Genomic DNA, 69,089 nt, shown 5'->3' with positions numbered 1-69,089 from the left:
ACTTACCGGGGGGCTACTAATTTTTAGAAATGTGAAGGGGTCCTGAAATCTAAATTTTGAGAACCACTGTTCTAGCCTGTTCTCTGATGTCTTAATTTCCCAATTGGATTAGTAAGTACTTGAAGGCAAACGTTTAAGCAGCACACGAACATTTTTGGTTTTTATACTTTTGTTCTCTCAGTGGTTTGTGTCTTTCTTATCAGATTTATCACACTGTATGATAATTATACTTGTCTGTGTCAGTCTCAAAACGTATAATTCCTTAAGAGGAGACCCTTTGCTTGGCTTATCTTTGCTTTTGTTCCCTCCTGGTGTCCTTTGCTTAACAAGTGCTCAGTAAGCATATGTGAAAATCTTATGCATGGCATAGTGATGAGCTAGGAAATAAAAAGCAATAACATGTCCTAACAAATCTACCAAAATTTGTATGCCCCGTTTCCTCCAAAATAGTCATCGTGTAAAGCCATGTATTTATTCTGATTAAGGCTATTGCCTAATATATGTTTTCATCTTGTGCTTTATAATTGCCTTCATTAGCAGCCTAAACTGAGAAAGTGTAAAAATGTATATCTTCTCGCTATTGACAAATCCTTTTCTTTTTAGGGTGGGTTTCACTTTTGAAACCATTTAAAGTCATTTGAAAACAAGCTTGAAAAATCAGGTGGCTATTAATGCCCTAGTTTCTTGTGTCACTGATGTGATTCTAATAGCAGTTCCAAATGTTTTGCAATGTATTGTTCCTTTTGTAATACTCTCTATGTATTCACTGAGCTCCCACTACGTGCTTTACTACTATATTCTCTGTTGGTTTCCGCAGTGTATTTTGAAAGTGTGTCAGGGAATAAGATACAGAAACTTTAGTCTCAACTGAAAGTTTCCTTGGCGAGTCAGCAAAAATCAGGTTTTAATAACTTCCAGTTGGGGCCTATAACAAACGGACAGAACACTCTCCTGGCATGGTAGAAGGAGGAAGTGAAAGAATAATCAGTTGTCAGCCCCTGATCCATACACCTGTCCCAACAACTCCTCTCACTCTCCTTTGAGTGTGTCTTGCTGTTTGAGTCTCTCTCTCTCGCTCCAGCTCCATTTGGGCTTGACATTCTGCTCTGCATCTTTAACTTTGTCCACCAGCTTTCCCGACCCGAAGAATATGAAACAAAATTAGCCAACCCGTAATATTTAGGATGTGTGTAAATACAAGAATACACAATTTATTGCATGGCAACATTTACCTTTGTCCTCAGTTTATTGCTGGCTATCTTGAGACCATTAATTTTGAGTGGGCAGACAACAACCTTAATCTGAATCTTCCCTGGAGTTAATTTTAGTAGGTCTTTTGTTGCTCACAGGTTTGTTCAATCTTATTTCAAAACCTGAGACTTCATGGGACATCTACAAGATCTAAGGTGGCTTTATAGCTCATGGTCAAAAAATCTTGTATCTTCCAATTTTTTAGAATGGTTTTTAAAGATTCTGATTCAGAGCTTGTAGGACAAACTGAATAACCAAGTGTAAAAGTATAATTTTCAAAACATGACTCTCATACAAGTACTGTGTATAGTGAGCTTGTGCATGGGTCAGAGAATGATTTCAGTATTAATGATGGAGCAAGCAGAATGAAAAAGTTAGGTCAAAGCAGGATACAGGAGAATGAAATATGTGTTCAGTCAGGGCAAGAAAGAATGCTGGAAGGCTGAAAAATCAGATACAAAATTGTTTAATGTCCTATTAGGCAATACAATCATAACTTTTAGGGTTATCTTTTCTACTAGAAAGAATTCACTTGCATCTCTACTGAACAAGACCTTTATTAATGTATCAACCTTCTACAAGTAAACGTATAATTTTGCATACTCTGAGCCCAATCGAAAAGGAAATATTAAGTCATACTGGACAGCATGCTGTCCAGTATGACAGCTATTAGTCACATGTGGTCATTGAGCACTTGTAATGTGGCTAGTCTGAAATTTTACAAATTCACACCAGACTTTGAAGACTTACCATATGAAAAAAAGAACAGAAACTGTCTTATATTTTTAAATATCGATTACATGTTGAAGTGATAGTAGTTTGGATATACTGAGTTAAGTAAAATATATTATTAAAATTAGATTCACCTATTTCTTCTTATTTCTTCATTGTGACTACTAGAAAGCTTAAAATTACGTGTATGACTCACATTCCATTTTACTGTATAGCATGGCCTTAGAGCATTAGATGAACCACAAGTGGACTCGTGGAGAATTCTCTACTACAGCTTGAAAAGACATGAAGAAATATCTTTGCTTTGTTTTTGACTTTTCTCAACACAAGTTACAGGGATCTAGAGAAGGGCTACTTGTTTTTCTGCCTTCTGATCTCTATTATGTGGCCAGGAGGTTGAGAGCAAGAATTTGAGTGGCTGGTGTCTGGTTCTGGACTTCAGATTTGCATATGGAGAGATGTGATTTGAGTGATTTAAACTGAGTGGTCATATTAGAAAACTGAATTACAGTAATCAAATTTACATGCTGCTTATTTGCAATTTTGTTTGTTTGTTTGCAGTACACGGGCCTCTCACTGCTGTGGCCTCTACCGTTGCGGAGCACAGGCTCCAGACGCACAGGCTCCAGACGCGCAGGCTCAGCGGCCGTGGCTCAGTGGCCGTGGCTCACGGGCCCAGCGGCTCCGCGGCATGTGGGATCTTCCCGGACCGGGGCCCGAACCCGTGTCCCCGGCATCGGCAGGTGCATTCCCAACCACTGCGCCACCAGGGAAGCCCAGGCACACCATTTTATAGTGAAGGGAGGTTCAGTGACCTGGTAATCAAGACTCCACACAGCTCTTTTCCTGGTGGTTATGCATACTTAGCTGAGTTTCAGATGAAGAGGGGGCTCATTGCACATAGAATCAGAACAAAATGGCATGTTCTTATTTTATGTTTTTACCAAAACATATTAGCATGATGAAGGTACTTTAGTTGTTCGTACACTTTCAATGATTTCTTACAATTCCTATGCCCAAAGTCACACTGATGGATGACAGGTCTAAAGCGATTTTCTGTGGTTGCTAATTCATCCATCACTAATCTTATTAGGCTGTTAATTCCCAGAGGACATGACCAGTAGTAGACATAGTTTCCAAATGTTGAATGAATGTTATTCAGTGAAACCATGGGGTTATCCTTGGTCTAAAAGAAGATACCTCATTTTTCATTCATCACTGAACTTAATTTGTATAACCCCTTTTGACTATCACATCTAAGACTGACATCTTTAGTACATATTTTCATCTAGATGTAGTAGTAGTAAAGGGGGCTTTAGAATAGAATACATATGGCCGGCTTTAGAGGGGACAAGAGGTGAGCTTATCAGCAAAAAGTGGCATAATAATTTATTTGTTCCAGTAATTTTCCTCTATTTCTGTTAAAATTTTGCCGTTTCATTTCTGTTTCAAATCTATAGTTCATCTTAAAAGTCAAAAGTGTATCTTGTTGAAGCCAGTTGCTTTATTTCCATCTGTATCTTTGGGTTCCCAGTTAGAGAGTGTCCTGTACCACGACGTGTGTTAGATATTGTTACTGGAAGTAACCTAGAATTTTCATGCGCTGAAATTCATCTCTTTATTGCAGCATGCAAAAATAAATAAATAAATGCTTGTTTTCTTTGAAAACAGATCATCTAAACGTCCCTAGCTGCCAAGTCTATTTGGGGGTTATTTGCAGGCTTAGGGGGTCTCCTTTCTTCCCTCATTATCCCTATCCTTGAGGGCCAGACCCCCTGCCTTGCACAACCCAGAGGGAAACCCGAGAGCTTTTAAAAAACAGCCCAATTTCTCGCCTTTGGAGAAGTGAGAAGAGTGCCCCGCCCCCATCTATGAAAAGAGGGATTTGATAGAGTTTCAATGTCTTCAAATCAAAGATTTAAGTCTCTAACCCCCCATCATCCAGGACCCCCCCAAGGCTTACGAACCCCCTCCCATCCCGCCCTAACTGCTTTGGACTGGCCCCAGAATCCTGGTCCCAGTCCACAGTTCCTGTGGGTCTGTACGCAGAATTCACAGAGGACCTGTGTTACTTCCCTTGCGAAGAAACAGAATTATGGTGAAAATTTAGATGGAAACCATTTCATTTTTGGCTCCAAAAGAAGGGAAGCATGTGCCCAACCACCCCTGAGAAAAAGAACTTTCAGGGGCAAAGGAGCGAACAGGTAATTTAGAAGAAAAACAGAAAGTGGTCTCCGATTGCCCAGGACTTCCCTAGGAGTTGGGGGAATTGGGGAGGACTGGACGAGTAGTCTTTGTGGTTGCGGAAAAAATAAATGGAGAGCACGAAGCCTGAGGCTTCTCGGATCCTTTCCCGACCAAATTCGGGTGATTTGGTGCTGCGTATTTTAATATTTTCCCCCTTTTGTGAAGTGGAACAAACACAACTTGGGCGCACCGCGGCGGCTCAGAGCCTGCCAGCCAGGCGGGCGACCGGAGCACCAATCAGCGCGCGCCTGCGCTCTATATATACGGCGGCCCGGCCCAAGCGTAGTTCCATCGGCGACTTGCCACTTGTACCCGAGTTCTAGATCTTCAGCACTCAGCATGTCGGAGACCGCTCCTGCCGCTCCCGCCGCCGCGCCTCCTGCGGAGAAGACCCCGGTTAAGAAAAAGGCGGCCAAGAAGCCGGCCGGGGCGCGCCGGAAGGCGTCTGGGCCGCCGGTGTCCGAGCTCATCACCAAGGCTGTCGCCGCTTCCAAAGAGCGGAGCGGTGTGTCTTTGGCTGCGCTCAAGAAGGCGTTGGCAGCCGCGGGCTACGATGTGGAGAAGAATAATAGCCGCATCAAACTGGGTCTTAGGAGCCTGGTGAGTAAGGGCACTCTGGTGCAGACCAAGGGCACCGGTGCTTCCGGCTCCTTTAAGCTCAACAGGAAAGGGGCCACTGGGGAAGCCAAGCCCAAGGCTAAGAAGGCAGGTGCGGCCAAGCCCAAGAAGGCCGCTGGGGCAGCTAAGAGGCCCAAGAAAGCCACGGGTGCGGCCACCCCGAAAAAAGCCGCCAAGAAGACCCCGAAGAAGGCGAAGAAGCCAGCCGCAGCTACTGTGACCAAGAAAGTTGCCAAGAGCCCAAGGAAAGCTAAAGCTGCGAAACCCAAGAAGGCCGCCAAGAGCGCAGCTAAGGCAGCGAAGACCAAAGCCGCCAAGCCCAAGGTTGCCAAGCCCAAGAAGGCTGCACCGAAAAAGAAGTAGGTTGTTAATCGTCTGCTTCTAAAACCCAAAAAGGCTCTTTTCAGAGCCACCACTGATCTCAAAAAAAAGACCTGTATACTCCTTCCGTACTTGCTGTTTCTGTATACCTATATCCCCTTTCGCCTTGTAATCTAAATCAAGGTTGCGCAGGAGTCGTTGCAGAAGGCTGCTCACGCTACCCTAAGATGGGCAGCGAGGGCTTGGCAGGGTGACTGCTGTGAGGTTGCAGGGCATAGACCCATCCCTGTGGGTTGCTCTTTGCTCTGCGGTGCTTTTGGTTAGTCTCCTGGTCAGCAATTACAAGTGCTGTCCGGAGGCTTGCGTACTTGGGCTATCCGCCTGCCCCGCTCCACTCCTGTGGACAGCAAATACAACCACAAAGAAATCCAGTCAGTTTCTTAGTCTTAACGGGATATTCCGATTGGGCTAAGAACTCATTCAAAAGTCCCGCCCTGCTCGCGGGTTGGCTCACTTCTCCAGCCCGTAATTTTCACCCTGTATTTAATTGGATGGTGGCCGGCCTCCATCCTTAGTCTCCAATGTTTGTTTTCCTTCCGTTGGGTTAGCACTATTCGCTTAATACAGAAATGTATCTGGTATTTCGGACATTTTCCATGTTTCGAAAGTCAAGTTGTTGGCTCTCGGGGGCGTTGGTATCATCCGATCCTGGGAGGAGGGTGGGTGCAGGCTCTCTTGCCTCGCATTCTTTTGTTAATTCCTGTGGGCTGTGGCAGCAAAGGAACATCTGAAAAACTGCTACAGCGGTGGCAATGACTCTTCCACCCAGGGCAAGGCTGGACCAGGGATCTTTCTGTTCCTCGCATCGTGTAACTTTCAACAAATGTGTGATGGATTTGGGCGCATGAAAAACAACTTTTAGTCGGCCATTTTGTCCTGGCCGGCCAGTCAAGGATCCTCATTTTAGGTGGACTTTAACATCAAAAAATCGAAGATGGTTTAAACGCATTTTTGTAACATTTGTAACACCCAACATTTTCTACGCGAAGGAGAAAAAATATATTGGTAAAGTTTTGGAAATTGTGTGTGTATTGGGGGGGAGGTGATGTCTCTAATAAAGGGCTTTAGTTTTCATTAACGGTATTATATGTAGATTCTTTCATATTCATGGCATTCCTCCTGGGTAGAGAAAGTCCAGCGTCCTATTTCTATTCTGGTGGGCAGAGAATTTCTCAAGACAATTTCCCGGGTCAGGGGCTTCTGCAGACCTGCAGCTCAGTTCTTCAACCATTGCCACAAGGACGAATCTGTGAGTTGAGTTATTTCCTGCATTAGTGGTAGTGGCCATGGAGTTCATTCCTCGTCTTAGTCGCTGTGTAGGAGAAACCAAGAGATCTAGTGGATAAAAAGAGTAGAATGGAGCCAAAGTGTGTAGAAAAGCAGAGATGAGAGGTGTACAGAGAGTGCTGCAAGATCTGGGTTCCTGACACCTCCTGAGTTCCTGGTTCTTTGAGCCACCTGAACTCCTGCCACCGGGGCTTCTCCACTTAATTCAGGTTGGGTCAAGTTGCAACAACCAGGAGACCTAATAAAGACACTCCAAATATAATCACAGATAGGGCTTATAGTAATAGCACCATGTACTTCTGTGTTCCCTTTCTCCTTCAAATAATTTCAGTTCCACCCATTTGCTTGATTTTCACATCAGCTCTAAGAGGCAGGGAAGGAATCAACCTAAGCAAAGAGAGTTGATTCTCTAATTTTTCTTCAAACCTCTTGTGAATGCCCTTTGGGGTGTAAATTTATTGGGTTTATATACAGTTGATCCTATCATTGAATGTTTCCTGCAAATGTATTTGCATAGTTGAAACATGTCCTTTACTTTCAAGTAAAACATATTCCTCAAAAACAAATATAACCATTCTTTAGTAAGGCTTCAGGAAGAGTTAATTCACAGAGAGCTAAGTTATTGTTTAAAATCTCTAATTTTACCTAGTCTTTAGATAGTCTTCAACAATGTTTCCTCAATTTTGTCCGTGTTCTTTAATTTTGTTCCATTCCCTCACAACTGTTCACATAGTTTACCGGCTTGGGTCTAATAAGACATTCATTCAATTCTAAAAATTAGCTAGTTTAACGAAAAGGTCTTTGTCACGATTTTGTTTAGTTTATAAAACCTATATTTTATTTTGACATTATTAATATTATTTTCAGTATTCACTTATTATTATAAAATAATATTGGCAACAGCAATAATATACTCAAATAATTGGCCAAACATGGCTGGATTAGCCAAAAGTGGCAAAGAATATGAATACTGCATAAACTAAACTGCTGACTGATAATGATGAAAATTCATGAAATGTTCGTGTACGTTGGAAGTGTACGCAGAAATTAAAGGCTCCTTGTAAATGCATTATTGTAAAAAAAATTTTTTTCTGTACATACACAGTGCTCTCATGGCTGAAAAATTAAATATCCCATTACTTCCCCTAGGCAGTGCTCTAGATATCATTTCTTCTAAGCCTGAGGGAGATATAAAAGGTAACTTTGTGGTTGAAATCCATGCCAGAGAGGGACAGGTCCAGTACAAGACGTGATTACGTCATTAGAGGATTTCAGAAGGGAACAGGGATATGGGGCACAGTGGTAACAGCGATAGCGTTGACAGCTAGCATTTCTTGAGCACTAATTTACGAGGGTGCCAAGTACTATTGCTGAAAACTCTTCATTTATTTTCAAACACATTCTTGTCACAGCACCTTGAGGTAGGTGCCATTATTACTGAGGCTTGGCCACATTAAGGACATAATGAGTTAATATCTGATCAGTGAGCCAGTATAATCATCTTCCATGTATGAGCCACGTAAGTAATCAAAAATTTTCTAGTAGCCACATTTTAGAAAAGCAAAGCAAGTAACATCTATTTTAATAATATTTTAACCCACTAAAATAAAAATATTTCCACAAGTCATCTAAGGTAAAAATATTAAGGAGATTTTAAGTTCTATTTTTCATACTAACTCTTTGAAATTTGGTATGTATTTTTACACTTAAGCTCATCTCAATTTGGACTAGCCGTGTTTCAAGCGCTCAATAGCCGCATATGGCTATTGGCTACCGTCTTGAACAATAAAGATCTATGTAAACGCTGAAAGGAACACACAAGAGAATACTTGCTCTGGAGTAGAATCTAGATGTTTCCAAGGAAATAATTATGCTGACCTGATCCTATAATTATGCTGACTCTATCTCAGAGTCCTGAGTCATCCGAGACCAGTGTTTCTCAACAGGGCACTTGCTGAGGTGTGGTATAACAGAGTGGTAGGAGGGCAAGGAAGGCCATGTGTAATTTGGAAAAGCATAGCCTGTGCTGAGAAGCAGATTTACCCTGAAGTTAATGAAACTCAAGTGTCAGACCCTGTACTCCCAAGGTCCTGGGAGGGGCCCCTGGGAGTATAGTATGTTCACTTGTCCTCATTTAAAGAATACTTTTTTTTTTAAATTGCAATGTTGACAGATTTTAATCACAGCTGGTAAAAACCATTTCTTTCCATTCAATCTTCTCTTCTGTTACAATTCACCTTTTGTCTGATTATGCTGGGATGTTGATGAGAATATTTGGGACTTGAGAAAATTTACTTGCATCTATATTTTGTTTGGGGTTAATGACATATATAAAGTGATGTGCAGATGTGCTTATATATATTGATAGTTCAGTTGTTGCTAGCCAGTCTGATCTAAGAATGGCTTCAAGGAATACTCCTACTGCCCACTGATAAACTCACCTGGATTAATGGCAAGAAAATATGGGACTACATGTCATATATCCATGTACCCAGCACTGGGAGTGAATGCATAGGGGAGAATTGAGATTTGAAATGTATAGAACCAGAAGCTAGTCTGTGAAGAATTCTTCCAAATTTTACAATTCACATATGAAAGAAGCTTGACAGAGGATCTTCCAAATTTGAAAACAATCCTAAAAACTTGACATCACCTACAGTGCTTTGAAGCTGAAATTCTAAGTTATCAATGGAATAAAACAAATTGTGATCAACCACCCTAGAGGGAATACTGAATTCTCTTCCCACTGTCTACACTCTATAGAAAATATTACTAAACAATTTTCCTTTAAAGAGGGAATCAGAGTATGCTGTCAAAAATATAGGAAAATAAAGCATTGCAGTGTGTATTCAACTTAATGTGCTATTTTTCTGAATTTTGTGATAGCTATGGTTTTGTTTTTTCGTAAAATTGGAATTTGTTAATGTTCTCATTATAAATATTCAGTATCTACTTTGTAATTTTGTTTGTAGTTTTAAGTCACCGCGTTGTGTAAGCGTTAAGCCTCAGAAAATCATCTGCTCCATCAGTTACATTGTGCATCAATATGTGGAAACTTTTTTAAAAAAATTAACATTTAAGTAAATGTTCTTTGTATTACAAGGAGGCATGAGTAAAAAAAGCTCTACAGTTGGTACCCTTCAGTATCTCAAACCCCCTTGATTTTCAGATGCATAGGCAAATCTTAAAGGTTACATAAATTTAGTGGATCTCTGCTGGTGAGTACTGAGGTCAGTTCCTATTGCCTGAGCTACAATTCCAGTTTGGGTAGACCAACTGACCTGAAGACAGTATTTTAATTATGAGAGATAATTCCCTGAATAACTCTAACCCGAATAAAGGCTTACTTTGGTTTTATGTATATTAAAGTCCCTTACTTGAGTTTTTACTATACGCTTTCCACCATTAGTGATTTCTAACGCCTCAGCAATCATGTCACAACCGCCTTTAAGTAAAATTGTGGGTGGCTCTTAAAAGAGCCTTTTTTCAATTAGGAAGATAATTTTCTTTAGGCTCTCTCTCCGCGGATGCGGCGGGCAAGCTGGATGTCCTTGGGCATGATGGTGACGCGCTTGGCGTGGATGGCACACAGGTTGGTGTCCTCGAAGAGTCCCACCAGGTAGGCCTCACACGCCTCCTGCAGCGCCATCACGGCCGAGCTCTGGAAGCGCAGGTCGGTCTTGAAGTCCTGCGCGATCTCGCGCACCAGGCGCTGGAACGGCAGCTTGCGGATCAGCAGCTCCGTGGACTTCTGGTAGCGGCGGATCTCGCGCAGGGCCACCGTGCCGGGCCGGTAGCGGTGAGGCTTCTTCACGCCGCCCGTGGCCGGTGCGCTCTTGCGGGCCGCCTTGGTGGCCAGCTGCTTGCGCGGGGCCTTGCCGCCGGTGGACTTGCGAGCGGTCTGCTTAGTGCGAGCCATAACGAGCGATTGACCACACACCCACAGGCCTGTTGCAGGCTTAGGCAGTTGTCTTTAAATATAGTTAGAAGCATTCTGATTGGTCTTGTAGTTTTTCAAAAGTACCGCGCGATAAAACCATTGGCTGAAAGGTGACCGGGAAGGAGAATTAATTACTAGAGAATCTGACTGGATGAATCACTTTACCACCCATTCCCGGTGCCTTTTTTTGCCTCTGGGATCTGAAGGAAATTTCCTACGTTCTATTTCATCCTGCCGCCAACTACAGCGTGCATAACGAGACACTTAAGGACCATGTTAACTTCCGATTCAGTTGATGAGTTCCCCTGATATTCTCAATATTCTCAGCGTGTCAATATTGACACGCTAGCGGGTTGTCAATACAGCTGGTCCACACACTAAACTGAGTACAATTGTTTTTTCTCCCCCAGACAGCTGGGTTAGGTTTAAATAAATCTCGAACCGCCAGGACTGCCACTTTCTCTGGTCATCACAGCTCCCCTAACCCTGAGTTTTTCTTTTGTGAAACTACATGGCAGTGTCACTGGGTGGATGATTCAAAAAATCACGTGTAAAATTGATGACAGATACACACTGGACTGCAACCAAACTTTCGTCAGAAAAAAATAGATTTTGCTTAAATTTACAACCTTGAAAGCCCGAACAGGTTTACTACTGGCAAAAGGAAAATTTCTTTGCTTTTTGTTATTCTCAAGCTCGAGCGATGCTTCTGCCTCCTCTTTAGAAACGCTTTTGTTGACTACGGAAGTTTCACCCGGTACGCACTAAAATAATGCTTGTGGGAAGTCCAGTTTCCCTGGAAGTCAGCGTTTTGACGTCACTTTGTCTTTTACAAAACAGAGATAGATACCTGGCTACCAGCTTTTTAAATGAAAATGTAGATGGCTCTGAAAAGAACCACTAGACAGTTTATAAAAAAGAATTTCGTATTTTGTCTAGGCTTTACTTGCCCTTGGTCTTGCGGTGACTCTCAGTCTTCTTGGGCAGCAGCACAGCCTGGATGTTGGGCAGAACGCCGCCCTGAGCGATGGTGACTTTACCGAGCAGCTTGTTGAACTCCTCCTCATTATAGATGGCCAGCTGCAGGTGGCGCGGAATGACCCGCGTCTTGTCGCGGGTCGGGCTGCCCGCCAGCTCCAAAATCTCGGCCGTCAGGTACACGGGGGCCCCGACACCGACCCGTTTGGAGTAGTTGCCCTTACGGAGCAACCAGTGTACGCGGCCTACTGGGAACTGCAAACCAGCTGGAGAAGATCGAGTTTTAGCTTTAGCTCGAATCTTGCCTACTTATTCACCACGGCCAGACGTAATTGCCTTATACAATTTAACAACAAACATTGTGAGCAAAAGGAATAAACGCTGGATGACATATGAACAAATCATTTTACAGACAGTACAGGGATGCCCCAGCAAGCTATCCGATTGGTCAAAAGTATGCTGTTTTTCTATCCAATAGAAAAACAAATTGTGTATCCTTTATTTGCATAAACCACGCCCCTCCCGCCCTTAGTGAACCTGTACTACTCTTATCCAATCAAAAGTGAGACCTCTTGATTGTTCATTTGCGTTGAACGACTATAAATATATGGGTTCTGAACTCTTCACACTACTAGTTCTAGTTGTGGAGAAGGCGATTTAACGTTTACTACAGCTCTTCGGAAGAACTATGCCAGAACCATCTAAATCTGCTCCGGCCCCTAAAAAGGGTTCTAAGAAGACCATCACTAAGGCGCAGAAGAAAGACGGGAAGAAACGCAAGCGTAGTCGTAAAGAGAGCTACTCCATTTACGTATACAAAGTTTTGAAGCAGGTCCACCCAGACACCGGCATCTCATCCAAGGCCATGGGTATCATGAACTCGTTCGTCAACGACATCTTTGAGCGCATCGCGGGTGAGGCGTCGCGCTTGGCGCATTACAACAAGCGCTCCACGATCACATCTAGGGAGATCCAGACGGCTGTGCGCCTACTGCTCCCTGGGGAGCTGGCCAAGCATGCTGTTTCTGAGGGCACTAAGGCCGTTACCAAGTACACCAGCTCCAAGTAAGTGCTTGTGTAGGCACTTAATCCAAAGGCTCTTTTCAGAGCCACCCACTTTGTCGAAGAAGAGCTGAAACTTCCGTTTTTTTGATGATGAATGCAATTCTCTACTGGTTACATTTACTTTCAGGTGTTTTTTCCCGTGGTGTTGATAGTTGAAGCAGTTTTGGAGCCAGAGCCCCAAGCGACTTGGAAGGTTTACCGGCTTTAAAACACATGAGTTACTGTGTCGCATTACCCAAAAAAAAAAAAAAAAAAAACCTCATCTTTTCCCCAAGGATTAAACTTCCAGATGCTTATTAAGCTTATTAAGTTCACTCCTTTCTACAAAGCCTTCTGAAATTTCTAATGGTGATGGGAATGTCCCTCCTTGGTAAGGAAGCGGTTAGGGGATTTCAGAGTAGAGACCCTGAGGAGATGATTATCCAGGCTGTCTTTTCAGGGGTGGGGGTGGGGGGCGAGGGGGAGGGGTGGGGAGCGAGGGGGAGGGGTGGGGAGCGAGGGGGACGAGGGGACGGGGGGAGGTGTGAGGGGGGCGACGGGGAGGGGATGTGGGGGAGGGGACGGGGTGTGGGGAGGAGGAGGGGGAGGGGAGAGGAGGGGTCCCGACGGAACAGAGGGCAGGTAGTTGCATTTTCTCCGGCAGCCTGAACTCCCCTGGGATTGTAGAAACAGTAAGCAAAATTGTTGTTCCTTTAACAAGCTGTGGGCACTTCTATAGGGTACTACCTCAAGCTCTCTTCACATGGTTGAAGTGAGATTTTCTAATTTCGCGTTAGAATTGTTTACTGATGGCAACAGTCAATCTAAAGCCGTTGCAATCTTTCTTTCATTCCTGAAATCTGGGCTCCCGTTTCTTGGGTCACTTACCGTTCAGGGATGCCACTAGAAGAGCTTGAAAGGGTGGCACTCCAGCTCGAGGAGGGACAAAGGATTTGAATTTCCCGCCCTCCCCATCTGGTGTCACCTCGTCGCAGACCGGGAGGGCCCCAGTTGGAGAGGAAAATGTGCTGATTTTTCTTGGAAACCTTTTTCAAAATACCCGCGACTCCAAAAATAATCCCGATGGGAAGGGCCTTGGTTGAGGAAAAGGAGTCAGTTACGGCTGGGCTAGGCCTGGGGCTGGGGGAGGGGAAAAAGCCGGGAAAAGGGGCAGCAGTTGACTGCCTATTAAAAAGGTTGGGAAAAGTCTTTTCCTTTGGTTTATGAGCACCGTATGTAGGTGACATACAACAGTGTGTCTGGATGAAGAAGTAAAACTTGAAGTAGAATTTCTCAAAAAGGACCACTTTTAAAAGAAAATTTAAATTTAAATGATCTTTTCCCAGCTCCCACACAAATCAGCTGACCGCTATATGAGAAGCATTTATCTCAGCGTACAGAAAACATAGTTGTGAAAGAGAAGCTTTTCTTACAAGTTAAAATTTTTGCTTTTTAGATTATAACTACCCCCCCCATCCCGTAAAACAAAAATATTGAACTCAAGCTGCAATTTAAGAATCACCCCCTGGAGGAGTGAGATCTGGGAAATAATATCTCAGCCTCTTCAAAATGATCTCCTGAGATAAGAATTATTTTTTTCCCCATCTTGTCTTTCATAATATTTGCCTACTTGCTTGCTTCTATCTTTCTTCTCTCCTCTCTCCCGCTTCTTCCTAATAGTTGATATTTTACCTAAAACTATACCCTTAAATAAGAAGCCCAAACCAAAACCTGGGTCCCCTAAACTCAAAGCTAGGCCCTTTTGACATCTATACTGATACCTGGCTGGTCTTTAACAAGCAAAAAGGAAATTAAAAATCAGATTCCTGGACTCAGGGCTAGACTCCAAAACTATGTGGGGAATTGTGAGAAGCCAGAAATAAAATTCATACATCTCCCCAGCTGATTCTGATGAGGCACCAACTTTGCTCATTTAAGTGTTTTTATGACGGCTGGTTTAGAATCCTAGTTGAGAATTCTAACATATGTGTCTCTTGGTCTTAATATATGTTGATTATCTTTATTCACTCAAATGGAGACTTTGGTATGACAGTGATCTTTTTTTAAAATAAACTTATCCTGGGCATTTTGGGTATTGTTATGAGACTCTAGATCTTATTTAAATTTATGGTTTTAAGAGACCTCCCCCCCTTCCCAGCCCCCTTCCCGCCTGGGGTAGGAGGGGCACTGCCTCATTGTCAGGTGGGAGTGGCGTCCAAGTTTCTTGCTCAGCCTATTTGACATTGACAGGGAAGAGGTGCCTCATTATTGCTGTGTAGGGGGTGGAAGTCCAGGATCCCCATGTGGCCTCTGTAGGAGGGGGAACAATTTTCTTCGGTTGGTGTAATAATTAAACTGATACGGCAGTGATGGGTTTCAGGGCAGGCCTTCCCAAGATGTGCCACTTTGGCATGCAGAGAATTTAGAGCTGAAAGCAATCAAGGCCCAAAAGATGCAGGAAGAAACTCTGACCTTCCCCCTAAATGCCTAAAAGAATTTTTGATAGAGAACCTGTTCCAGGAAGGCAGGTCTCACCCTAGATAACTACAGTATAATTTGAACGAGGTGTGCAGACAGGGGGGAACCTAGGAAAGACTGTTCATTAAAATTTTTTTCTGGGTGCCATTGTTTCTGTTTGGCCCAGCAGACATTTGTTCACAAAACATTTTCTTTTTTTCATCTTCTTGTGAATTGCCTTCCTACCCTTTGAAGTCCCAAGCCCATAACCTCTTCTCTCAGATGGCATAAGCCTCAACTGCCTAACTTGTCCTTGGGTCTCATTTTTCTTATTGTGTCCGACCCACAAATGAAATGAAATTTAATTTTTTCCTGTTAATTTGTCTCATGTCAATTTAATTCTTAGACCAGCCAGAAGAACCTAGAAGGGTAGAGGAAAATTTTTTCCTCCCCAGCGACCCCAAGGGCACACCATGCCATCACCTAGAACACTCTGGCACTATTTATTTATGTTGAATAAATGCTAAATGTACATCTTTTTCGAGTTGTTAACCCTTCTAATTCACAGTGATTACTCTTCTCCATGTGCTCTTATAATATTTATTGCTTAAAACCTTCAGTTTTGGATGCAAAAAATGCTGTACTATTTAAACTTCAGGTATACAACCCCCCAGCTCCCCGCCCCCTGCCCTTTTCACAAGAGAGTATGAAGTCTTCAAGGCAGCATCTGAGATACCTTTTTACATCTGCATCACGGGTTTTGAAACATTTCAGACACTGAGCCAGTGTTGATGTATACTGCTGTTGTCCATGGTGAAGATAATAATAAATAATAAAAAGGAAGTGAATATTGTTAAGAGAAAACGTCATAGGAGTCAAAAGACTTGAGAGAAGGTAAAAAAGAAACAGGAAATGAGCATCTTTACTCTCCTGCTTGGTTGCCTGGATCAAAATATAGTTCTCTGACCGAGTTGGTTTAGAAGTAATTTTCTCACACCCAGGCTCTTGTTCCTTTTACCATCCTGTTAGTTAGTAGACTTTTAGGCTGGAGTCCTCAAAAATTCCTGTAATAGTAATCCGCCTCCATCTGGGCCCCATCTATTTCTATTTCATGGACCATTAAAAGAAAAAACGGCAAGATCTCCCTCGGTAATTTATCTTAATTTTATGTTCCTCAACATGAGAGCGTAAGACCAAACACCCTGTAGTAATATTAATATAGTGCTTTATAGTCGTATACTGTAATCTCATTTTGAGTATTTATGTGCTGTAGGGTGTTTGTTCTCTCATTCTTAGGAGTCCTTATGTGCTGCAAAATTTTCACTCTAACTGCAAGAAGTTCAGTACGATATGGAGAATGATGGAGGAGTTTTCTAAAGTAATTAGAATCCTGTGTGTGGCAGCCAAGTGAGAAAAGAGGGAGGGTAGGAAGGTTGAGAGTGGCACTGGGGAACGACGACAAAGTTTTTCAGACAGGATTTTGTTGTCCTTGGTCCCATTAACCTTGGCAAAGGCAAACAAACTGGGTCTCTCTTAGTTTCGCAATCTCTAAAATGAGGACAGTACTCACTCTACATACCTCCCAGGTGACCCTGGAAGGCTTCATAGGTAAGCTGTGAATGAAACGGAAGACTTGCTGGATCATCCAGTTCTTGCCTTCAGTTTTCATTGTTCAGATAGTTTAAGACTTGGGCCGGGACAAAAAATTTTTTGTTTCCTCTTCTCCCTCTTTCCTGTCAAAAGAGTTAAAGAGTTAGAAGAGTTAAAGTAACACTGGGCATAGAAGTACCTACCTCTTAAATATTGTTTCTAAATTGTGCTGCGTTTATTCCTTTCCAAAAATCATGAGTCACAATTTCAATAGCAAAAAGTCAGAACAATAAGAATAATCACTCCTGCTTCTGATTGCATTTAAGAACAGTGCTTTGAAAAAACCAAATAGACTCCATTATTAACAGTATTAAAAGCCCACCAGACTGTATGAGATTGGAGCAAACAGGAAACTCACACTAGACGGAAGTCTTGTATGCAAATGAAGGATGCAGGTTCTGATTTCCTATTGGTTCTTAAATAGTAGCCAATGGGACAATAGCACAAGCCTACCTCTGGTTAATATAAATATTTCTCTCACCGCTGTGTTGTTTATTGTTTGCTTTTTATTTTGAAGGTTTTTGAGTTGTGGTCTGTTATGTCTGGTCGTGGTAAACAGGGTGGCAAGGCTCGTACTAAGGCTAAGACCCGCTCCTCGCGAGCTGGGCTCCAGTTCCCCGTAGGCCGGGTGCACCGCCTGCTCCGCAAGGGTAACTACTCCGAGCGTGTCGGTGCCGGGGCGCCGGTGTACCTGGCGGCGGTGCTGGAGTACCTAACGGCTGAGATCCTGGAGCTGGCGGGCAACGCGGCCCGCGATAACAAGAAGACGCGCATCATTCCGCGCCACCTGCAGCTGGCCATCCGCAACGACGAGGAGCTTAACAAGTTGCTGGGGCGCGTGACCATCGCTCAGGGCGGTGTCCTGCCCAACATCCAGGCGGTACTGCTCCCCAAGAAGACTGAGAGCCACCACAAGGCCAAGGGCAAGTAAAGTGTTTATTACTTTTGCACGGCAATTTTGTTATCCATTATCCAAAAGAAAAAAAAAGGTAACTTACAAAGGCTCTTATCAGAGCCACCCACCTTTTTCGTTTAAAGAGCTGTCATGCTTTTCAGTTCTGCCCATATGAGGGTTGTGACATCAGGTGAAAAATCACAGCTCATAAGTGAGTGTCCCGAGGGAAGTCAGTAAAGAGTATGTGCGAAATGACTGTGAGGAAAGCCACACGAGTTTAAATTGACCGGATTAACTACAGGTGAATCAGTTTATAGTCAAACTACTTTCCTCTTTGTTCCAGCGGTGACTTTTGTAAAGTTTTTCGCACTGGAGTGAGGAAAGTATACTCACTTTCAGTATAGTGAAAAGCACTGTATTTAAAGTTAACCTTCAACATTTTTTGTTGACTTAAAGGAACACCCAAAACCTCTGCATCTATTCAACTTTATAAAAACATTACACATTTCCTGAAGGGATTGAGTAAATTACTAGATCCTTGGTACTTCGCCCTCGTGTCAGAAACATCTTCCTGACTCCACAATGTTTGTGCCAGACTCAGGAAAATCTCAGTATCATTTTAGATGGCAGCCCATCTAATTTTTCTAAGCACTTCCAAAATATCTTTGGTGGTTGTACTTAAAAAAAACGAAAAAGAGGGTTTCCCTGGTGGCGCAGTGGTTGAGAGTCTGCCTGCCGATGCAGGGGACACGGGTGCGTGCCCCGGTCCGGGAAGAGCCCACATGCCGCGGAGCGGCTGGGCCCGTGAGCCATGGCCGCTGAGCCTGCGCGTCCGGAGCCTGTGCTCCGCAACGGGAGAGGCCACAACAGTGAGAAGCTCGCGTACCGGAAAAAAAAAAAAATTACACAAAAAATCAATCCGTTGGCGGTGCCCGCGTTGCTTTGTGTAATTTTGCTGTACGTTTTGGAAGCGAAAGCGTAATAAAATGACGTCAGGGCGTCGGAGTCGCTATTGTTAAAGGGAAGGGTTTAAGATTCATTCACCAACCCGAAAGCAGCTCTTAATTCTTCCGGGGCCAGGCACAGAAATGGACCAATCAGAGGAGGGCGCGGGTACTTTCGAATGTTCTTGGGTCCAATAGTTGGTGGCCTGGCTGTATAAAAGAAGGACGGCTGAGTGCTTTTCCCCGGCACTTGGGAGAACAACTATCGTGGGGTTTTGTCATGGCTCGCACCAAGCAGACCGCTCGCAAGTCCACCGGCGGCAAGGCGCCGCGCAAACAGCTGGCCACCAAGGCGGCCCGGAAGAGCGCGCCGGCCACGGGCGGCGTGAAGAAGCCGCACCGCTACCGGCCCGGCACGGTGGCCCTGCGCGAAATCCGCCGCTACCAGAAGTCCACGGAGCTGCTGATTCGCAAGCTGCCGTTCCAGCGCCTGGTGCGCGAGATCGCGCAGGACTTCAAGACCGACCTGCGTTTCCAGAGCTCGGCCGTGATGGCGCTGCAGGAGGCGTGCGAGGCCTATCTGGTGGGGCTCTTTGAGGACACCAACCTGTGTGCTATCCACGCTAAGCGCGTTACTATCATGCCCAAGGACATCCAGCTTGCCCGCCGCATCCGTGGTGAAAGGGCGTAAACTTGTTTTTCCATTAAGTGCCAATCTTAGACCCAAAGGCTCTTTTCAGAGCCACCTACAACTTCATCTTGAAGAGCTGTACCGTAAGGAAGTAAAATCCTCTTAAGGGTGGGTAAGGGTAGAATTCTTCCCGTCCCAACTCCTTCCGCCGCAGCCAGACATTCCTGGAGTTGTAAGTGAGGCGAAGGTCTAACCATATTTCCTTAACAGGTAGCCATCTAAGCATAGTTTATCAAACCTTATTTAATTATAGCCCTGCTTGGAAATAGTCCAGTTGATTGTATTGCTTTATCTCACATTGCTTTTGTCTCTTCTAGGGCTATGTACCATGGTATGCCATGCTGTACAATTTTTTCACAGTTCTTTGCTGTAGTTGTTACTCAAATATAGGACTTTAGCCATTTGACTCAGTGATCTTGCTTTTACGTTTTTTCGGTTTGGGGATTCAGCACTGGGTGAAAAGTGACACATGGGATAGTGACCAAATGTAAGAAGAAAAATAACCTTTTTATTGTGTAGCTTTTACACTATATTTTACAAACTATAAAATACAGAATGCTGAAAAACATGACAGCCACCAATTCTGAAGGCTTTGCTTCAGTTTTTTCCATACCCTATTCCTAGTAGTCTGCCTACCTCTGAGATGAGAATTGATTCACCTTGCTAAAATAATTTGCCCAACTCCCACCTAAAACAAAACCCACAAAATACACAGTAATGGGTGTTGTGTTGTTCACTTGGATTTATTTACATTTCAGGGTTTCAATAAAAACTTTTGGTTTACAAAATAATGTTTTTTAATGACAAAGATATTTCTCTCTGTGTATGTTGTTTTATTTTAACATTTTATTTTTTCCAGACTAGTATAAGCCTCTGCCTGGCACAGACCTTTGTTACCCGTATAAGAGGTCTGTCAGAGGCACCAATGCCCTTGGCTTAAACCAAGGTGATTTTGCCCCTCAGCTTTTGGCCCCTGCTGAAGTCCAGGTATCTTGGTTTTTCTTGTTTATTGCTGTGCTGGCTCTTATGTACACTGTTTGACTTTTTCCTTTAATATTTTATGTATCTTGGGAAAAAAGTTTTATGTACAGGGCCTGATAGGATAGCTTTTAAAAAGTAAAAGTGCCCATTGCTGTCTGAGGATCAGATAGGCAGGGGACAATGGCTGGGACTGGCTGATCCTTCCCCTCCCCAGCCAAGGAACATGGATTTGGCTTTAAGTCTTCATTTACTTGAGCCCCTCAACAGAACAACTGTGCAGTATCTAGGGTAAAAAAGGTTAACACAGTCTTACAATTCATAACCTTGTTAATTTTTCTAGGGTATACTCTGCAAGCTGGCAGCATCTGGATGCTAGCTTACCCGGGTTCATATCCCAGCTTTACTACTTAATGTGTCATCTTAGACAAATCAATTTCCCCATCATCAGAAAAATGGGGGTAACACTACCCACTTCGTAGGGTTGTTATTAGAATAATATGCATCAAGTTTGGGACACATAGCATCATATAAATGCTATTAATTTTCCTGAACTGTGTATCATTTTCTCTCATACTCTAGGATTTTTCAAAATTTGAAATAAAGACAAACTTTAGCTTCTAAATTTCCTTTTTACTTGGCATTACTTACTTGCATAGATTCTGCTCAGTTTAGAAATAAAATTCAGACATTTTAAAATCAAACGTGGAAGAAAATCAAATTTGTGAAAGAAAATTTACTGAACACTTTGAGCAGGGGGATGGTACCAGCATTTTAATATCATTGCATTAAGCATCTATTATTTTATATTAGGGGAGTGACTAAGGTCAGGCTGAAGACAAAAGGGGGTGTTTACTGTACAGATTGTATCTTTTAAATGGCTGCTGCAAGGTCTTCAGTCAGAAAGGGTTTTTCTTACCCAGGCCCACAGAGTGATGTTACACCACAGGTTGAAGTTTACAGCTAATGCTGTTGGAGTCTAGAATGAGTTTTGGTTTGTTATAAAGTCTCTCAAAGGAAAGGAGGAGGAAGTCAAGGTCAGGGTAAATTTTTCAGACTTAAAAATTTAGTAGTAGCCTTTCCAGTTGTCCCAGTAGAAGTGAGTTACTGCTCAATGAGTGTTTTCAAGAGATTTAACACAACAGTGGGAAACTGGTATGGAGATTTGAACAGCACCCCAGGCTTGACTGCAGGAAAGCTAGAAGCCTGAGATTGTCAGTGCACCTTGGGAGAGGGCCCAAAGGAACATATTTGGACCCACCATGTTTAACATGTCGTATGAAAAACAAAACAATGCTGTGATACTTTGTGCTTTATTAGATGCTGTGATTTAAAAAAAACAATCCTCATGAGTAAATGCATATTTGTGTGATTGATACTGTGTTAGGCGTAAAGATGAGACCTCAGGGCAATATCTCAAGTCCAGGAAGATTCTTTAAGAAATAATACCAACTGAAAACAAGTCACATTTATTTATATAGGACTTCATGGGCCAATCTCTGTTCCAATGCTTTGCTTACAATAGCTAAATTAAATCTTCACTAGAGTTCCATCAGTGTTATCATTACCCAGTTTTACAGATAAAGAAAACAAAGGCAAGGTTAAAGGTCACACAGCTGTAGGGAAGGAAAAATAATTTTCCCTCTATGAGACCTCTGAAATAAAAGACAGATTAACAAGACAAAAACAAAACAGAAGCCCTCATGTATATGTGGGAGATACCCAGGGAAAAATGAGTAACTCCTCAAGGTGGCTTAAAATTCAGACTTAAACACCATCTTAATAGGGAAGAGGGGTTGGGGGGTGGTATGTATGTAGGCCTCTTAGGGGAGAGTAAATAATTTTTAGGAAAGATGATTGGGCCCTTAGAAGAATAGATGGGAGAGGTATGACAGGATAAAATAAAATTATGTTTAAGGCAGGACAAGAAAATTTCTAAACATAAAATTTTCTCTCTGCTCATTTGGGCCACTACCCCTCTTTAGGGTGCAATGTGCACATTACAGATTGACCAGACTTCCTTAGAAGACACAGGAATGCCTGCTTCATTGAAAAGAGCAATTTTCTCCTGGTTCCAGCAAGGTAACTCCTTAGGGGATAACATTCCTTTCTCAATCCTGTAAGGGATTGTGATGCCCCACTACTCACAAAGGTCTGGACTATGTAGACTCAATATGTAACTTTGATATACGATTCTTTGTCTCAAAAACTTATATAACTGTGCTTTGACCTCTGACAAGCAGAACGGTCCTCAGAGTTTTCTGGAAGACTGTCTCCCAGGTTATAATCCTCAGGTTGGCTCTAATAAAATCCTCTATTTCTTTTAGATTGACAATTAATTTTTGTGGACAATAGTTTGTGCCAAGGTTTGTCTGCATGTGGTGTCAATTTTTAGTGTCCTTTCCTCAGATAAGTGTCACTCTTCCCTAGTTAATGAAACTCCTTGGGAAGGGATTTATGACAATTGAGTTCCTTTTGGAGGATCTGTCTTTAGGCAGATAATGGGAGTTCAGAGAAATCTTCCCTCTGCATTTGCTGTTCTGCTACAGCTCAAAATAATCAACATACCTATAAGGGAGGGAAAATAACTTTCCTTCTACCCTTCTAAGTTCTTGGCTGAGAACCACTGTATAAAAGGTAGATTAACAAAAGAAAAGCAAACAGAAGCTTAATAACATGTATACCTCACGTAGGCTTGAGAAATACCTAGAAAAACTGAGTAAACTCCCAATACTGACCCAAGCCACCACCTTAAATACCATCTTCGGCTAAGAAGTGGGTGGGAGCCAGTTATGAGAGGTTACCAGGAAAAGGAACAACGAGGGTAAGGTTGTTATACAGAATTAATTCTAGTGCCTCCTCATTGATGAGATTCTCTGGTGATTTAGTCATCCTTCTCTTCCTGGTACAGAGAAAAAGACACAATTTAAAATTCCCTTTATAAATGTAAATGTCCCTCACAAAAGAGTAAATTCTACTCTGTTTTTAGAAATGTTTTTGTGTATGGTGTTTTTAAAAAAAAAATCAGCTCAAAAATACTCCTTCTGCCAAAGAAGCATATGGGAGCGGGGGAATGGGGAGTCATATTCTGCTACCCTTAGCAACTAACAATCACTTCCTCCTGAATAAGAAAGTACAGTATTTGCCATAAAATACTGTATAAGCCTCCACTAGAATTCTCAGCCGAAGAAATAAACAGCCTCAGATGCAGAGCAAAGGGAGCAAAACAATCCAGAGTTTAAAAGTGAACCTCTTTACTAGCTTCTCTCTCCCACAGTCATTGGATCACTGCCGAGAGGGGCGGAGCCAAAGGGGCGCGGTCAGTGCCTCTTTTCCCGCCTGCGCTTTCAGTTCTCAACGAGGTCCGACTCTAGCTTATAATTACTCTTGACCAAGCAGTAACCTGTTGCATCCTGTACGTTTGCGAGAATTTAGACAATCATGTCTGGACGCGGCAAAGGCGGCAAGGGTCTGGGTAAGGGAGGCGCTAAACGCCACCGCAAGGTTCTGCGCGACAACATCCAGGGCATTACCAAACCAGCTATCCGTCGCCTGGCTCGGCGTGGCGGTGTGAAGCGCATCTCTGGCCTCATCTACGAAGAGACCCGCGGGGTGTTGAAGGTATTCCTGGAGAACGTGATCCGGGACGCCGTCACCTACACCGAGCACGCCAAGCGCAAGACTGTCACTGCCATGGACGTGGTCTACGCGCTCAAGCGCCAGGGACGCACTCTCTACGGCTTCGGCGGCTAAAGGCTCATTCTATACATTTTTTTTTTAAAGGCCCTTTTCAGGGCCGCCCACCTCCGCTCAGGAAGAGCTGTACGCGACTTCCGTGTTCAAAACGTATCTGTTGGAAAAAAAAGTGGTTCTGTTTTAAGGCTAACGTGGCCTTATCTACAGGCCAAACTGTTCGCTTTCACTGCCGGTCTCCATCAGCCAATCTTTGGGCACCTGCTAAGAGTAGGGGTACCTTCGCCTAATCAGGCCGCAAGTGCTCGCTTGTGGGTGGGGCTATACTGGACTAAGGAAAGCTAATGAGAGGGGTTTGAAAGTCTCGGTAACCGCAATGAAGGACTTATGGCCCGGCGTTCCCGGCTTTTTCTAGTGGGAGGGATCCTGCCTACCCCACATCGTCTGTAAAAGGAGCGACAACTGCCAGCCGGAGTTTCGTCGAGGAGGCAGTTTCTTGGGAAGCGGGCATTACTGAATCGCCCGCCGCCGATCTGGTTTTTGATCCTGGGAGGGACCAGTAGATATTTGTACAAATTGCCAGAACCTGCGAGGGTGCTGCTTCGCTCACAAGAAGTCAGAAGCCGGATCAATTAAAATACATTGCGAGCAAGACGCCAGCTGGTAGTTCCTAGTGTATTTGCCTTTAGCAATGTCAGGAAAGATCTGCCTTCTATGATCTCTCCATTCCCAGCACCTCCCCGTCCTCCGCTGCGTCGCGCCCCAGACCTTGGCCTCAGGTACCTCTAGACTTTGAGCCAGGCATCATGCTGAGTGTCGTCACCCCCCGTAAAGCCAGTGATCTCGGGTTTAAAAATGCCTCGGCATTGCTGATTTTCATCCTCAGGCTGGGGGCCCTCCCTAAGCCTCTAGCTAAGCAGAGTTTGTAAATTCCCGTTTACTAGACTAAGGGAGTCTTCTGAACCCCTAGGCCTCTGTCAGGGCCTTTGAGCTTGTAAGGGAGAAGCTCCCTCCTTTGTGGTTAAGTGGCTCTCTTGCACCTTCACCTTCCTTCCAGCTCATCTCTTTCCTCTGTCTGCAGTAAACTGTATTTTTTTAATGAAACTTTCAAACATGACAATATGGTTATTATAAAAGGTTTTTTAAAGTATGTCCTCAAATTGATAAGCCAGCTAACTGAATAATCAGCGTCTTTGATTTAATGTTTGAAAAGGGTGTACTGATGGCTACTTTAGAAAACACTTTGCTGCCTGGTTACTCTGCTAATGTCTCTCTCTTGACACCTGACTAGGTGGTTGGGAAAGCGAGATTCTAAAGTTCAGGTGGGAGGTCTGGACTAGATACAAATTTTGGGACTCATCAACATACAAACGGTGAGACTGGATGAGATCACTAAGAACTTAAACATGGTTTAATGCAGCACATTGTTTGTAATAGTAAAAGAGTGGAAACAATGTAAATTGTCATGAGAAGGGACCAGATAAAATATTATCTATATCCATAAAATGGTGTTTTGGTTCAGGCTGCTATAATAAAAACACCATAGACTGTGTGCTTTAACAACAAACATTTCTCACAGTTCTGGAGACTGAAGTCCAAGATCAAGGCACTGGACAGATTCAGACAGATCTGGTGTCTGATGACCCATTTCCTGCTTCATAGACTGCTGTCTTCCCTTGTGTCCTTTTATGGCAGAGTTGAATGAATGCATGCATGAATTTTCTACACAAGCATTCAGGCCCTCTCCCACCCCCCTAGCCCACCAGAGGGCTGCCATAATTGATCCCCCATCTACAATTCCTTGACTTGGCACTGTCTGAATCAGTCAGCATGCCAGGTTTTCTCTGGCTCTTAGGAATGATGCAGGAGTGGCAAATCAGGCAGCATTATCTTTGTTCTGAACAAGGACTTCATGACTGTTAGGCCTGAGGAAGGCTCACAGGTTTTTCACTCAGGTAGTGGGTGTGACTAAAATGAGTGTGATACTATCTACACGGCTTATGAACTAAAAAAAAAACAGGCCAACCAAAACAGAAACTGGTCTATGGAGCAACCACACCTCCCTCCAGTGCAGGAAAACTATCCACATACTTCATTACATACGCTCTGAATGGAGGACAGGAAATTCTAATTTGCTTACTGGTGTACCCCAATGCCTACAACAGTATCAGGCACATTACGTGAAATCAATACATATCTCCTGACAGACACCAGGGCACCAGCTAAGGAAAACATAAAGTGACCACTATCCCAACCAGGCCCATTTTTGCTCCTCTGGTCATCTAGAATGCAGACTTGAACTCTCCCCATTGTCAGTTTAAATTAAGCCAGGCTCTGTACTTTTATCATTCCCCCCAAAATCTTGGAGGACAGTTATCAGGTGGGAAATGGGACCAAAAAAGCTAGGAGAATTATTAACTGAAACTAACACACTGAGGCTGAAATCAGCCTTCTATAAAAATGATACAAAAAGGAACCCAATGACAGAGGCATTTGTGAATATCTTTTTAGATGAGGATAAGCTGTTTTCCTTTTAGCCAACTTCAAGTGAATTCACATCCTTTCTCCAGCTGAGTTCTAAAGTCTGGTATGCTACTGGAATATATAATTGGACTAGGGACATTCTTGCTTAAAACCTCCTGTGGCTATAATGACAGACTAGACCAAGCAGGCCATACTTTCAACTTTAGCAAGAGAACCTCTTCACAGACCAACAGTGTCTACCCTACAAACAATCTCCTGCTACCCTGCCTGGTGATTATATATGTGTGTGTATATATACACACACACATACATATACATATATGTAAAACAGCTTTATTGAGATATAACTTACATACCATAAAATTCACCCACTTTAAGTGTACAACTCAATGGATTTTAGTATATTTACTTAGTTGTACAACCATCACTACAGTCTATTTAATTTTAGAACATTTCCATCACCCTTATTTCCATTCCTCTGTGAAGTAAGGAAAAAAGTACAGCTAACTGCTGAGGGCTGTGTTGACACCGAAAGAGAAGGAAGTGCGTTTTCTTCGTAAACGAGATTTTAATTTCGCCTGAATTCAATGCCCTGGGTTTGCTGGCAGTCTGAATTTTTTTTTTTTTTCCTGCGGTACGCGGGCCTCTCACTGCCGCGGCCCCTCCCGTTGCGGAGCACAGGCTCCGGACGCGCAGGCTCAGCGGCCATGGCTCACGGGCCCAGCCGCTCCGCGGCACGTGGGATCCTCTCGGACCGGGGCACGAACCCGTGTCCCCTGCATTGGCAGACGGACTCTCAACCACTGCGCCACCAGGGAAGCCCTAGAGATTATTTTTTTAATCGAGACAAATCATCCTATTAGAGGCGGTAATTTCAGTACTGTTCTCAGGACATGACTGAGAGCCATTCAGCTGTCTCGTCGGAGTCTATTTCATAACCCGTAAAAACAAATTTAAAAAATTCTCTAAATAAGGGCTTTGGCGTTTCTCGCCCGATTTCCCATCCCCCAAATTTGGGTCGCCGCGGGGAACCACATGAGATCATCAGTTCTGATTGGTTGAAATCCATGAATGGGGCTTGCTGATTGGGCAGTGCTTCTCTTTGTTCCTGCAAACCGATTCAAGTTTCTCGCCATACTTGGTTCTTTCCCACTTTTCTTTAGTAAGTTGGGAGTATCACCTTTCCCCCCTACCTGTGTCCAGTGAATGGAGGCGAGAGTGGGAGTTACATGGATATATAGACATTAATCTCCGCAATGTTTTCTGACTCAGTAGTTTTCATTTTAACCACACCATTGAGCTGCAGACTCCTGTGCCTTGGCTAATGGTTACAGCTTTCTTTTATGAGTAGTTGGGTGGCCCTGAAAAGGGCCTTTGGTTGAGAAATGCTAACTCTTGATGGCGAAATCGGAAAGCTTAATTAACCGCCGAAGCCGTAGAGAGTACGTCCCTGGCGCTTAAGCGCATAGACCACGTCCATGGCGGTGACAGTCTTGCGCTTGGCGTGCTCGGTGTAGGTGACGGCGTCCCGGATCACGTTCTCCAGGAACACTTTCAACACCCCGCGGGTCTCCTCGTAGATGAGGCCGGAGATACGCTTCACACCGCCACGCCGGGCCAGACGGCGGATGGCGGGTTTGGTGATGCCCTGGATGTTGTCGCGCAGAACCTTGCGGTGGCGCTTAGCGCCTCCCTTACCCAGACCCTTGCCGCCTTTGCCGCGTCCAGACATGGTTTCGAGAGAAGCAAACCAACAGCAACTGACAAAAGAAGGGAGAGCCGATCCTTATATACCTACCACCTCTCCCCCGCCCAACTCCCCCAGAGAGAATGGAAAGCGCGCAAACCGGAAGTGTGACGCCAACAGTCCCCTCCCTTAATCCCGCCTCCAAGCCCCGGGAACTTACGCGAAAGGGCGGGAAGGGCGGGGCGGGTGGGGCAGGTGGGAAGCGGTCAGTTTGACCAATAGTCTTTGCTTCCTTGACTGGGCTACTGTTGTAACTACAGTACTTGGAGGAATTAGGCTTAAGAGGAAACATGATTCCAAATATCCTAAGTAGAAGAAATACTTAAAAAGGCGAAAATTTATTATCAATAAATTTTGATAATCGTAAAAATATCAAGATCAAAGTTAGAAACGTAAAAATGTTTATACTCATACTATTCCTGTGTTTCACAACTAATACAAGGCCATGTTTTTAAAATGCTCTGCAAATGCCAATCATTTCGCGTGCCTCTGAAACTCTGGCTCTTTACTAAGGCAAGAGAAAACAGTATTATTTACATAAACTTAAAAAGGGCCAGTGTGTTCGCATACGTAGTGGATATTTAGACAAAAATTATACATAATCCGACAAGTGTTGATGCATGTCTATTCATTCCCAAGCAGATGCAAAGTTATACTGAACAACTTGAGTTGGAAAGTTAGTTTCTTACAGCCCTTACCTGAAAACGTGGGTGGCTCTGAAAAGAGCCTTTGGTTGAAATTTCAGAGAAAAGCTGTAATTATGCCCGCTCCCCGCGGATCCGGCGGGCTAACTGGATGTCCTTGGGCATGATGGTAACACGCTTAGCGTGGATGGCACACAGATTGGTGTCCTCGAAAAGCCCCACCAGATAGGCTTCGCATGCCTCCTGCAGTGCCATCACCGCCGAACTCTGGAAGCGCAGGTCGGTCTTGAAGTCCTGGGCAATCTCACGCACAAGGCGCTGAAAAGGTAGTTTACGGATAAGAAGCTCCGTGGACTTTTGGTAGCGGCGGATCTCGCGCAAGGCCACCGTGCCGGGTCGGTAGCGGTGGGGTTTTTTCACGCCGCCGGTAGCCGGCGCACTCTTGCGAGCCGCCTTGGTGGCCAGCTGCTTGCGAGGCGCTTTGCCACCAGTGGACTTACGAGCAGTTTGCTTAGTGCGAGCCATGACAAGTGACACATACACAGACGTCCCGAATATTGGCGCAGAAACATTGCCCAGCAGTTTGCTAGTATTTATAGTACCTAAGGTGAAGTGATTGGGCGAGAAAAATGTTTAAGTATTACGTTACAAGCTCTGATTGGTCTACATTTAAACTTTCCAGAAACCGTGCAGTTTCGTTGGCCACTACGTTATATCCTCGGCTCTTTTCAAATTGTTTTTTTGTTCTTTTCCGCCCACGATTTTCATGAGAATGCAATGCCTTGAGCGTTACTTTTTCGAAAAAACAGACCTTAACTTCATTGGAACTGTATATTTATTTAGGTTCTGGAGGGGAGGGGAGAGTGAGAGAATATTGCCCTAATGTACTCTACATTCCCTGCTCGATAACCCGATAACGGATTATAAATTTCCAAAACCATTTCACAAAAAAAGAAATCCCTCTGTAACGCTTAAACTGACTGAGAAACTTCTCTGAAACCTACAAGATGTAAATTCAAGCATAGTAAAATCAAACTAGCGTTTCCAGAAATATCTCCTGTAACAAGGTACTTCTTTGTTAAGTGTTGTTTATGCTCTGACTTTACACTTGGAACTTCCTGAAACTTAAGTTTTCTAAAGTTTAGAATACATTTAGCCAGGTACAACGCCGGACACACAATCACGCCATGCACAACGTCTCAGAGTTTACCTATTAGGAGCAGGCGAGGGACTAGGGCCTATGAATGGATTACGGACCAAAACGAGGACAGCTTAATATTGCCAACGACTGTTCCTATATGTCACGTAAAATAGTCGACTTTAAGAACACCGAATGAGGACCTTTTAGACGAAGAGGCGGTAACCCAGACTCTACCTTCTCATTGGCTAAGTTTGTTATACTGGGTAGCCATTAAGAAAGGAGATCTAGCATCCTTCATTTGCATGGAGCGTTTCTATTGCATTTGAAGCAGTTTAACCCATTAGACACGGGAGGTACAAATTATCTAAACAAGAAAATCCTGCATGCATATTTTCTCTTTTAAAAGCTTTGTTTGATTAGAAGCCACGTTTATTACTCTAAGAAAAGTTTATGTCTTTCCAGAAATTTTCACTTACGAAAACTTCACCTTGGAGAAAGATTGTATACCTGTTATAAATGACTATCCTTCTAACTAAGACGCATAGTTCCAACTGTCCTTTTTCAAATTCTTAGAAATTACGTAATGTATTTTGTAAATACAGACTCTCAAGAAAACAAGTAACAAAGGGTGGTAAAGAAGCTGGACGAATCGTGCGTCTGGAACCCTTACATTATTGGCCACAAGCCGGAAACAAGCTCTTATGTTGTTTGAGGGCTACCAGGGAAGCTCCGGTTACTGAGGCCCGTGCGGACTTGTTTGAAAACTGCAGTCGCGCGCGCGGGAATGACTCGTCACTGCATTCTCCCTGCTGCTAGGCGATCCCAGGGCAGAATTGTGAGGGGATGTCATCCAGAACAGGGCTGTGAGAGGGGCCTTTTATTCTCTTAGTAGTTGGCCTGATTCGCAGTCTGAAGTCGTTTTAGCATTGTTGACGCTTGTACAACCAAAAACAAGTTAAAGCGAGACTGCCCTAAAATGTTATCCCCGGGCTGTGCTTTCACACTAAAGCAACGTATCCCCCACCCTCGCCCCGACACCCACACCCACACACTTCCCCGCGTGCAATGCCTTTCCCGGAACAGTTTAGTCCACCCAGTGCTTACTTGATATTTCTCTTGTGCTAGGTTTTGAGCTTGGGATATGTTGTGAGGTTGAAAAGGGGTCAAAAGTTCGTTAAGGGCATTAAACTGTAGAAGCAAGTTGCAATTACAGAAATTGTTTGCGTGCTGTTTTCCACCTGTGCAGCTTGTTAACTGCAGTGTTAGCCAGTTCTTTTGCTTTCTACTATTCTTTGCCCCAAATAGATGCACGCTGGTTCAGACCAAGGGCACCGGCGTCTCGGGTCTACCACACATCACTCAGCGCTGCCAGGAAAGGCAATGGCATCGATGAAAACTTGTCCCAAACCTGCAGACCAGGCCTACATCCCCTCGCTTTCTGCTGTCCCTCCCCAGTCACTCAAGACACAACGTTTTGCATTTATTGCAGATTAGAAACAAATGTCCTTTTGACATTGCTTCCTAGAGGCGAGGTTTCACGTGAAACTCCTTGGGTTCTTACGTGATTGCCTTCTTTACAGCTCTTTCCCACCCCACCTCCCCCTAGGATAAAACCCTGCTTTTTTAAAGAGAAGTAGCACCCTCTGATGGTAATGGGCGGCAGAGCCGTACCCTTTCCTGCCTAGTATTTCTGTCTCCATTAGGCGACCAGCGGGGGGGATGGGGGAGGAGGAGGGCAGGGTGCTGTTCTGGGTGCCTCAGTGCAAGCGGCAGGGAAGAAGGCCTATAGGCCCCAGCGGCCGGCATTGGCCTTCGGAGACCCGGAGGGGCGCGCAGGGGCCGCTAGGGTGCCGGGGGCGGGCGCCAGCGCGCACCAATCACAGCGCAGCCTCGCCCTATAAATACCGCGCGCTCTGGCCGCTCGAGTTTTACTGCCTTGTCAGGTCCTAGTAGTTTTCTTAGTTCTTCTTTGCTTCCGTCATGTCCGAGACCGCACCGCCCGTCCCAGCTGCTTCCACTCCCCCCGAGAAGCCTTCAGCTGGCAGGAAAGCGAAGAAGCCTGTGAAGGCTGCAGCAACTGCCAAGAAGAAACCCGCGGGTCCGTCAGTCTCGGAGCTGATTGTGCAGGCCGTTTCTTCTTCTAAGGAGCGCAGCGGCGTGTCCTTGGCTGCGCTCAAGAAGGCGCTGGCGGCCGCCGGCTACGACGTGGAGAAGAACAACAGCCGCATCAAGCTAGGCCTTAGGAGCCTGGTGAGCAAAGGCACTCTGGTGCAGACTAAGGGCACCGGCGCCTCGGGCTCTTTCAAGTTCAACAGGAAAGTAGCCTCGGTGGATAGCAAGCCCAGCGCCACAAAGGTAGCAGTGAAAGCGAAGGTAACGAGTTCTTCTAAGAAGCCCAAGAAGGCCACCGGGGCGGCTGCTGGTAAAAAAGGTGTCAAGACTCCGAAGAAGGCTAAAAAGTCTGCGGCGACAAAGAAGTCCTCCAAGAGTCCCAAGAAGTCCAGGGTTGTGAAGCCTAAGAAAATAGGTAAGAGTCCTGCTAAAGCCAGGGCTGTGAAACCCAAAGCGGCCAAAGCAAAGGTGACCAAGCCAAAGACTGCTGCCAAGCCCAAGAAGGCAGCACCGAAGAAAAAGTAAAAGTTCTGGTTGGAAGCTGCTTCCAATAACCCAACGGCTCTTTTAAGAGCCACCTACTTATTTCAGGGAAAGGGCTTTAAGTACGCAAGCTCTCCTGTCTTACAAGTTTCATAAATTTCAGGCCCATGCAAATGCAGTGTGTTTAAGCCAATCCTTGCTCCACGTCAGAATTCTTTTGAGATTAAATTCTCGTTGTGGGATTTGTAAATTGATTCCTGAGGAAGCTGGTGGGTTTTTTTTGTTTTGTTTTGATTTTGGTCTCCCAAGTGATTTAAACTTCAACGCTCAGGAACTATTTCCCTAGTCTCATTTTAACCAGAAGCTTACATCTCTACCTGTACGTTAGAAATATCTGGGGGAGCTTTTTGAACCGATCCTGAAGTCCCACACTCCAAACACTCGTCCTCAGTGGTAACTGCCTGTAGCTGCGATTGAACCTGTGGATGAGGCTGGGTACGTGTACTATGTGCTCGTTTGTCAACTCAACATTTCCTTGGCATTCTCTGCGAGACCAAAGTGGGGACATTATGTTCTTGGGCAATATTGCTAAATCGGCTTTTTCCAAAATTGGGTGGCCCTGAAAAATGCTTTTGAGGAGATGTGGCTCAAGAGCTGTCTGACGTTGGGAATGACGGTGATCCTCTAGCTTACATGGCACTCAGACTGGTGTCCTTGAGTTTACCAGGTAGGCCTCACACGCCTCCTGCAGCGACATCACAGTCGAGCTCTGACTTGCAGATCGTTCATGCTCGGCGACTTACCCTGGGTCCATTTGCAGGTTGTCAGCTAGTCCCGGTTTCTCTTTATAGAAACAGAACTGCCCTGATTGGGTAATATTTGAAACTCCCACTCTGTGCCTAACTAGATCGTATTTCTCTGCCTGCAGGGTTTTCAACCCTGGTGCGCTGCACCACGTTAAATACTCGGGGACACTTTCATAGAATTGCCCCTTTAAGCTTTTGAAACTTTAATTCTGGGATTCATTTTGTAACGTCTTTTTTCACATTCGAGAAAAAAAAGTACCATATGTTGAGCCAGGTTTACTCACTTTTACTTAGCGAAGCTCAATTAGTTGTAACACTTTTACATATGTGCATACAAATTCTTTAATAGTCAGTTGTTTTATGTTTTGTCTTTCCCCCCATTGTTTTGCATGGCTCCTTGCATCCCCTTAATGTCTGCCTTACTGTCACTTCACATCCCTACTCCCCTTCCCCAAACAGGTATGTAGCTATTCATGTTTTCCTTCGAATTCAGTCTTTTACATACACTTATCCATAAACAGGCATGACTGTTTTCTTTTTCTGGTAGTGTTTTATTATTTACAAAATGGCGATATATACGCTTCTCTGCTTTTCTCTTAACCGTAAAAGAAATCCTTTCAAGTCAAATCTTTTTTTTTTAATGTCCTGCATGTGGAGTAGAATAATTTATTCATCCATTTCATATTGATAAGTATTGACATCTCTATTTACAAATAGTGCAATAAACAATAGAACTCCAAAGCTGAAATTGCTAGATTAGTTAGAGTGTATTTTAAATTTCAGTTGGCCCTGACGTAGCCTGAAAATGGCTCCCCCTCCTGCATTCCAACCATCAGGGCGTGATATCATTAATTTCTGCCAGTCTAAAGGGGGTAAAATTATTTCACATTATCACTTTGATTTGCGTTACCATGACCACCAGTGCATCCTTTCTTTAGGTTTATTGGCCATTTGAATAAGCTTTTCAGAGAATTTCCATTTATATCTCTGCTAATTTTTCATTAGGCAGTTTGTCTTTTTCCTGCCCAATTGTGTTTTTTATATAGAAAAAAGAAAAAAAAAAGAAAAAAAAAAATGAACCTTATACTTATCACCTGTGTTGCAGATAGTTTTCTACTCTTGGCTTTTATCTCTATATTTCCTTTGTTTATGGTGTATTTTCCATTTATATGTGTTATATAAAATTTATTAGATATATATAAAATTTGAATATTAGACATTTTAATCACAAATGTATCTTTTATAGCTTCTAGATTTCCACTCTTGGTTTAGAAACTGAATCCCACCCCTCCATTATTTATTCACCTCCTAGCTTGTCTTCTAAAAATTTTTGCTTCTTAAAAAATGTTTAGTTTCTAATCCATCTAGAATGTGTTTTACGTAGTTTAAGATAGAATCCAAGTTTACATCCTTCCAGATGGATGGCCAGTTGTTTTAACACCATTTGTTAAATAATCCATTCACTTCTCACACTGAACTGAAATATATCATTTTTGTTATTTATTAAATTCTTATATAATGAGATCTATTTCTGTATTCTCATTCTTTTCTACTGTTCTCTCTGTATGAGTCATGTGTCCTTCTCAATTCTATTCCTAATTAATTTATTTCCTTGTTTCTATTGTGAATGGAATACTCATTTCCTATTTTTAGGTCTTACTGCTAGGAAGGAAGAAATGTATTGATATGTTGTATGCAGCAAACTTACTGATTTCTATAATTCTACTTCCTTTACTCCTTAAACTAAGGAGTTTTTCCTAGTCATTAGCAAAATAATTTTAACTTTTTTTGTTTTCCTTAAATGTGAATACCAAGCATTTAATTTTCTTTTTGTGTAGCATTTGCTAAGAATTTCCAAAATAAAGTTGAATAATATTTTTAGGAGGCATCCCTTTTTAGTTCTTCGTTTTAATTAGCATGGTATTAAGTGTTGTCCTTTATAATAATATCTGTTATTAACTTTTTGTATCTCCATTAGATTTAAATGGTTACCTTCAATTCCTATTTTACTTTAAAAAAAATTTAAATGGCTGCCGTACTTCATGTGTTGATATCATCATATGGTTTTTCTCTTTTAATTTGTTCAGTGCTTTCTTAGATGTTAAGCCCTCAAACTCAATGTGGCTGAAAGAATGAGATGAGTTTTCCTAAGACGGTCATCTATAAGAGAGAAGCAAGTGTGTGGTGGAGTTGGGGGAGGGTGAATCAGAAATTCTGTTGTGAAATTTGCAGAGTCCAAGAGATTACCAAGTGGATAAGGGAGTAATCAACTGGGTTCAAATGTTGATGATAGACTGAAGTGATTAGAAGCCTGAGAATAGTTCCTTGGTTTAGCAGTATGGAGGTCAGTAGTTGTGACAAGAGTAGTTTTGGGGAGGATGGAGTTGAATTAAGATGGAGTTATTGGTCTATGGATGGCTTTTAAAGTCATGAGACTTGGTGAGGTCACCAAGGGGGCGACTGAGGTAGAGAAGAATATAAAGAAAGGGGAAAGGACAGAGGAGACCTGGCCCTGATCATTTATCATACATACATAAATCTGAATCATTATTCTACCTCTTTGTGCTTCCATTTGCTTATTTAAAAGCAAAACGGTTAGATTAGAATAGTGTTTTTCATGGCCTGTTAGGAATAGAATAGACTAGAACATATTAGAGTGTGCACATTGTAAGGATAAATACGGCTTCCTGGAATTTAGGCTTCAGACACTTATGTTGTTAGGCATATGCGTGTACGTTCTGGGTCATAAAGAAGAAAGCATATCTTATTGGGGTTACAGTCAAAGAAGTCTGAAACCCAGTGGTTAACATGCTCCTTATGGTCTTTTACAATTCCAGGAGTCTATCGTTTTGATGTTCTGACCACAGAATTATATCAGCTCTAACATCCACGTAAGAGGAGACAGACTTGAAATCAATCTCACTGATTGTCTGAGAGATCTTCTGAGACCAGTAGGTAAGAATGGTGACACAGAAATTATATTCTTTACTAATAATTGGTTTGATTATCCCTGCCTGTGGGGTTTTTTGAAAGAAAAGAAAAAAGAGAGGGACAGAGAAAAGAACAGAAGGTTATATGACTGCCAGAACAATTGAAGACCAGTGGGGCCTCCTTAAGAAGATATAAACCATAAATAAGGGGTTTTGCTGTGTAAGATGTACAATAATAACACGTAAAAGAAAAAAGAAAAAAAATAAGATGAGGGGAGAACTCTCTCATCCTGATGCTACAAGTTTTATTGTATCCTATGTGGCCAAAGTAAAAACGGGGAATATTGGGGGAGGAGAAGGGAATTTCTTCTTTTCTTTATACCATAACATATTTTTCAGCTCTTCAACAATGTGCCCATGTAGAAAAATATAATTATTCTGCATATAAAAACAGAACTGGATTAAAAAAGAAGTACTAACTCCTAAATAGTAAAATGGCGGCCTTGCAAAGGCCACAGTATTCCATTGTGCGATGCTACATAGTTTATTTCACCAGTCACCTATTGCTGGATTCTTAAAAATTAGGTAACAACAATTACATAATCATTTTCAAGTGTGTCTCAAAAGTAGGTCGCCAGAAGTGGGATATCTATTTCAAAGGGTGAAAAGTAACATTGCAAATAACAGGGCATGGTAAAAGTATAACAATGGAAGCTTAAAAACAAATACAAATACCTAAAGACAAAAATATTACTAGATTTCAACTATCATGGGTCACATCTTTTTTAATTTTATTTTTTAATAAATAATTTGATTCAAAAATCAAAACCGTATGAAAAAATATGTACCCAGAAGTCAAGTTCCACACCCCTGTCCCTGACGACACAGTTCCCCTTCCACTGTTTCTTTATGCAAATAGAAATGAAAAATATATATACTCTTCTTTCTCACCCTTTCATAGGATAATATATACATGTTCTCTACCATTGTTCGCTTAGCAGTATGTCCTGGAGCTGTGTCTACAACAGGAAACAGAGGTCTTCCTTATTCTTTCCATGGGTACATGATATTGTGTAAAGGAACAACGGTTTATTCTGCTTTCAGAATCTCTATATATTAGCGAGATTAGCCCTTCATAATAAGAGTTGCAAAATATTTTTTTCAGACAGTCATTTGTCGTTTAACTTTGATTATGATAAAATTTGTTATGCAGCCTTTTTATTTTTATGTAATTGAATTTACCAATATTTTCTTTCATGGCTTTTGGATTTTGAGTAATATTTAGAAAGGTCTTTCCCACTTCAAGAATCAAAGGAATTCGCCTATATTTTCTTTAAGTACTTCTGGCTTTTTGTTTTGTTTCGCTTGTATGTTTCAATCTTTGATCTACTTGAAGTTCCTTCTGGTGTTTTACAAATGGCTATTTAGTTGTCTCAGCACTATTAAAAAAGTCCATCTTTACTACTAGTGATTAGAAATGCTTTCTTCATTGGATACAAAATTCCTGTATTACTTGTCTATTTCTAGACTTTCTATTCTGTTGCGTCAGTCTTTCTGTTAAGCACTAATACCACATTGTTTTAATTGAGGATTGATGATCCTTTATAAAATATGAATAAGATCATCCACTCTTCCTGTTCTTATTTTTCAATTATAGGGCAATTGTAGGACAATTCCAGCTTTTCAAAGAACTGTGGAATTCTTAGAGCTAGAAAAGCCTTGGAAGTCATTTAGTTTTTGTTTCTGCCAGGGAAAATTCTGTAGGAACTAACGTGCTCTCTGAACTCCACCCCACAGCAGCTCCTTACCAGCTGTTAAAGGCCAATAATATCTTAAGGGTAGTACGCGTTTACGTCGAATCTATACTGAGCCAGGGTCAATGCAAAAATGTGAGAAGAAAGGGGAGTACGTTTTATAATTTGTGGGTGCTCTCTTTGAACTAATTTATCACTTCTTCCTCTAAACTCTCTGGAGGGTCACGATGCTTCCCTTTCCACATGGGAACTCCTAACTACAAAGAGAGATGTAAGGAAGTAGGTGAAATATTCTCATTCCAGTGCCTACGAAGATGATATAGGTTTGGTAAACAGCCACTCTCTGCCACACTTCTGCATGTTTCTGTTTTTTAAAGGCTCATTCACTTATTTGTTGACTCTTCAGAGAGAGGGCAAGGTCCAAGTGTGCAAGCCTAGACAATGTGTAGGTTGAATTATGTCCCACCCACCCCCCCTTCCCCCAAAAGTATGTTTAAATCATAACCCCCATTGCTTCAGAATGTAACCTTATTTGGAAATAGGGTGGTTGCAAATGTAATTCAGTTAAAATGAGGCCACGGTTGAATAGAAAGGGCCCCTCTGATTGGCAATTCCTCGTAGACCAGCTTCCGCCAGTTTGCGGAATGGGCGGAGGCCTCGACTCCAACCTGGGCTGCCCGTCCCACCTGCCACCTGCCTGCCAATGTGGAAGGGAGGCCGCAGCCCAAGGGCAGCCCCTAGGGATACTGCCGCCTGCCCTGGTGGGGGTGGGACCTTGAACGCCCCCAGGACCCTCATCTGGAGAGAAGTGAGAGTGCCCCATGGTGGGGGGGGTGCTGAAGTTATCTTGTGGTTCGTCTGGGGTGTGGTGGGCCTGGGTAAGGCCAAAGAAGTGACACCCGGCGACACCCCTGGGGGAGAAGACCCTTCAGTGCCACCTACAGAACCGCAGGATGTCAGTCCTCTGCCTGAGCTCCCCTCCCTCACGTCCACATCCCTTTTTAATTTGTCTGGAGCAGGCCAGTCTTCAGTAAGTTATTTAAAAGCTCTCTAGCTACCGGAATTTGCTTCAAGGGTTGAGAACTACTGATCTGGGCGGAGCCCCTCACAGTAGTGAATGTTGTTTCTTCCTCGATCTCTAAAACTGAGTTAATATTTTTCTGGAGTAATGGTAGGCCCAGAGAAAGAATTGAATTACCCAGGATTCCACAAAGATTAAGTGATGGTGGCCCAAGAATTCCTCTTCAGCAGGTCAGAAGTATAAAAGTGTTTTGCAATCATTATATAAATTAACAAAAATCTTGTTTATTGTGTTGTATACCTAGTGCTTTGTGCCTGAGCACTTCTCACTACAAACTGGGGTTATTGCCCCACTATTACACTTGAGGAAGCGGATGGAGGTACAGAGGGGTGGTGTCACTTGTCTACTTGTAAAGTAAAATCAGAAATTGGACATAGATCTGGCTGGATCATAGAAAGGTGGAAATTTTTATTTTTAAACTTTACCTAATATCTTTAATGGATCGCAGGATGTCCAGAGAACTAAAACAGGAACTGAGGAGTGGCATCAAGATTGAAAAAAGGAAAACAACCAGTCCCATCCTCAGAGAACCTAGAGAAAAGAGACACAGGGAGACTGATGGCTGAGATACAAGATGTGGGAAGGAGGAGATCTGAAGACTAGAGGTCCTGCCCATGAATTGGAGTGATGAGCGGACACCCAGTTCCTGGAATATGACAGATTGGATCATTTTTACTTGTCCAGGGGCATCAGGATAAACTCAAGGAGATTAGCATAGTCTCTTGGCCACAAGCTAATTAATATGCTAATCAAGCACCTTCTTGAACAACGATCGCTGTCTTCCTTATTCCTGGTGAAGAAGGGACTTTTTAGGGGTGAAGAGCCTATGTGCAGAGCTTCCTGCATTTCCAATCCCAGCTGCCTGATAACGCCGTTCCCTCACTGCGAGTCCCAGAGAACCGGTGCACAGACTCCACTTCAGGCTGTTGGTGTGAGTGGGTGTGAGAGGCAAGGCTGAGAGAGGAGGATGTGAGGAGCCATTCGCACAGAATCCCAGGCACTGAGGCTGTTTGTGTGGATGAAGAAAGTGGAATTATTGATGGTGCTGAGAGCTCTAATAGACCTTGTCTTTGGGGAGAAACTGGTGCCGAATCTACTGAGGACTAGGCACTCAGAATGCCTCTGCATCTCTGTCCCTCCTTAATTTAGATTTTGAGACTGTATGCAGCAAATGTCTTATGATAGATTGCAAAAATTGCCCTAAATTTATCTCATCTTATTGCTCATTACAATGTGACATTGTCGCTCCTCTCATCAAGAGGTGGAGTTTAGGGCTTCCCTGGTGGCGCAGTGGTTGAGAGTCCGCCTGCCGATGCAGGGGACACAGGTTCGTGCCCCGGTCCGGGAAGATCCCACGTGCCGCGGAGCGGCTGGGCCCGTGAGCCATGGCCGCTAAGCCTGCGCGTCCGGAGCCTGTGCTCCGCAACGGGAGAGGCCACAACAGTGAGAGGCCCGTGTACCACAAAAAAAAAAAAAAAAAAAGAGGTGGAGTTTATATCTCTCCCTTGAATCTGGGCTTGGCCGAGTGATCTAACAAATGTGACCTGAGAAGATGCTTGAAAAGAGCCTGGCACATTGCAGCTTGTCCCCGTCTTGGTTCTCCCACAGCCCTGAAACACCCATGTTACGAAAGAGACTGAGCTCGTCTGCTGGAGAATGAAGCACCCAGTCAACAGCCTACCAACTGCCAGACTTGCAGGTGAGGCCATCCTATATTACCCAACGCCAGCTGACTCTCCAGCTGATAGAGACGCAGGAGAAGAACCAGCAGGATTCAACCCTGACTACAAGAACCACCAGCTGACCTACAGAATTGTAAGTGAATAAGTGGTAGTAGTTTTAAGCAAATAAGTTTTGGGGTGGTTTGTCACGTGCTTAGTGAATGGCCATGAATTAGTCTTCTAGGACAGTGACAGCTTTGCCTGTCCTTCAGGAGAAGGAACCACGCTTCTGCAGCAAATCCCAGATGTATCCAGCTCCTTGTTCTCTCCCCTCCCCCCTCCTTTTTTTTTTTTTTTTCATTTTTATATCCCTCCCTTTCCTACGTTAGGAAACAGAAGTGGGGATTAATGAAGTGGTCTAGGCTCCAGTGATGTTTTCACCTGCAAACTTTAGCATTCTCCATTCCCATCTCCTCGGAAAGGTTCTCCCATCTGACTCACCAGCCCATAGTTTTCCACATTATCAAAGCCCCTCCAGGTTCCCAGCTCCTGGAGGGGTTGGCTGATGACAGTGAGAGTTATGGAAACAGAAGAGGTGGGTAGGGGAAGTGGGGGAAAGGGAAAGAGGGAGATAAGAATATATCAATAGTATTTTAAATAAATGTCCATATACTGTAACTCGGAAACTTTCTTTCAAAAACCCACCCTGAGGTAAACAAGAGAAGTGAAAACCTACTTACATACAATGATGTTCATTTGAACATAAGTTATAATTGCAAGAAACAACATAAGTTATAATTGCGTATGTGCTATTATGAGATCGCTACAGTCATTTAAAACCACATATTAGCATGTGTAATGCCATGGGGGAATGCTCACACTGAGAAAAACATGCAAGATCAAATATATGTATGGGGAAGGTGATTACCACCACAGTACGAGTGTCCATTCCTTAGAACTGAGAGTATAATTTGTTGTATTTTACAGTATTCCGTAATAAATATCTGTTAATTTAATCATTTAATATCTATATCTTTCTATACATATATTTATATATAGAAAGAGGACAAGAGTGGGGGAGGTAGCAGTGGTTGCTGTCTCTGCAAAGTTGAGCTCAGATCTGGTTGTGGGTGAAGGTGGTAACTAAGGTGTGACCCCAGAATGCAGGGTACCAGCACAGGGAAGGTGGAAAGGCAGTCACAGGTGCATTCCTGACCTGGTTTCCACTTTGAGCACTTGCTTTCATTTCCCTGGATGTCCTCGGAGGCACTGTGTAGATGGCGTCTCAGAATTGTTCGTCTGAAGCTCATTTGGTTGAAGTTTTATCCATCCACACCATTCCCTCTTCAGTTGACATTTTACTCCTGGGATGTTAATTCCCTAACACTTCGTGTCTGCCAAGCTGGTGATCAAAATGAGCTCACCCGGCTTCAGAAGAAGCTGGGGAAGACTACTCTCAACCTAGAACACATTATGCTCAAAGGCTCTTGGACCAGAATGACCTTGGCATTGTCTAGGACCGAAGAGAAGGCCACTGTATGTGGAAAATGAGAAGTGGGAAGAACAGGTTATTAATCCAGGAAGGCAAGGTCTGCGGGGCCAGAATTTGCCTTCTAGGCCGTTATGAGGAGTTTGGACTTTACCTGAGAAGAGTCTCTTTCTGTGTCAGTTGGACTGTTTATGTTCCTCTGCCTCCTTCAGTTGCTATCCTGTCATTCCTGCTGTTCCCTGCCTGTGTCTCTGGTCCTCTGCCGTAGCACCACGTACCCCACACGTACCTGACCCTTCATGCAATTACAGGGGGAGGGGGTGTCAAAAAGGTATGAGGACGGGGCACCAGAGGGCCCCTCTTCTTTTGTTTCCTGGCTAAATATGTACCAGATGCTGAGGGTTTTCCAGACTGGACACGTGAGACATTGGTCTGGGTGGGTGTGGGAGCCACACTCCCTGTAGCTCTCTGATGAACCTTGCTCAGGATTCTAACAATGTAGAGCTAAGCTGCCCGAGTTCATGTACTGCCTCACCAAGGTGGAAGGTGGCTTTGGACTAAGTTCTGGCTAGTGGGATGCAAGCAGAAGGTTGCAGGGTAGGTAGTAAAAGATAACTCTTGGATACGTGCCCTTTGCTCAACTTCTGAATCTCTTTCTCCATCTTACCTCTTGGAATGAAGGTGCGATGCCTGGAGCTTTAGAAGCTGTCTTGGAACCTAGGGATGGTGGGAGGGTTGCTGGAAGGCTTGGCGATTTTGTGGAGTTGCCATACCAGCCCTGGACTTTCTGGATTTCCTACACTTCCCCATCTGGACGGCCTTTACATGAGAGAGACATGAACTTCTTTCAGCCACTATCCTTTTGGGTTTTCTATTCTATAGAACTTAATTGAGTCTTCAGCAGTACAATGAGTTGCTATCCTTAAAAAAAAAAATGCAGCCATAAATCCATGTGCTCTTTATTTGTTTTGCTTTTTTCCCCTTATTTAATTGGAATTCTGTAACTTTCTGAATTTCATTTGTATATATTAGTCTGTTTAGATTTTCTTTCCCCTTCTTCAGTCAGTTAGGTCTTTTAGTTTCTTTTTTAAAAAGTCACTTAGTCAAGATTTTCAGTTTTATATGCACATAATTCTTCAAATTGTTCTCAAAATTATCTCCAGTATATGCTTTTTCATGTTTCCATTTTTTCTGTATTCTCCTTTTTAAAAAATCTTTATTAGAGCAGCCAATGGTTTATCTAATATAGTAGAATTTTTAACCCATAAGGACAAATAGGGCTTATTTTTCTTTCTATAACTTGCCTGCACCACAATCAACTTGTAATTTTATCTTTATTATCCTATGGTTTCCAAAGATTTATTTTGTTAATTAAAATTATTTTTCTTTAGTTGAATGTTTATCATCATTTTTTCTTGGTCAGCAATTTAAGTGTTTAAGGACATAGAATTTTCTCTGAGCACAGCACTCTAGGCCCTGCCACCGTTTTAAGGAGGCCACCCCTCACTGGGCAGGACTATACTTGGATAAGACAGGACTGCAGGGCACCTAGAGGTAGAGATGAACTTAGCAATATCCAGATGGTGCCTTCACTTATCCTGCACGAAGGTGGGGTCTCTCAGTTATCCAGTGGGTCTGAGGCTCCAGAGTGGGTACGTGTGCTTGGACTATGGGGACAGAGAACAATAACATTGGGGTTGCTTGTATAGGGGAGGAAACAATCATTTTCCTCTACCCATCTTAGGTTCTCCAACCAGGGACCTGTAAATAAGACTAACAAGAGAAAAACAAAAGTTTATTAACATGTTGTGAAATAATAATAAAACATATGTATGTATATATATATACACACACACATATATATGAATACACACACACACACACATTGGCCTCTTCCCTTGGTTCCTAGTACAGAGCTCCTAAATCCCTTGGAACTTCCTAGGTGATAGGAATGTCTCTTGTTCTAATGAGGCAACTCTTGGTGAGCTCCTGGATAGATCAGGATGGGGACTAATCACCAGAAGGACCAGGCCATGATTAGTTGCTTGGAACTTTCAGCCTCACTCCCTAGCCTTTGGGAACGGAGGAGGGGCTGGAAATTAAATTGATGGTTGATCATGCCCACATGATGAAGCCGCCATAAAAATCCTCAAAGCACAGGGTTTGGAGATCTTCAGAATTGGTGAACACATCCACATGCTGGGAGGGTGATGTACTCGAACTCCATGGGGACAGACACTCCTGTGCTAGGGACCTTTCTGGACCTCATCCTATGCATCTTTTCATTTGGTTGTTTATTTGTATCCTTTATCATATCTTTTATTACATAATAGACCAGTAAACAAAGTGTTTCTCAGAGTTCTGTGAGGTATTCTAACAAATGATCAAACCCAAAGAGGGGATCATGGGAACCTCCAATTTATAGCCAGTCAGTCAGAAGCACAGGTGACAACCTGGACTTGCAACTGGCTTCTGAGATGGGGGTGGGAGGGTGGTTATTGCTCAAGCAGATCTCACCAGGTCTGGTAGCCGTCCACACTTACTACATCAGATTATTGATGGCTCAGATTATTAATCATGTCAGTGGTTAGATGAGTCATTGCATTTTTGATTTTCATGCTCCTGTCTGCAGTTGACAGAGACAATTGCAGCTTTTCCTCATCCCCCATCTATGAGTTTAAATGGCACCAAACAAACTGGGAGAAGTCAGACCTCCTGGTCTCTGAGTCACCCTCCTGGGTCACTCAAGAACTCTTAGAAATCGAAACTCTGAACCCATTGAAGAGGGATGGAGAGGACAAAGCATAATCATCGCTATTATCTTGCTTTTTCCCAGCTCAGCCTGACCACTTGGGGTATTTTTACAGTCATTATAGTCATTTATTCAATGCAGATTTATTAAGTATGCACTAAAAACCCAGCACTGTTTTAGGTACAAGGAAATAGCTTCGAAGAAAAGAGACCACATTTCTGTCCTCGTGGGATTCAGATTATACTCTCTATGCTAGTTAAATCAAGGAGGAGACTTTGCTCCTTCCCTTACTCATCTGGGGGAGGCAGGAACAAAGGAGAATATTGATAGACCTGGAAATAGGGCCGGAGAGTGTCAGAGAAGGAGGCCTTTGGGAAGGTGAAGATGTGGGAACCAGTGGTCATGTTGTAAAAGGATACAACTCCAGCCTCGAAGTCCAGAAATATCCCCACAACCAGGGGCTGCTCCCTTAGCTGAAGGGAAGTTAGGGGAGAGGTAAGCGCTACATAGCCATTCTTTTTGCACAGTCTGATGGCCCAGAATCCAGACTGAGGCGTCTGCACCATGACAGTGTCCCTCTGCACAGTTTCCATACAGACTCCTAAATCCCACCCAGTTCCCTCTCCCACATCCACTTCAAAGTAATGTTTTCCTGAGGTGAAGCCTTCACAGCCCAGGATACAGGGTAAGGCACTAAATCTCCTAGAAGAAGTATCAAGATTCTCCTGGGGGCATCCACGAGTCACTTGTCTCCGATCCTCAGACAGAATTAGTTCGTAATAAGCTGTATCTGGATCCAGAGTCACGCTGACTGGGGGGGGAAAAAAAGACATGATTTTTGTAGCTGAGAGCACAGTTTATTTTTAAAAAAACCAACCTGCATTCAAATCCAAGCATTGTTTCTTTTTTTATTTTTATTTTTATTGGAGTATAGTTGATTTACAATGTTGTGTTAGTTTCAGGTGTACAGCAAAGTGAATCTGTTGTACATATACACATAACCACTCTTTTTAAGATTCTTTTCCCATATAGGTCATTACAGAGTATTGAGTAGAGTTCCCTGTGCTATACAGTAGGTCCTTATTAGATATCTATTTTTTATATAGTAGTGAAAATATGTCAATTCCAATCTCCCAATTTATCCCTCCCCCCACTTGCCCCACTGGTAACCATAAGTTTGTTTTCTATGCCTGTGACTCTATTTCTATTTTGTAAATAGGTTCATTTGTACCATTTTTTTAGATTCCACATATAAGCGATATCACATGATATTTGTCTTTCTCTGTCTGACCATCTCTAGGTCTATCCATGTTGCCACAAATGGCATCATGACGTTCTTTTTTCTGGCTGAGTAATATTCCACTGTATATATGTACCACATTGTCTCTTACTAGCTGTTGTGAGCTTAGGCAAATCATTCTCCAAGCCTCAGTTCTGTTAAATATAAAGTGGAAATCATCGTATCTGTCACCAAGCATGGTGGGGAGGATTGAAGGAGCTAATGCATGCTTAGTGCTTAGTAAAAGTCCTGGTAAGTGCCCTGTAAACGGCAGTAATAATAATGATCTCATCATCATCATCTTCAACATCATCACCATCTTAGTCACTCAGAGAAGCCAAGGAGCAGAACTAACCAGAGTTAACATGGTTACTGTCCTCTCCAAAGCCCTTCCTCTCCCTTGTAGGACTTCTAGGAATCATGGAATGTTGGAGCAGAAATGAGACCTTCATCATCTCTACTTAATTACCATTAACACTGAGGATCGGAGAAGGAAAATGACACAACTAATGTCACAGCTTGTCATTGGAAAACCCAAAATTTTACCCAGGCTTCAGGACATACACCTAGTCCCCCGACTTTTAAGTGTAAGCTCTTCTTTCTTGCTTCAGGTAATGCTCTATAGGGATTAGTATAAAGTAACACACAAGAGACTAATACACATGAAAAATATCTGACTAGAGTCAAGTAAGACATAAAAAAGTAGATAAAGTGTGATACTGGCCAGCAATGCAATTTTAAAAATGAAAGGTGGTAATGGGGTGGTCCAGCAAGAGAGTTAGCAAACCACTGTGTTACTGGGTTAAACTCTGATCATTTGGGCTGTGGCAATACGGAAAATCAAGCATTAGGAAACACTTCCACTGCTGGATGTTCTCCACTTGCCCCTCCAGATCACTCCCCACCTTTCTCCAGCCTGCTCTGTGTCCAGGAAGGCCAACCCCTATGGACACATCAACCAGGCTCCCTTCCCTCTGACTGCTATTTGGTTAAGCCAATGAGAAGCACTAGAGGAGACCACAGGGCAAAAAGAAATAGAGTTAGAAGTATTTAGTGCCCCAAGTCCCTCCCCACTAGCTATGATTTGGAGGGTCTGCATTCCTCTGCCTCTGGTTACAGCTCCCTCCATCTGCTACCGAAGCCTTGGGGAGGTAATGCCTCCCTACCTATTCCTAGCCCTGGTTTGCTTCACTGTTCCTTGATGATCACCCAAATCCTCCTCTTTGTAAATAATCCCTTTATTAAACTCTCTTCAGTCAGTCCTTATCATGAGCCTGACTCACAAAAGTTTCGGGCTTCATTAGTCTTCCCTGAATGATCCAGGAAAACCAAGCTGAGAAATTAAAATGTTTACAGGTTGGTAATACCACTAGAAAGATGGTTGATGCCCGAGCTCTTTGGAAACAAAAGTCATAGACCTTGAAGACAAATGTGTCTACTCTAAGTTTGAATCTCTATACATCAAAAGATAGGATGAAAATGTAAAATGCCATACGCATAACAGAAGATATTGGCTACAATAAGCTCCCATAAATCAATAAGGAAAAGAACCCAAAAGAAAAACTCTTAAAACACAGAAGAAGCCTGAAGGGCTAATGGACTTACTAAAAGAAGCTCAACCTCACTAGTGACATTGGAGAAACTCAAATTAAGTCCACAATTAGGTACCATTTCAAATCCATCAGATGGCCAAAAATTATAAGCAGAGAGTGAGGGAGATGTGAAACAGTGGGATCTCTTATGATGATGGTAGGGTACAAAGTGATACAATTTCAAGATCTGTAGTATCTAGTAAAATTAGATGTGCATCCCTACACAGCAGCATTTTTAATTCAAGGTATATCCCCAGAGGAAACCATTCACAGGACACAAGAAAGCATGGACAAGAAAGTTCACAGTAGTATTGTGTGTAATAGCAACAAACAAACAAAAACCAACTACACATACCTTCAGCGTCCACTCCACAAGACAATGATTTAAAAAATACATCATTTTCATTTTTTGCCACATTGCAGAGTGATTAAGAGAGTGAGTTCTAGAGAGATACTACCTGAGTTACCACCTGCCGGTTGTGGGAATTTACAACAGTCACGTAACCTCTCTGTGTTTGGGTTTCCTTATCTATAAAGGAAAAAATGCTACCTACAGAGAGGCTTGTGGTGTAAAACAAGATAACATACGTGAAGCTCTTCTCATCTGTCACAGAAAGAGTGTTCAGTATGTGTGAATCGTTTTTATTGGTGCTGGTGAGAGAGCGCATGTTGCTACATTGGAACAAGTAATCTGGTAACATGTGTTAAGATTAACAACAATCCCAGCTTTAGGTATACACTCTACAGGAATGAAAGCACCAGGATATAAGGTTGCATGGACTAGAAAGTTATTGCTGCAAATGTTATAATACCCAAGTGCTGAAAGCAGCCTGAAGCTCCATCGGTAGGAATATGGTTACGTATAGTTATGATGTACTATGGAATATTAGACAGCTTTAAAAAGCAATGGGTGAATAGGAAGAGACGATATATGCATTAAAGGTTTGTAAAAACATAGAGAAAGACCTAGGTCTTGTTACCTGCAGAAGGGTAAGAGAAACCTTGAACTTTTTTTTCGTATCTCTCTATACTGTTTGAGTGATTACAATTTATTTATATTACTTTTTTAATAAGAAAAGCTTTAATAATGAGGGTTTCAAAAAGAAGAATTATCTAGTTAAAAGATGAGCTCATTTTAGAAACAGATAGACTTGAACCATGTTGTAATGCCTTCTGTGAAAGATAAGAGTAGAAAAGTCAACTCAGTTAAATCTGGACATAATTTATATAAAGTCCTTCCTTGCATCTGTACAGGATCAAATACAGAGTTGCTATTTTTTGGTAGTTGTTATTGTTGTTTGTTCTTGTTAACTTGAGGGGAAACTGAATACAGGTTCATAATCCTTATCTGAAACCCCTGGGGCCAAATGAGTTTTGAAATTCAGATTTTTTTTTTTTTTTTGCAATACGCGGGCCTCTCACTGTGTGGCCTCTCCTGTTGTGGAGCACAGGCTCCGGACGTGCAGGCTCAGCAGTCATGGCTCACGGGCCTAGCCGCTCTGTAGCATGTGGGACTTCTTCCCGGACTGGGGCACGAACCCGTGTCCCCTGCATCGGCAGGCGGGCTCTCAACCACTGCGCCACCAGGGAAGCCCTCAGAATATTTTTGATGTTATAAAGGCAAACAATACAGACACTCTAAATTATGTGCCCACCCCTGGAAGGGTCTAAGGCATTGTCTTGTAATCTAATGCATCTGCAGTAAAACATAAATGCAAACTAAGCGGGATAAATAAAGACTTTAAATAATCTCATATCAGTGTAGTTCAGGTTCGGCCACCGTGTCACTCAGACACAAGGGTAGCCTTCCGTGATCCTGCCTCTTGGTGTTCATACCCTTATGCAGTTCCTTCCCTTTGAGTGTGGGCAGGACCTGTGAATTGCTTCTGACCAATAGAATATGGCAAAAATGATGGGATGTGACTCCTGTGACTATATTTCATTTTGTAAGTCTCCATCTTTCTGGCAGACTTGCTCTAGGGACTCTCTCCTGAGCTTACTCTGAAGAAATAATTGGCCATGTTGGGAGGCCCATGTGCAAGCAGCTGATGGCTCGCTTCTAGAAGCTGAGGGCAGCCTCTGGCCAACAGCCAGCAAGAAGCCAGGGTCCTAAGTCCCATAACCATAAAGAAATAAATTCTGCCAACAACCTGAGTGAGCTTGGGAGAGGATTCTTCCCCAGTCTAGCTTCCAGGTAAGAACACAGCCAGGCTAACACCTTAATTGCAGCCTTGTAAGACCCTAAGCAAAGGACCCAACTAAGCTGTGCCCAGCTTTATCTCACAAAACCTGAGATAATATATGTGTATTGCTTTAAACCACTAAATTTGTCTGCAGCAATAGATAATTAATACAGCCACCAAATCATTTTAGGTTAGGTCCAATTTTGCAGCCAAACAAGTTATGAAAAAATTGTCAGTTATCAGAACTTTTGGAATCTTGTAATTGTGGATAAGGGATGGTGGAAATATAGCAAGCACTGATGAAGAGAATCAGAGAAGCAGGAAGCTCAGGCTTTGGAACTGGTAAAACTTGGTTTCTGTCGTGGTTCTAACATTTACCATCTGTGTTGTCTGGGCCAAGGCCCTAAAACATTTGGACCACCGTCATAATAGTCACCTCCCTTTCTTGCATTGCTCTGAGAATTGACCAAAATATTAACAATAAACACTATGTCCCAGACACTGCTAAGCACTTTACACATGTTGACATATTTAATTTTACCGACAACCCAATGAAGTGAGAGTTGTTAATATTTTCATGTTTCAGATGGGGAAACTGAGGAGGTTATTTGCCTGGAATGACACAGCTGATAAGTGAGAGAGCAGGAATTTGAAGGGTCTGCACAGGTAACCAGCATGCCATGTCCCTGTCTAAGCACTGGAGCAAACTAACAAGGGAGAGGGTGACAGCTCAACTGAAAAGATCTGAATGACCCCTCTGGCTGTGAGCCTGCCCAGGGATAGGTGGTGAACTTGGTTACCACTTAAGGTCCCTCTGTCCGTAACATTTAGGGTTTCTTCACCTACCTTGATAGCTCCTTAACACTTTCTTCACATCAAAGTAAAGCTCAGAAACATTGCACACAGTGTGAAGGTCCAAAGAGGGGGCCTCTGGTTGTTCTAGCTTCACAGCCCAACTCCTAGAATAAGCAGAGACCAAGACTTCTTCAGTGGTAAATTCCATTCAGCTCTATATACCCACACCCCTTCCCTCCTGCATTTGTCCAGGACTCACCTGCTCAAAGTATCTTTCACATCCTATGGAGAAAGACAAAATGTAAGTGTGGGAACATCAGCATTTCATGGGACTCGGCATGTGGGGCTGTTCTCTATAAACACTCCTTACAAAGAAGTAAAGAGAGTAACCCTGGCCTTAGATATCGATGGATACCCAGATAGAATGATTTCCATCCCGGCCCCCTGGGATATTCAGCATATCAGAATGTTTATCTTCCTTGCTGTGCTCTGTGGAGAGCTGCAGTGTCTGCAATCACATCTACCTGCGGGCTGCTTAGGATAGAGGGCCAGGAGCTTTGCCCATGCTGCCTCTGGAAAGACTTGCTTTCAGTGACCTAATTTCCTTCAGAGTGAGCCCACAGTAGAGACCATTCATTGCAAAGGTCCGTAGTGGTGAATCCATGCATAGCCCCTGTGATGGGCCATTAAGATGGTAGCAGCAGGTATCACATGGTGGTGGGACAGTCATGCTACATTCTCAGGCTACAGTGTGACCTCCAGTTCTATGAGTGGGCAATAGAAAAAACAGCTCCAGTCGTAGTTTGTCTTAATGGGCTGGATCCATTATGCAGCTGAAAGAAGGCCCCGAAAGAGCTCTGGAGGGCTCTACAAGCAAATCAGGGAGAAGGTTATCACTCATAACCTTCTTTTGGCTGCCCCACTTTGTCACCCACCAGTCATCTGGAGGAGTATTTCAGGAGACAGTTTGACAGTCAGACTTTTGTGAACATGGGACAGAGGCAAATGGTAGCAAAAGTTATCCCATGGTTCCATTTGGCCAAGGAACCCACCATATCTATATATTTTCTGATTCACCTAAAGCCGCTCTGTAGACTAGTGAAGGCCACCTTGCAAATATTGCTGTGTATCCAAAAGAAACATTACTTTAAATTCCCTACGCTAATGTGCCATTTTTGAGTGAAACAGGCAGGCCTCGCCCAGCTTCCCATGCTTCCTCACCATTCTCCTCCTAAAAGCTCAGGAACAGATACCTTCCTTCCCTTCTCCAAGTGCATGGCCTTACCTGCAGCAGATTTTGGGCTGAGCCCTGACATTTATGCTCTAGTTGCAGGATGTAGCTCTCGAGTTCATGGCTCTTCTGTTCAAGATTGGCCTCATTGTCCCTCAGTCTCCTCAGAGTCTGCTCTTTTTCTTTCTCCAGTTTCCATAGGTAAGACTTCTCTTCCTCATGAAGGAAGCTCTGGAGATTCTTAAAGTCAGACTGGATTTTTTGTTTCTGAACTTCTATCTTCTCCTAGAGCCAAGAAAGGTGGAAACCAACCAAATGTCCACTGTTGGATGAACTGATAAACAAAATGCAGTGTATAGATATAGTGGAATACTCTTCAGCCTTAAAAATGAATGAAATTCTGATACATGCTAAAACATGGATGAATCTTGAAGACATTATGCTAAGTAAAATAAGCCAGAAAAAAAAAAGAACAAATATTTTACGATTCCACTTATATGAGGTATCTAGAATAGTCAAATTCATAGAGACAGAAAGTAGAATTGTGGTTACCAGGAGTTACGAGGAAGAAGGAATGGAACTGTGCACATAAAAATAGTTAAACAGTAAATTTCATTATGCATATTTTAACACATACATACACCAAAGAACGTTTGCTCGGCTACCATAATATTATTTTCCCATGAATCATTCGAGCTGGAAGAACGTCCCAAATTGCCCGCTGCAGAGTCATGCCCGAAAGGCAGGTACTCAGATGTGGGAGAGGTTATCACCTTATTAATATCCTTCTTCAGCCAAGGTGCAGGAGTGCTAGATAATTTAATCATGGGACTACGGCCAAGGTTAAAAACTTTATCAGTGACAAAGATAAAAATGAGTTTTTATTCAGGATATAAGAAAGTAGCTCTGAGTCTGAGGGAATTTCTTGAAGCAAAAGCTTGTAATGAACATCACCAAGACTGGACTTTAAGACAACCAGGCTATTAGGAGAGTCCATGATTCTCAGCAGCGGGAGGTCTGGGTATCAGGCATTTGTCATAGTTAACTACGAAATAGTCATCCACCAACTCGGGTCCACCTACTCATCCTTACGTATAAGAAACCAGATGGTACACCTTGTCGGACTCAGCTTTCATTTGGGGAGATAAGAATTGCAGTTTCCATGACTGCTTTTTCAATTTACGCAGGGTTTTGATGACTGTGATGCTGTGGTAGAGGGTCATTGACAGGGTTTCCATATGTATTCGTTATAATCAAGATCCTCCCCATTGCCCAAGATCCCAGAAATGAGGGAAGCAAGAGTGTCCTCTGGGAGTTCAAGTTCAACAACTGTACACAAAGGATTAGGCAGAGGTTGGAAGGTTGGAAGAAACCTCTGAAGGAGGCAAAATGGCTCACTGGCCTGTGGGATTTGACTGTAAGCCGATTAATTACATAAATATTTCCATAAAGGAATGCATCTCTGATCACGGGGAGGCTGGTCAGCCATGACAGTCTTTCAGACCCTAGAGGCTACAGTGCCAAGTGTGTAGGTTCTTGGAGCACTCTGGCCCTCCTTATAAATCAGATAGATTTCCTTCTTCAGTCTAATGAGCTTGAGTAATACGAACCTCAACCTGGAGTGATTCTGTTTTCTTAGTGCTCACAAAGGGTGGCTTCTGAACCTGTAAGGCTGAAAGCCATACCCTGCACTGTGGTACATGTGCCAAAGCAGTAAGGTTAATAAGGCCTTCAAATCCAGAAGGTACTTGGAGATATTAAGAACTGAAACCCAGTCAAGAATGGCTCTAGGTAAATGGGCACACCTGTTCTGCTTCTCCTAACTGAGGTTTCGGGATCCTAGCCGGTTACTACTGAAAGGTTGAAGGGGTTGGAGATAAATTCTCATAGATATTAGACAACGAGGGACATAAAAACAAATGTGCTTTCTTCTTTGGGTTTTATCTGTTTGGTCTGGTTTAGTGAGAATAAGCCATCACTATGCTTTGCTCAATCATCCCCTGTACCTAAGCTCTAGGATGGAAACTAGCTTGAGATCAATAAACCCAAACTCTTACATTCCATTCGGTTATTTGCTTTGCCGTGAACACCTTCAGGTTCATACATTCCTCTTCCAGTTGCCTCAATTTTGTCACAGCTTCCTGGAGCTTCTCCTGAAGGAAAAATTGGGTGAATAAAGTCTTTTCAATTCAACAATTCTTCATTGGGCACCTAAGGAGCATCCCAGCCCTCCAAGACTATTAGAATAGCCTGACTATTGAATATGTATTGAGTCCTTACACTTTACCAGGAAGCATGCTGAAGGCTGTATAGGCAGTAACATATTTGATTCCCTTGGCAACACTGAGCAGTTAGTAGGATTTTTAACATTATTTCTGTGCCGCAGAAACTGAAGCTTAGAAAGGGGATAAATAACTTGCTCAAGGTGCTGTAACTGGTGGGTGGTTGGGCTGTGATCCCAGCTCACCTGCTGACCCTGAGCCTGAGCTGTATCCACCACCAGCAGTCTTGCCAGGGAAATTCTGCACATAAAACAAGATAAAAATCACCTAAAAAGATTTTATGAAGTAATGCGCTGACCCAAACAGAACCAATACCAGAGTGTTTGGCACACATGGAACTTTGTATGTATTATGGTGAGTCAGGAAGGAAAGACAGACCAAGATGCCAGCTGAAGTTGTTAGAAACAGTTAATGGAGGAGGGGAGCTTGGAGACCTTTTGAAGAATGGTATCATGAAGCCCTTTAAAAATGAGTTAGTATCCATATGAAGCTTTCAGGTTATTTTTCAAAATAGTTTCTCACATTTTCATGGAAAGCAAGTTTAAGCTAAACCAAGTTGCTACTTGTGGTCAACACTGAAAGAATTGGCTCTGGGACTTCCCTGGTGGTCCAGAGGTTAAGAATCCGCCTTGTAATGCAGGGGACGCAGGTTTGATTCCTGGTGGGTGGAACTAAGATCCCACATGCCGCGGAGCAACTAAGCCTGTGCACTCTAGAGCCTGCACGCTGAAACCAAGACCCGACGTAGCCTAATTAATTAATTAGAAAAAAAAAGAAATTTTATCTTGATTTAAAAAGAAAAAGAATCGGCTCTTGTCCTAAAGCCAATAGGTATACTCAGTTCTCACGTGCTCTCAAGAAAGGGCTCTATAGAACTTGTTAGCAAAAGACTGTATTGCCCTCACTATGTGCCAAGTGCTATTCTAAGCTTTACATGTATTAATGTCCCTAAAGCTTATAACCTCCTGAGCATGTATGTTGGAGACAAAGGGAACCACTATTATCCCCACTGATAGCCGGGGAAACCAAGGCATGAAGACATTACATAACTTTGCTCAGAGTCACCCATCTAATAAGTAGCAGAACTAAGATTTCAAACTAAGCAGTCTGACTCTCAAGGCTTAGAACCATCACCCCGTGCTGCTCCTTTTACTACTTGGTGGGAAAATAATTCCAATGGGAATATCCCCATTACAGTAATTAGCTGCTCCATGGAGTTTAAGGAAGAGCTGCCATGTGCCGAGTGGTGGTCAGTAGTGACGTGTCCTGATGAAGGACCCAGAACCTTAATAGAAGACCACCTCCACGTCATAGGGGAGGGAATAAGGAGCTCACACTGGGGACGACAATTTTCTCAAATCTAGCCAGGGCAGAGAAGGAATAAGGCATCAGGACAATGCCCCCTCCTTCGTTCCACAATAGCAAAGGTCAGCCTTCCTTAATATGCTTTTAAGTGATAAACAGGAGTTGCCCAAAACCTCTCCCTCCATTTCATACTCCACGACCAATCACTTCCAAACCCTTCCACTCATTCCCCTTCCTGAATCTTGCTTGGAACTGCTCCCTTTCCCCTTTCTTATAGGAATAATCTAAATTTTACTCTTTGGTATTCCTTTCATTGTATCAGTACCAGAATGTTCTTTTCAATGTCAACCTGATCCTTCACTGTGCAAATGAAAATCCCCCCGTGGCCAGGACTACTCTGGGCTAGGGCTTAGACTCCGAGCGGATACCAAGTTCTGGGCCCTGACTTCCTTTCCCATGACATCACCTGCCTTCCCTGCACACACCCTCTGGCCTGGTCACAGCGAGTCAGGTACGCTCTCATAGCTGTGCCTTTGCACAAGTGGGCCCCTCGGTCTGGAATGCCCTCTCTCTTCTCCATACTTCTATATCTGGTTACTTTTTATGTGTTCTTCAAGAGTCACTTTGGGAAGATTCCTCAGTTACCACTCCACACCCCTTGGTGCTCCTCTCCACCATCCAAATCAGGGGACTTCAGGCAGCCTTTTTGCTGGTTTGTCTGCCCTACTAGACTGTAGGATACCTAAAAGGGGGTGTGTCTTCGTCCCCTGTGTTTTCAGACTCTATCCCATGGACTTGCACGTTGTGCTTTCTCAAATTACACAGACGGTGTGAGTCAATAAAACATGCAGGTGTGCATTGGAGCACATGGCATTCTAGAGCAAGGAGGAGTTCATCGAGAGTGGATAGGGACAAGAGTGACCATCAGGCCTTGATTCAGTGAGGACCCATCATAAACTACTTCTCAGAAGAATGACATGATGAAAGTTATATTTCAGGATCCTAATCTTGGGTTTCAGGCTAAATAATTTCAGGTCTTGGGGGGCAACATGAGGCCGGGTACTCGCCAAGGTCCTCTGGCCCACCACTCACCTTGTAACCTTGGCATGCATCTTCCACCAGAGCTGTGGTGTGCCCTTTGTGCTGCAATCCTCGATCACAGCGCCAGCAGATGAGCTGGCCCTCGTCTTCACAGAACAGATGGAGCTTCTCTCCATGTTCCTCACATGACATTTCCTGGTCCATCTCCTTGATGGCGTCAATGAGGTTTCCCAGCTGCCTGTTGGGTCGGAGGCTCGCCATTTTAAATGGCATCCGACACTGGGGACAGGAGAACATCTCCAGCCATGGTTGCATCTCACAGAAGCTCACTATGCACAACTGGCAGTAGCTGTGTCCACAGCTGATGCTCACTGGCTCAGTTATCAGTTGCAGACAGATGGAACAGGTGGCTTCCTCCCTCATCTTCTTGGTGATTGGGGCTGAGGCCATGGCTTTTCCTGAAAATCTCTAATATTGGATCTAGAGGCAGAGATGAAGCAGCCAGAACTTTCCCACAGCGATGGAACTTCACCTTGTCTGAGTCTCTTTCCGATGCGCTGGCTGCCACTGGCCTCCACAGGTCACGTGGTCTTCTCTCTAGAGAGAAGAAATAGATTGGAATTTAGAAGACGCATCAAATGGAGCTGTGCTGTGGAATATGGTAGTGACTATTACATGTGGCCACTTTGAATTAATAACAATTAAATAGAATTTAAAATTCCATTTCTCACACCCACTAGCCACATTTCAGTGCTTAATAGGCACAGGTGATTGGTGGCTACACGAAAGCCCAGACAGAGAACATTCCATTATTGTGAAAAGTTTTCTTGGACCAAGCACTGAGAGAGATAGAGAGATGAGGCAGACTTCTTCACCAAAGTTGCAGCAAGAGCGAGAACTCAGTGAGGGATTGTCAAACTCTTTCCTGCTCTAATGAATATTAAGAATAATTAGTACCAGAGTTATTTCTTTGTAACTGGTAGTAACACTTACATCCAGGTAACCCAGGTAACTGGGTGGTCTATGAAGGATTTCATTGAGACAATCACATTTGATTCTAATTTTTTGTTGTTGTTTGTTTGTTTGTTTTGGCCGCGCCTCTCAGCTAGTGGGATCTTAGTTCCCCGACCAGGGACTGAACCCGAGCTCTGGGCAGTGAAAGCGAGGAGTCCTAACCACTGGACCGCCAGGAATTCCCTAAATTTGACTCTAATTAAACCCTCACTCCCACCCCACAAAGAACAAAAGACACCAGGTTAATAAAGTCCCCAGTGGAGACCCAACCAGGATGATAATGAAAGTAAAAAAGACAACCAGAAAAACCAACAAGTTCTTTTTGCCCTCCCTGACCTGAGGAAAAGAGAATTGGAAAGACAGCTGGGAAGAGAAGGGGTTGGTCCTGGGGTGCAGAGCTCCTGGAGAGCTAGGGAAGTGACTATCTATCTTTTCAGGCCAGGACTTGTCTCTCAGGAGAAGTTCAGGGTGACTGGAACACAGGGGGTTGGCAGAACCCAGGATGTGGGGAGGTGGGAAGCAGATGGGGAAGGTGGGGCCTCTGTAGGATCCTGGGTGCTGGACACCTAGTGTCCACCAGCGAGGACCTGACAACTAATAGACAAAGGAGGGGTGACTAGGAACAAAGGACTTGGTCCCTTCACCCACTGCTCCGGCTGCTTCGTGAACCTAGCCCTGTTCCCTGCTTCCCCATTCCTGGGATTTTGTCAGGGAGGACAGCAGAGGACGGAGGAAGAGAGTGGCTTTTCCTTTGAACTGACAGTGGCAGAATTAAAAGCAGGGATTCAACTAAAGTTACTGGATAGGCTATGTCCCTCTAATAACCAGGACCACTCTCTTGGATCCGTAGAGAATTTCTTCCGGAGACTTCTATTCTTTGGCAGGTTATCTCCCCCAAGAGATACACTAGGCTCCGCTCTGCCAGGGGTGCTTTGCTCCCGGGGAGAAGGACGTCCCCTCCTCTGAGGCCCCAGGGTTCCTGTCCTGGGCCTTCACTCACCTCACATCCTGGATCTTCGGAGATCTGACATGGAGTCTGGCGAAAGAGAAAGCAGACAGGGTGTGAGAGCTATGAAGCACAGTCCTGACCATTTTCAGAGTTACACACACACACACACACACACACACCTCTTTTCCCTCCACCGAAAAAACCTGGGCCTGGACCCTTCCCACTCGCTTCACCATGCAGCAGGCACATATGCACTGCTAGCTCCCTCCGTAGCTGCCGGTTCCGGAGATCTGGGTGAGGAAGTTAACTCAGACTGGACTAAACTGAGAAGTGAAACTGCCGTGGGAGGTGGCGCCTTGTAGATCCGGGGAGGAAGCTCGTGAAATCGCCGGTGTCTTTTGCACTCAGCTTGTCCTGAAAGGGAGGGGAGACAGTAGGAAAAATATTTTTCTTTTACAGCAATAAAACGAAGGGACAACTTAATAATTCAGTAAACTCTTTTGTGACCCCAGCACAGAGGATCTAAAAGCAGGAAGTCTGCCGAGTTCACAGACCCTGACGTGAGATCTTTCTACTTTTGCCACCAACCCCCTTGGGATTTATAAGCCTTTCTGGCTGATGTTATGTTTTACTATTTTTAGTCGCCGATTGTTTTAGAACTGCTCTGAAGGGTGTGGTGAAAAGAGGGGCGGTACAGTAATAGGGCTCATTGGTACCAGAGACTTTGCTCAAGCCGTTCTCCCATTCTTTTCTGTCCTGATACTGTGTCTCATTTTCCTCCTCGGTATCCCTCCGCAAGATTCAAATACTTATCAATAGTCAGAGTTAGGCACCGAGGACAGCAAACGGGAGCCACTAATGGCCCAGCAGTGAGTGGCCTCAGCTGGGGGCCATCACCTGCAACGTGCAGGAGAGACTGTGGGGTCTGGGGTTGAGTACTTGCTGCCTCAGCTCCAGCCTCTGCAGTTCAAAGTGAGAGCAAAAATACTGCCCCTACCCAATTTAGAGTTATTATTTAATGGGCCAAAAATAAATAAATAAGACCCTGCCACATTTATAGCCTTAGGTGTAAGAGGTATTTATGATAAGTGCACAATAAGTGTTTGCTTAGGAAATAAATATATGCAGTGGCCCAAAGGAGCCAGTAAGGAAGGCTGAGGACACAGGCAGGGGAAGTTAAATTTGGCTTCTGAGAGCTGCCTGGGGTAAACTCTGGGCCCCTAGCTTGGCAGGTCAGCTGCTGACCTTGAAAGCTCACGGAAGCCTGTGCTCAGGGCAACGGACCCACAGATGGAGCCTGGGGGCAGGTGGGTGCAGCCACAGTCCTGCTGGTCCAGCAGCTCAGTCTGGAGGCAAAATTGTGAAACAGGTTCCTCTCTTCCCACCCAAACAGGAGTCTCTCTTCAGCACTGCATCCTCCTGGGTGTCCACAGAGCCTTCTGTCATTTTGCCACCAGGTGACTGAATCATCGTTCTCAGGCATGTCCTGTGGTAGCAGGCCCTGCACACAGTACAGGACAGATCTACTCCTGAGGCAACCAGCACACAGACAGAAGAGAAAGAACGAGCCCCTGTATCCCTGATCTAATGATGACCCCTTACAGATTCCCACGACTTTATTGTTGTAGCTGTGACTCTGGACGTAGGCACAGCTCACCCCAAATTTGTCCTGTCAAAGGATCAGGAAAAGGAAGCTAGTGAATGCCCAAAAGAAAATAGACTGCCACTACAGGCAACACAGGCAAGACAAAAGCCTCAACCTCATGATGGGGACTGTCTTGTGACAGCTGCCCCATCTTGCACCTGTTTCTTGTTGCATGAAGGAGGGACTGGTTCACACAGAGAGCTGCAGGTCTTAAAGGGGAGAGGGATGCAGATGAGGCTTCAGAGATTTGGTCTCCAAAGGTGAGCCTAGGGAGAGACCAATCGGAGCTGTCCCATGGGGGATGCATCCCCTCCAGTATGTGAGGCTGGGCTTGACCCTGTGAGTCTGGGCTGTAGGAAGCTGAAGACCCAGAATGGCAAGTGGGCCACTGGAGTCTCCTTAAAAAGGCCTGGACTCTGGCTGCTCCTTCTGTGGGGAACAGTCATCCCTTAGATATCCCTAGGGTGCCTTCCCTCAACTCCTTCAGGTGTCTCTTCTCAGCCAGGCTTGCTCTGACCACCTAGTTTACAGCTGCACCCCTCCCCCGCTCCCAAGCCCTCTAACAGTGCTCTCTTTTGTTCCCTTGGCACTTATTACTGAGTATTTTATTCATGTATCTTGCTTATTGTCTGCCTCCTGCATGAGAATGCAAATTCCACAGCGGTAGAGAGTTTTGTCTGTGTTTTTAATTGATGAATCTCGAGTGTCTAGAGTGGTTCCAGGCATAGTGGTATGTGTTAAACAAGAGAGTAACTTTCTATGCTGCACTAAACACACATCATAGGAGGTGTGCACACATGCGTGTAATGTACGTAGTGTGGCGTGGGTGATATGTGAGATGTGTGATGGTTTGTGCTATATGTAGTCTGTGATGCATGCTTGCATGTGTGTGATTTGTGTGATATGGTGTCTGGTGTGTATGTGTGTGTATAGTGTATGTTGTGGGGTGTGTGGTGGTGTGTGCTAGGTGTGGACTGTGGTACATGGTTTGTGTTTGTGTGATATGTGCGCTGGGGTATGTCTGTGGAGTGTGAGCAGAGTGTGTGTATGTACATGTTGGAGGTGGTAGGCAAGTTAACATGGCGAATAGTGCCAGAAAATACCAGAATCCATGATGGCTACTGGTTTTCTAGAGAGCTGCTTCTCTCTCCTGTAGGATATATTAATGATTTGAACTGGAAGAAAATGAAAATGAAAGAGAAGACCTAGGCTTCTGAGAAAGAGAGCTTAGCAGAGGTTTGATAAGAGCACACTGCAAAAGTGATCTTGAGGACAAATTTTTCAGATGAGCAAAGGGGAGAGAGGAAGCAACACCCAGAGGTAAGAAGAGAGGACACAGGATTATAGGTTTTAAAAAAAAAGCCTGAGAGAAGACTTATCTGAGCTATTCAGAATGATGAGCATGACAAAGACCTCTCCAAAGAAGTCTTAGCATCCTTTGCAAGTAGTTTGTACCTATATCTCTCATGATATGAATGACTGTTTCACTGCAGCCTGCTCTGAGGTGAGCTGGGACTTAAAAGAGGGCATTTTGCTTGGCTGGCCCTAGGAAGAGCTGGTAATAGCACACCTAACAAGAAAAGGATGTGTGCTCTCACATTTCTATTCAACATTGTACTGAAGGTTCAAGGAAATAAAAGGCATCCAGATTTAAAAGGAAGAAGACAAATACTCTATCTGCCAATAACATAATTTTGTATACAGAAAATCTTAAGGAATCCGTATACAAAAAATATAGATCTAATAAATGAGTTCAGCAAGGTTGCAGGATACAAGATCAATATATAAAATTTCATTGTATGTCAATATACTAGCGATGAACAATCTGAAAATAAAATTAAGGAAATAATCATTTATAATAGCATCAAAAGTAACAAAATACTTAGGAATAAAATGAACAGAAGCAAAACAAAATTGTACACTGAAATTTGTAAAACATCATTGAAAGAAATTAAATTGACCTAAATAAATAGACATTGCATGTTCATGGATTAAAAGGCTTCATATTATTAATTAGCAGTACTTCCCAAGTTGTTCTACAGACTCAGTGCATGCCTATCAAAATTCCAGCTGGCTTTTTTTTAGACATTGGCAAGCTTATCCTAAAATTCATCTGGAAATACAAGAGGCCCACAATAACCAAAACAATCTTTAAAAAGATCAGAGTTGCAGGACTCGCAGTTTGCAATTTCAAAACTTACTATAACACTACAATAATCAAGGCTATGTGTTACTATCATAAGGATAAACCTATAGGGCAATAAAATTTAGTAGAGTCTAGAAATAAACCCATACATTTATGGTCAATTAATTTTAACAAGAGTGCCAAAACAGTTCAATGTACAAAGAATAATCTTATTACCAAACAATAGTGGGACAAGTGCATAATCCATATGCAAAAGAATGAATTTGGAGCCCTACCTCCCACCATATACAAAAATTAACTCAAAATGAAACAAAGATCTAAATGTAAGCACTAAAACTCCATACAACCCTGAGAAGAAAACTTTGGGGCAAATCTTTGTAATCTTAGCTTAGCAATGGTTTTTTGGATGACACGAAAAACACAAGCAATAAAAGAAAAAACTAGCTGAGTTGGAGAGCATCAAAATTAAAGACTTTTGAGCTTCATAGGACTCCATTAAGAAAATGAGATGACAGCCCACAGAATGGGAGAAAATTTTTGTGAATTATATATCTGACAAGGGACTTGTATCTAGAATGGTAACTTGTATATAAAAAGTTCCTACAACCCAATAACAAAAAGATAAATAACCCAACTTAAAAATGGGTAAAGGATCTAAGTATACATTATTCCAGAGAAGACATACAAGTACCCAATAAGCACCTGAAAAGATATTCAACAACATTAGTCATTATGTAAATGTAAAACAAAACCACGAGATACCACTTCACATCCTCTAGGTTAGCTATAATAATAATAAAAAAAACCCAGACAATAACAAGTGGAGAAATTGGAACCCCATACGTTGCTTGTGGGGATGTAAAATGGTGCAACATTTTTGGAAAACAGTTTGGTAGTTCTCTAAAAAGTTAAACATAGAGTTACCATGTGATCCAGCAATTCTACTTCTATGTAAATACCTAAGAGAATTGAAAACATACTCATGTAGAAACTTGTACATGATTGTTTATAGTAGCATTATTCACAGTACCCCCAAAGTAGAAACAACCCAAATGTCCATCTACTGATCAATGGACACATACAATGTGTTAAATCCATACAGTGGAATATTATTAAGCCATAAAAAAGAATGAAGTACTGATACATGTTCCAACACTGATGGACCTTGAAAACATACTAAATGAAAGAAGCCAGACACAAAAATAACACATATTGTATGATTCTTTTTATGTTACATGTCTAAGATAGGCAAACTCATAGAGGCAGAAGGTAGGTTAGTAGTTGCCAGGGGCTGAGAGGAGGTAATGGGGAATTGCTACTTAAGGATATAGGGCTTCTTGTTGAAGATCTTGAAATGTTCTGGAATTTAGATAGTGATAATGATTGTACAACTTTGTGAATACACTATAACCACTGAATTGTACACTTTAAAAAGGTGTGTTTTATGGTATATGGAATATATCTTGATAAAAATTTAATATTGGAAAAAAACAAATATGCAAACAAGAAGGAAAATATATCCTAGGATAAGAGAGGAATCAATCAATCAAAATTCACCCAGAACTGACACAGGTGTTGGGATTAGCAGATAAAGACATTTCGAATGTTTTCATAACTGCATTCTATATGTTCAAAAAGTTAAATAGAGACCTGAAAGATTTTTAAAAGACACAAATTAAACTTCTAGAGCTGGAAACTATGGCATATGAGATAAAAAGTACTCTGGATAAGATTAACGACAGATTAGACTTCGTAAAAGAAACAATTAGTAAACTAGAAGGCATAGCAATAGAAACTATATAAAATGAAATGCAGAGAGAAAAGAGAATAAAAATAAAAAGTGACTACGGCACCAATGAGCTGTGGAAAAGCTTTAAGTCTCAAATATATATGTACTTGCTGTCCCTAAAGGAGAGAAAAAATTGGAAGAAGGGATAAAAAAAGAATATATGAAAAAATACTGGCTGAATTTTTTTGAAATTTGGTGAAAACTATAAACCTACTAATCCATGAATCTCAATGAACCATAAGCATGAGAAACAGGAACAAAACTAAACCAATACATAACATAACCAAATTACTCAAAATCAATGACAAATGAAGATTCTTAAAAGTAGCTAAGAACAAAAGTCATATTATGTATAGAGGAACAAACATAGATCACAGATTTCTCATTGGAAAAAATGCAAGCAAGAATACAGTGGAGTAAAATCTGTAAAGTAATGAAAGGCCTAGAATATTTTACCTAGCAAAAATATTTTTCAAAAATGAAGGTGAAATAAGGGCTCTTTCAGATACATGAAAGATAAAGGAATTCATCTAGTCACATGTAGGAATTGAATGATGTTCATTACACCATAGATGTAAGTTTTCTGTTTTATTTTTAAAAATCGCCTATACAATTAAATATTTTGTTAGTGGGTAATCTTGCTTCGTAAAACTGACTCAGCCCTTAGCTGAAATATTGTAAAATATTTTTTCTTTATCTGACCAAAAGCAATAAACACCTAATCAGCAGATTAGAACTACGAGAAATATTAAAGGAAGTTCTTTAGACAGAAGATACCAAATTGAAATACCAATCTGCACAAAAGAATAAAAAGCACCAGCAATTGTGACTTCACGGGAAAATAGATTAAAAAATGTTTAATGTTATTTAAATCTCTGTAAAAATTGATTGACTGTTTTAGCAAAAATAGTAACAATGTAATGTGGGATTTATAAGATATAAAAGTAAAATGCAAGGTAACACCAGCACAAAAGTAAGAAAGAGAAATGGAATAACAATTTTAAGGTTCTTATTCTATATAAGTGGTATATCACCTGAAAATGGACTGTGATAAATTAATGATGTACACTATAAAGTCTAAAGTAACCACTGAAATGACAAAACAAAGAATTATGGCTAATAAGCCACAAAAAGAAATAAAATAGAATAAAAAAATATTTATGTTGTTCAATAGAAGAGAATAATGAGGAAGAAGGGAACAAAGAATAGATGGAACAAATGGAAAAGTAATAATAAGGTGACAGACTTAAATCTACACATATCCATAATCATATTTTTTTTAAATAAATTTATTTATTTTTGGCTGCGTTGGGTCTTTATTGCTGCGCGTGGGCTTGTCTCTGGTTGCTGTGTGCGGGCTTCTCATTGCGGTGGCTTCTCTTGTGGAGCACGGGCTCTAGGGGCGCGGACTTCAGTAGTTGTGGCATGCAGCCTCAGTAGTTGTGGCTTGCGGGCTCTAGAGCTCAGGATCAGTAGTTGTGGCACACAGGCTTAGTTGCCCCGCGACATGTGGGATCTTTCCGGACCAGGGCTCGAACCCGTGTTCCCTGCATTGGCAGGTGGATTCTCAACCACTGTGCCACCAGTGAAGCCCTCAATAATCACATTTAACGTAAATTATCTAAATACTCGAATTCAAAGGCAGAGGTTGTCAGATTGAATACACACACACATACACACACACACACACACACACACACACACATACACACACACAGATCAAGCCCCCTCTATATGTTGTCTACAAGAAACTCACTTTAAACAGGAATACACAAATCATCCCCCGTCACTTTTCACAGGTTTATTGAAACTTCCTAACTAGTCTCCATTCATCTATTCTTGCTTCTCGCCCTCCAGTCCATTCTGTGTGCTTGGTTGTTTTACTATTATTTTCTTGATTGTTCTGGTAAAATTATTTGTGGTTTTGAGGACTGGCATGAAAGTGCTTTCCTCCAGAGGTGATTTGTGTTTGCTTTTGCCGGGCAGCTAGCATACTACCAGTCAAGAAGTAAACTCAGTTCATGGCTTGAGGGTTTTTTGCTTTTGTTGTTGTTGTTTTGATAACCCAAGTGATGTGAAATTTTACCCCAAATATGTATAAAAATTGGCTTGTGGTTACAACTTACCAGAGTGTCTCTCTCTCTCTCTCTTTTTCTTTTCTTTGTTCCCTGCTCTGCTCAGCACCGGCGTTCCCAGAATTCTTGCAGTTTCCAGGAAGTGAGATCTGTTTACTTCTAATTCACCTTTATCACCCTTTGGGATCTCACTTTTATAGGTGGTGATGGAGGTGTGTGTCTTCTCTTAGATATACCACCTTCACAGGATCTAAGCTTTGATTTTTGGTTATCTTTGTTTTCTAATGTAAACAGTTTAAACTATAAACTTTCCTCTAGGCACTGTTTTAGTTGCCTCTCACAAAGTTTTGTATGCCTTATTTTTCATTATTCTGTAGTTCAAAATACTTTATAATTTTTCTTATGATTTTTAAAGTGGTAGATTATTTAGAAGTATGTTTAATTTCCAAATATTGGGGGTTTTCCCCTAGATATCTTATTTTTTATTGATTTCTAACTTATCCCTCCTGAGGTCGGATAACATACTCTATAGGATTTAAATCCCTCTAAATTTATTGACTTGTATAGTGGCCCAGAATATGGTCTATCATTATGAATGGAACCATGTGTACTTGAAAAGAATGTGGATGCAAATATTCAGTGTAATATCCTATAAATATCAATTCATTCAAGGTGATGGATAGGGTTTTTCAGATCTTCTATGACTTTTCTTATATTTTATCTAGTTATTCAATCATTACCGTATGAAAGGTATTAAAATCTCCAACTGGGATTGTAGAATTGCTTATTTTTCCCTTTAATTCTTTCCATTTTTACTTCATGTATTTTGAAACTTTGTCATTAAGTTCATACACATTTATGATTATGCTTTCCTGGTGAACTGACCCTTTTACCAATATAAAATGTCACTCTTTATCTCTGAAAATGTTCTCTGTCTTCAACTCTACTTTATCTGTTTTTAATATAGATAATCCAGTCTTTTTATGCTTACTGTTTGCATAGTACATGTTTTTCTACACATTTATTTTAAACTTATCTGTGTTTTTATATTTCAGGTGTTTTTGTTCTAGCTAACATATGTTCAGTTCTTACATTTTAAAAATCCATTCTAATAATCTTTGCCTTTTAATTGAAGTATTTAGACAATTAACATTTAACAGTAACCTTTATTTTTCTTCCCATACTATACTGGCTAGTATATCCCATACAACACTGAACATAAATTGAAAAAATTGGCCTCCTAATTTTATTCCTAATCTAGGGGGGAAGGACAGAAGTGGAAAAAACTTTCAATAGTTTATCATTTTGTATAATGTTTCTTGTTTTACTGATTTCTTTTTCATTAAAAAATATCATTATATTTTGCATAAATTACTAGTATAAAATATTTTCCAGGAAAATACCATATAACATCTGTCAATTTTGCTTCCATCTTTCTTTCACATTTTATACAAGCTACATAAGGGACACATCATTGAAAGTAAACATTTTGCCTGGCTCCTTAGTGCCTTGTCTGTTTATATGTTTACCAGTAGATGGCACTCTTGCATTTTTGGTGGCTTATGTACTATGGTTTTGCCTTTATGAGAGCATAACTACTTCTTTGACCAATATTGAAGAAATGTAAATTTAATCTGGCTCTTAGGAATGATTTTAAGTGATTCATACTAACAATGGCAATTAAATCCAGTCATTTAAAATGTATTCATTTATTCACACAATGAGTATTTATTGAACAGCTTTTTTATGGCAGACACTAGGCTGGACCCTATGGATATATCAACTGAAAAAAAAAATGTATTTCCTTTAAAAGTTTCCAGAAAGTTAAAATATCTTTTAAAAATTAATTATATTCTAAATGTTATACAAGGTAAGAAAAAGTGTTGAGGCTGAGGAAGAAAAACAAAGAAGAAAGTAACTCTTGGCAGAACTTGGATACTTCTGCAGAGGTGATAACCTCTGAGCTATGTTCTGGAGACGAAGTAAAAGTTCACCAGGAGAAGAAGGGAGTCCAGGAATTACAGAAAGACTCTTGTAAAAATGTCAAGGGTCATTAAAAATATTCCATATTATTTGGAAGTTCAGGACTGAGAGCCTGGACTACATGAGGTGGATTGATTTCAAACAAATCTGGGGGGACTTCCCTGGTGATCCAATGGTAAAGAATCCACCTTCCAATGCAGGGGGGACGCGGGTTCGATCCCTGTTCGGGGAACTAAGATCCCACATGCCGCGGGGCCACTAAGCCCACATGCCACAACTACTGAGCCCGCAGGCGCCTCAGTGAGAGAGTCCGTGTGCTGCAAACTACAGAGCCCACGCGCCACAACTAGAGAAAGAAAAACCCACACGCCACAACCAGAGAGAAGACTGCACGCTGCAAGGACAGATCCCACATGCCACAACTAAGACCCAGTGCAGCCAAAAAAAACAAAAAACAAAAACAAATAAATCTGGGAATGAAATAGTCAGGCATCCAGCAGAGCTCACATCTCCTTCCTCCCCTTCCCCATGCACATTTTCTTTATGGAGTGATTACATGTCTGGGAAAATTCATAACCACTGTTGGTCCAGAGTGCTGGGGTAAGGTGGAGAATGAACCTGTTTGTTTGCTCATTCCAAGCTAGGCCCTTCCTCTTTCTCACCTAATCCCCTCCCCTCAAAGGGGCCCAGACAGCCCAACTCTAGATCTCAAGGACCCCTGACCTGCAGACAGAACCTGATTCCATCCAGAGATGAACAAAAACCCTTCCCTGACACTTAGCCACAGCCAAACTCAATCTCAGCCTCCCTTCCCATAAGTCTCCCACCTCTAGGAAGACTCCTCTACATTCTAACACCCTTCAGGACAGTGAAGGTGCTGCCAGGTCCCTAGACCTATACCTGATAAAGC

At 42.7% G+C, this 69,089-nt stretch overlaps 10 protein-coding genes and 1 pseudogene across 13 annotated transcripts; 6 read left to right on the top strand and 5 right to left on the bottom strand.

Moving 5' to 3' along the window:
- The first annotated feature begins 4,509 nt into the window (after positions 1-4,509).
- Positions 4,510-6,312, top strand: H1-2 (H1.2 linker histone, cluster member). The gene has a single exon (XM_067752185.1). The coding sequence runs from the start codon at positions 4,570-4,572 to the stop codon at positions 5,209-5,211; it is 642 nt and encodes a 213-aa protein (XP_067608286.1). The 5' UTR covers positions 4,510-4,569; the 3' UTR covers positions 5,212-6,312.
- Positions 6,313-9,892: 3,580 nt separating this feature from the next.
- On the bottom strand, positions 9,893-10,445 carry H3C3 (H3 clustered histone 3). The gene has a single exon (XM_067752186.1). It carries the CDS (start codon positions 10,433-10,435, stop codon positions 10,025-10,027), a length of 411 nt encoding a protein of 136 aa, XP_067608287.1. The 5' UTR covers positions 10,436-10,445; the 3' UTR covers positions 9,893-10,024.
- An 822-nt stretch (positions 10,446-11,267) lies between these two features.
- On the bottom strand, positions 11,268-11,794 carry LOC137232756 (histone H2A type 1-D-like; annotated as a pseudogene).
- A 286-nt stretch (positions 11,795-12,080) lies between these two features.
- LOC137232990 (histone H2B type 1-B-like) lies at positions 12,081-12,891 on the top strand. Its single transcript, XM_067755798.1, has 2 exons — positions 12,081-12,499; positions 12,627-12,891. Exons 1-2 carry the CDS (start codon positions 12,123-12,125, stop codon positions 12,646-12,648), a joined length of 399 nt encoding a protein of 132 aa, XP_067611899.1. The 5' UTR covers positions 12,081-12,122; the 3' UTR covers positions 12,649-12,891.
- A 4,204-nt stretch (positions 12,892-17,095) lies between these two features.
- On the top strand, positions 17,096-17,796 carry LOC137232989 (histone H2A type 1-B-like). Its single transcript, XM_067755797.1, has one exon. It carries the CDS (start codon positions 17,124-17,126, stop codon positions 17,514-17,516), a length of 393 nt encoding a protein of 130 aa, XP_067611898.1. The 5' UTR covers positions 17,096-17,123; the 3' UTR covers positions 17,517-17,796.
- A 237-nt stretch (positions 17,797-18,033) lies between these two features.
- LOC137232988 (histone H3.1) lies at positions 18,034-20,109 on the top strand. Its single transcript, XM_067755796.1, has one exon. The coding sequence runs from the start codon at positions 18,705-18,707 to the stop codon at positions 19,113-19,115; it is 411 nt and encodes a 136-aa protein (XP_067611897.1). The 5' UTR covers positions 18,034-18,704; the 3' UTR covers positions 19,116-20,109.
- A 3,405-nt stretch (positions 20,110-23,514) lies between these two features.
- LOC137232987 (histone H4) lies at positions 23,515-24,970 on the top strand. The gene has a single exon (XM_067755795.1). It carries the CDS (start codon positions 23,535-23,537, stop codon positions 23,844-23,846), a length of 312 nt encoding a protein of 103 aa, XP_067611896.1. The 5' UTR covers positions 23,515-23,534; the 3' UTR covers positions 23,847-24,970.
- Positions 24,971-26,617: 1,647 nt separating this feature from the next.
- On the bottom strand, positions 26,618-28,002 carry H4C1 (H4 clustered histone 1). Its single transcript, XM_067752184.1, has one exon. It carries the CDS (start codon positions 28,000-28,002, stop codon positions 27,691-27,693), a length of 312 nt encoding a protein of 103 aa, XP_067608285.1. The 3' UTR covers positions 26,618-27,690.
- A 773-nt stretch (positions 28,003-28,775) lies between these two features.
- LOC137231662 (histone H3.1) lies at positions 28,776-29,209 on the bottom strand. The gene has a single exon (XM_067752183.1). It carries the CDS (start codon positions 29,184-29,186, stop codon positions 28,776-28,778), a length of 411 nt encoding a protein of 136 aa, XP_067608284.1. The 5' UTR covers positions 29,187-29,209.
- A 2,539-nt stretch (positions 29,210-31,748) lies between these two features.
- Positions 31,749-39,555, top strand: H1-1 (H1.1 linker histone, cluster member). The gene is made up of 3 exons (XM_067752182.1): positions 31,749-32,329; positions 36,041-36,158; positions 39,417-39,555. Exons 1-2 carry the CDS (start codon positions 31,783-31,785, stop codon positions 36,085-36,087), a joined length of 594 nt encoding a protein of 197 aa, XP_067608283.1. The 5' UTR covers positions 31,749-31,782; the 3' UTR covers positions 36,088-36,158; positions 39,417-39,555.
- A 4,345-nt stretch (positions 39,556-43,900) lies between these two features.
- On the bottom strand, positions 43,901-59,139 carry TRIM38 (tripartite motif containing 38). Of its 4 annotated transcripts, none has more exons than XM_067752177.1 (8): positions 58,775-59,139; positions 58,593-58,628; positions 56,630-57,175; positions 54,008-54,103; positions 52,005-52,235; positions 50,979-51,001; positions 50,771-50,883; positions 43,901-45,681 (listed from the first exon to the last, which is right to left on the bottom strand). In XM_067752177.1, exons 3-8 carry the CDS (start codon positions 57,026-57,028, stop codon positions 45,158-45,160), a joined length of 1,386 nt encoding a protein of 461 aa, XP_067608278.1. In that variant the 5' UTR covers positions 57,029-57,175; positions 58,593-58,628; positions 58,775-59,139; the 3' UTR covers positions 43,901-45,157. The 4 variants fall into 4 exon arrangements, with proteins under 4 accessions (XP_067608278.1, XP_067608281.1, XP_067608279.1 ...); XM_067752180.1 differs by having other exon boundaries at positions 58,866-59,139; XM_067752178.1 differs by having other exon boundaries at positions 58,745-58,875.
- Positions 59,140-69,089: the final 9,950 nt, after the last annotated feature.

Source organism: Pseudorca crassidens, chromosome 10 (genome assembly GCF_039906515.1).
Source record: "Pseudorca crassidens isolate mPseCra1 chromosome 10, mPseCra1.hap1, whole genome shotgun sequence".
NCBI lineage: Eukaryota > Metazoa > Chordata > Mammalia > Artiodactyla > Delphinidae > Pseudorca > Pseudorca crassidens.
The sequence above is the reverse complement of the archived record's forward strand: the minus strand, read 5'-3'. Positions and strand labels throughout refer to the sequence as shown.

Coding starts and splice junctions, on each gene's coding strand:
- H1-2 (XM_067752185.1), top strand. CDS start 4,570: ATGTCGGAGACCGCTCCTGCCGCTCCCGCCGCCGCGCCTCCTGCGGAG.
- H3C3 (XM_067752186.1), bottom strand. CDS start 10,435: ATGGCTCGCACTAAGCAGACCGCTCGCAAGTCCACCGGCGGCAAGGCC.
- LOC137232990 (XM_067755798.1), top strand. CDS start 12,123: ATGCCAGAACCATCTAAATCTGCTCCGGCCCCTAAAAAGGGTTCTAAG. Junction 12,500..12,626: donor ACCAAGTACACCAGCTCCAA/GTAAGTGCTTGT, acceptor ATTTACTTTCAG/GTGTTTTTTCCCGTGGTGTT.
- LOC137232989 (XM_067755797.1), top strand. CDS start 17,124: ATGTCTGGTCGTGGTAAACAGGGTGGCAAGGCTCGTACTAAGGCTAAG.
- LOC137232988 (XM_067755796.1), top strand. CDS start 18,705: ATGGCTCGCACCAAGCAGACCGCTCGCAAGTCCACCGGCGGCAAGGCG.
- LOC137232987 (XM_067755795.1), top strand. CDS start 23,535: ATGTCTGGACGCGGCAAAGGCGGCAAGGGTCTGGGTAAGGGAGGCGCT.
- H4C1 (XM_067752184.1), bottom strand. CDS start 28,002: ATGTCTGGACGCGGCAAAGGCGGCAAGGGTCTGGGTAAGGGAGGCGCT.
- LOC137231662 (XM_067752183.1), bottom strand. CDS start 29,186: ATGGCTCGCACTAAGCAAACTGCTCGTAAGTCCACTGGTGGCAAAGCG.
- H1-1 (XM_067752182.1), top strand. CDS start 31,783: ATGTCCGAGACCGCACCGCCCGTCCCAGCTGCTTCCACTCCCCCCGAG. Junction 32,330..36,040: donor TGTGAAGCCTAAGAAAATAG/GTAAGAGTCCTG, acceptor TTACAATTCCAG/GAGTCTATCGTTTTGATGTT.
- TRIM38 (XM_067752177.1), bottom strand. CDS start 57,028: ATGGCCTCAGCCCCAATCACCAAGAAGATGAGGGAGGAAGCCACCTGT. Junction 51,002..52,004: donor CAGCCCAAAATCTGCTGCAG/GTAAGGCCATGC, acceptor CTTTCTCCATAG/GATGTGAAAGATACTTTGAG. Junction 50,884..50,978: donor GTGAAAGATACTTTGAGCAG/GTGAGTCCTGGA, acceptor TGCTTATTCTAG/GAGTTGGGCTGTGAAGCTAG.